The following is a 72,089-nucleotide window of genomic DNA, read 5'->3' as shown; positions in this document are numbered from 1 at the left end:
GCAAAATTTACAAAAAACAGTTCATGGTGAAAAGTAGGTCAAAGGTCAATTTCAAGGTCACAGTAAGATTGCCAGTATTTGACTTCCTATTCAAGTTCAATAGTAACTATGGACCTATCTCTGCCAGTTTTGGAGATAAAAGGGAAGCAAAATTTGCAAAGTTCAGTTCATGGTGAAGAGTAGGTCAAAGGTCAATTTAAAGGTCACATTTAGATTGCCAGTATATGACTTCCTATTCAAGTTCAACAGTACCCATGGACCTATCTCTGCCAGTTTTGGAGATATAAGGGAAGCAAAACTTGCAAAGTTCAGTTCATGGTGAAAAGTAGGTCAAAGGTCAATTTTAAGGTCACATTTAGAGTGCCAGTATATGACTTCCCATTCAAGTTCAATAAAAACTATGGACCTATCTCTGCCAGTTTTGGAGATATAAGGGAAGCAAAATTTGCAAAGTTCAGTTCATGGTGAAAAGTAGGTCAAAGGTCAATTTTAAGGTCACATTAAGATTGCCAGTATATGACTTCCCATTCAACTTCAATAGAAACTATGGACCTATCTCTGCCAGTTTTGGAGATATAAGGGAAGCAAAATTTGCAAAGTTCAGTTCATGGTGAAAAGTAGGTCAAAGGTCAATTTTAAGGTCTTATTAAGATTGCCAGTATATGACTTCCCATTCAACTTCAATAGTAACTATGGACCTATCTCTGCCAGTTTTGGAGATAAAAGGGAAGCAAAATTTGCAAAGTTCAGTTCATGGTGAAAAGTAGGTCAAAGGTCAATTTTAAGGTCACATTTAGATTGCCAGTATATGACTTCCTATTCAAGTTCAATAGTAACTATGGACCTATCTCTGCCAGTTTTGGAGATACAAGGGAAGCAAAATTTGCAAAGTTCAGTTCATGGTGAAAAGTAGGTCAAAGGTCAATTTTAAGGTCACATTTAGATTGCCAGTATATGACTTCCCATTCAACTTCAATAGTAACTATGGACGTATCTCTGCCAGTTTTGGAGATATAAGGGAAGCAAAATTTGCAAAGTTCAGTTCATGGTGAAGAGTAGGTCAAAGGTCAATTTAAAGGTCACATTTAGATTGCCAGTATATGACTTCCTATTCAAGTTCAACAGTACCCATGGACCTATCTCTGCCAGTTTTGGAGATATAAGGGAAGCAAAACTTGCAAAGTTCAGTTCATGGTGAAAAGTAGGTCAAAGGTCAATTTAAAGGTCACATTTAGATTGCCAGTATATGACTTCCTATTCAAGTTCAACAGTACCCATGGACCTATATCTGCCAGTTTTGGAGATATAAGGGAAGCAAAACTTGCAAAGTTCAGTTCATGGTGAAAAGTAGGTCAAAGGTCAATTTTAAGGTCACATTTAGATTGCCAGTATATGACTTCCTATTCAAGTTCAATAGTAACTATGGACCTATCTCTGCCAGTTTTGGAGATACAAGGGAAGCAAAATTTGCAAAGTTCAGTTCATGGTGAAAAGTAGGTCAAAGGTCAATTTTAAGGTCACATTTAGATTGCCAGTATATGACTTCCCATTCAACTTCAATAGTAACTATGGACGTATCTCTGCCAGTTTTGGAGATATAAGGGAAGCAAAATTTGCAAAGTTCAGTTCATGGTGAAGAGTAGGTCAAAGGTCAATTTAAAGGTCACATTTAGATTGCCAGTATATGACTTCCCATTCAAGTTCAATAAAAACTATGGACCTATCTCTGCCAGTTTTGGAGATATAAGGGAAGCAAAATTTGCAAAGTTCAGTTCATGGTGAAAAGTAGGTCAAAGGTCAATTTTAAGGTCACATTAAGATTGCCAGTATATGACTTCCCATTCAACTTCAATAGAAACTATGGACCTATCTCTGCCAGTTTTGGAGATATAAGGGAAGCAAAATTTGCAAAGTTCAGTTCATGGTGAAAAGTAGGTCAAAGGTCAATTTTAAGGTCACATTAAGATTGCCAGTATATGACTTCCCATTCAACTTCAATAGTAACTATGGACCTATCTCTGCCAGTTTTGGAGATAAAAGGGAAGCAAAATTTGCAAAGTTCAGTTCATGGTGAAAAGTAGGTCAAAGGTCAATTTTAAGGTCACATTTAGATTGCCAGTATATGACTTCCTATTCAAGTTCAATAGTAACTATGGACCTATCTCTGCCAGTTTTGGAGATACAAGGGAAGCAAAATTTGCAAAGTTCAGTTCATGGTGAAAAGTAGGTCAAAGGTCAATTTTAAGGTCACATTTAGATTGCCACTATATGACTTCCTATTCAACTTCAATAGTAACTATGGACCTGTCTCTGCCAGTTTTGGAGATATAAGGGACTAAATGTTATAATTTTGGAGTTACCATAATGTGCCATAAATTTCCTACAGAAAAGATTAATTAAAATAAAGAAAACATCATTTTGGTCAAAATTCTTAAAATAGGAAGTGCTCTGAAGTTCCAGAAGTTCAAATTTGATGAAATAATGTCATTTTTGACCACAAGTTGTCTGCTTTGCCAAGCCTTATGTATTATTTTTCCAGAGTTCAAAATTTATTATCCATTACCGTACTGCACATTTTGCTTTCACCACCATTATGTACTTTTTGATACAGCATAACTTGAAAACCGTATGGAATACAAAAAAATGGAGACCACCTCCAGTGTTGGGCTTTACATGCTCTACAAAATCCAAAAAAGAATGGGTCTCTAGCATTAACGGTTCCCGAATTAGAGACAGTTTTCAGTTTCGGTACTTTATGGCCGCTACTCCCGTGAAAATGCACCGATTGACCCCAAATTCACGGAGATGAAAGATGACCCGAAGGGTAACACTTTCCAATAATATTATTGGTTAAGTCTGTGTGGTGTCTGAATAACAGGGCAAAAAAATTTTTTTTCGTAAAAAATTTCATTTTTTTGAAAATTTTGGCCCGTTTGACCTTGAAATAAAGGTCAAAGGTCAAATCCAAGGGCATATTTGAAATCTACACATATGGCTTTTGGAAAGCTGTCTGTAGAAATTTTTCCCATAACTCCTTCCGTAGGGTAGATAATTAGCATTTAATTTTGCCATTTTTAGACAAGGGTGCATTGCAATGAGTGCCACACCTAGACCCCAATACCGACAAAGCCCAAATTTTACGTGGAACGAGTTGAGATTATAGGTGACCTAAATCCAAGAGATGGGTACAGGGGCCCTAACCGTCTAGGAGGAGAAGCGGTAACAGTGACTTGGCGGCGGAGCCGCAGGAGCCGGCGGAGCCGGCGGAACATACGGGTCGGGACTAAAACCATGGGTACCGCCAGCGCCTACGCTGGTGGTACAATAAACGATCAATCACCGGATGGATAAGTGATTGAATGAATGAATGAATGAATGAATGAATAAATGAACATCTTCTGTGTCTAAGGAGTTCTTTTTGTAATCTGTTTATTGATTTCTTTGTGGTCTTGGTTTAAAAAAATTTTAAGTCAAGCTGTTTATAGATGGGGGTGGGGAGAGGGCGAAAATTAAAATCAAATTGCAGGAATAAGTGTGAAGTAATAGGTATCTTATGAGATTATATTCACATTTTATTGAGTAACAAACTTCGGGCTCCCCCCCCCCCTCCCCATATGCAAAAGAATCATGTTCTCTCTCCTGCAGGTCACTTGGACGCGGCAGAGCTACTGAAGACCGATCTTCCCGAGACGTACGTCACCCAGCAAGTGGACCTGTTCACTCCACCGAGAATACAGATGGGGCTGCAGTCGCCGTGCAAGAAACACCTGGTCGAGTCCAACGTGCGCAGACGATCTGTGAGACTCTAATGCCCTGGGTCCATGTTGGGACAAGCCGGAAGATTTATTGCACTATAAGACATTCATTGGATTGCGAACATTTCAGCTTGGCCGTACTTAGGAATGAGCAAAGTTTGAGGAATGAGCAAAGTTTGTGGAAGTCAACATGTTAAAATTTGAAGTGAAAGGTGGCAAGATTATCAACTCCATCATAAAACACTTTTAACTTACTTACAAAATTTTATTCACTAAACATTACTGTAATTCAAGTAGGAAATTAAAACAATTTTAAAGCACTTATAACGTACTATAGAATGCACATATGGTACATTGTAGCGTACTTGCGTGGGACACGGGAACGAAACGATTTAGGAACAGCCTTTTGGAACGCAACCTGTTCCTACTCTCAAAGTGAATTCGTGGCTGCTTGACACTTAAACATTTAAGTTTTCGTAGTAATGGCCTTTATGACATATTACTATTGCATTAATTATTTAAAAGACATTTTATAAGCGTACCCGATGCGTCTTTTTAATGGAGTAATATTAAAATGCTCTCGGGGGTCTGTTGCAAGTGATCCTTAATCATAATTTATTTATCGCATTTTGAGCAAGTGCCCCCATGTGGCCAGCGACTTTTGTAATTCATTGTTGTTAGCAAGAATTGCCATATAATTTTATTATATTGCTATTTTTCAAATTTAACAACGTTCATCAACGTGTATATATATCGGTCGCAAACAACGTACTTAAAGGCATTGGTGAACGTTTTCAAGATTTCCACTCTTCAGTTTGCATGTTTCTTTTTTTCATATGGTCTAAATGCATTGCGAAATTACAAGCTACGTTTTCACAATTTTCAGTTTTTACAACTCTCCCTTATACATGTAAAAGGAGCAAACAGACGTTGATAATTACAAGAAAGAAAACTGACAAATAAACTATTAACCGACCAACCCATAGAAGATGATGTATCCCTTCGGTATCATAATATTTGGATATAAATAGCCTGACATAGAGTTGATATTTATAAACAAATTACAAACAAATCACTGTCACTTCACTCAATGGGTGTTTATTCAAAAACAAAAAAAAATGACACGTAACAGTACATTGTAACAACCGTTCTCAGTAATATGCAAACATTTTTCACGCCAAAGACACCGAATTTGACAAAGGGTGGCTAATTTTACTTAAAAAAGCAATTAGGTTTAAAAGACACATTTTGCTTTTTATTAGTAAGTCGCATTGAATAATTGGGAGCACTGGTAACACACCCTATCACACCGCTGACACATTCTAGCTTCTCTATCGCAATGGATTGTCAATGGCACGTTAGCTACATATTTATGGTTTAAACACAGACAACATCCAGTTTTGCATATTTCTTATAAGATCAGCACATTGTGACAACTTAAGGCATCTTTGATTTTGCAGCAATATTTTAGGATACACACTTCAAGTCATTTTTACCACAGACAAGGGATGGCTTGCTAATTATACGTCTAAATAAAGCTAGTCTTGTTCAGTTATGAGAATTTTATGACGATGTCCATATGACAACGAATATACTTGTAGGCAAACCACGGATGCGACGTAGTCGCCCAACCCGTTTTTATTTATTATTAGTGTGTGTGTGTGTGTGTGTGTGTGTGTGTGTGTGTGTGTGTAGGCATTAAGCTACGCGGAGAGAAGTCAATTTCATTGTCCACACCCATCCTTTTTTTGGGATAAAATTCAGGATCTGGAATTTAAACATCCCTCCAATGACCTGATTAAACACTATCAGACCCCCACCCTCAAAAAAAAAATTTAACCTACTGTCTCTGTATCTAAACCCGCTTATAAAGTGCCTATCTCATGTAAAGCATAGCTATAGCAGATGTAATTGTGCCGACTAGTAACCACACGGCTGAGGTGATGGCACCTGCTGGATTGCATAGATCTGTGTCGCAGTGGCATATCTCACTGGTCCCAGTACCCGACGTGTCCGTTACTTTACAACCCATTTCAATTTTATTTCTCTTCCAGTCCCGATCGTCCTTTACGCACATTCGACTGGCAACTACTTCCTCTGAAATAAAAAAAATGAGTGATTTTTAATATGAAATTGTATTATACAGGCATTTCAATGTAATTTTTAAAAGGTAATTTTTTTTAATGTAATGAAAAACCTAACTATATAACTTATTCAAGAGGATGGGAAAATATGTGTTCGACCAGCTACATTGGTAAAGCAGATGGTAGCTAATAAATTACCTATGGAAGTTGATCATTTAACATAACCTTGACAGCATAATAAACTTCGCGAACCGTAGCTTAATACCACCACACATTTCTTGTGAGATAGTAACGATACTCCTGTAAACACCATCCTTCAAAAAAAAAAAAAAATCGGCACTACTGCCAAAGATATCTTCGTTATGTTGATTGTGTTTCGCAATCCCAAGAACGGTGAGTCAGATGAGCGACTTAAATTAACTGTCTGCCATCTTCGATTTCAACCTCCTAAAACTGGCATTTGAAATCAGTAGGGGTAGGCCGCTTCTGTGAAGGCGATAAATTGCATACTTATCCATCGACTTGAACATGGAAACGCACTGAACGGCAACCGAGATTCATTTTTAGTTTATTTAATTAGCTTAAACCATTTAGGTCGTTCAAATGACAATTCATAAAGTATCCCATGGATTATCTATTTACAATATTACGAATAAAAGTTTACTAAAAAATACGTTACGGGAAAATATCTACTTTTGATCATGTGAGGTGCGGGTGTGTATGGGACATGCACAAAAAACTCCGTGATTACTCAAATAATCGTTAACCTCAAACAATCTGAAGAAACGTTTTTCCTGTCTTCTTCTTTCTTTTTTCCTTTCCTTTTAATTATTATTATATATATTTTTTGAGTTAGCCGAAGATATAATGAATATTCCCTAACTCAGTTTTCAAGTACGTTGAGCTTAATTCCCGGTATCAAAAACTCAATAGATATGCGGATTTTCCTATATTTCATTTTTAAGTCTCCAGTCCTATATGAAGCATAATTACTTACTTCTTCCTCTATTGTAATCCACGGTTATCTGTGTAAGCACCTTTCCGCACAGTTTACACCCGGTGGCTACGGTGGTGTCGTTTATACTGATGGTATTGGTAGAGTTACTGTTCTCAGGGCACGGCACACCGACCTCATTACGAAATATGTTACACTCGTAGCAATCTATGGCCGTTACTGGAATAAAAGAGATACTTGGTTACCGAGGGCATTTTGATGGTACGCACGCCCTCTATAGTTGGATGTTAGCTTGGATTTTAAGGAGGGGGGTTGTATTGTGAGACGGTAGGGTGTTTTTTCGGACAATTCTGTCTGTGCGCACGATCTTGTTAGTGTGTGTGTGTGTTTGTGTGTGTGTGTGTGTGAGAGAGAGAGAGAGAGAGACGGGGAAGGGGGTCAGTATGCACATATACGTACAGGCAGTAATTATGTCTAACATTTTATCATTATTTTCTTCGGAAATCCTTAGCGGCACTACTGATATAAACATTCTTGTTTCAACATCACCAATGGCATTAAAAGTCTGTTAAAACAACAACCATGTACCAAGTCCGTCACAGGTAACACTGTCCTTTAAAAGGTACCAGCATCGATAGTGAGTATGTAGGCGAGAAGTAACATTTATGTATTAAAGGTTGAAACCACTAGTGTAATCTTGACTAGAAGCTCATCAGTTTTGAGTTTGGCGCACTGTGCAAAGAAAATATGTTCTGAATTTCGTTCTCAATGCCTGTTTATAATAGCTGGTCGATACTTCCGTTGCTCTAGACACACGCGCTAATTATATGGAATTGGACTTCAAATTGCACGTACAACTTCTAAAGATGCTCTTTATAGCAACATTACCGGTGCTCTTCACCACGTGAATGACCATTATCTTGTTGGTGATTAAATAAGAACGGTATTTTTTTTGCGTACTGCATAAAATACAAGACCCAGGGTTAGAAGCTTACACCCGCTCTGTTATCTTATACTACATGTATTACCCCTGCTGTGGGGCAGCCGGTGCAGTGAGTTTATCTCTCTCTCTCTCTCTCTCTCTCTCTCTCTCTCACACACACACACACACACACACACACACACCGGTGGCAAATTTAAGGGATTGTCAAGGGGGTCCTGACCCCCCTTTCGATTTCTGAAAAAATAATACCAATGGTCCCCTCTCAAAATTAAAATTTTGGTAGTCCTAAACCGTATCAAATGGCACCGTTCGCCCTCACCTCCAGCGGAGGAGGGATGGGGCGAGGGTCAGCTTCCGAAGCTCGTATCCGCAGACTTTCATTCTTAAAAAACGCCCCTTCCTCACCTTCAAATAATCCTGGATCCGCCCCTGCATACACATTGCTTGTAGTCTCTCATAAAATGACGTCTTATAGTGTAAACTGGCAATAATCAAGGTCCCCTCAAAACGAGGAACTTGTATACATTAGTGACTGGGTAGTAGTGCCAAAACCAGGAATGGTGTATGCGAATAAAATGCTCGTCATGTGCTCCATCATTTTATCCGATAACTGAACACATATCTACGCTTTCACCAATATGTGCGGACACGTGTGCCTTTCAATTAAGCCGAGGAACCTTGGCCCTGAATAATATGTCCCGGTAAGCCCGTACTTTGCCTATGTTTTTCTACGGAATATTCAAGAAATAGCGACAGAACTGAAGAATTAAGCCTCGTTACCGCCATCACAAATCTGGCAAAGTAGTTTGAGGTCGGGGTCGCTCTGTGGTGCAATTTTAAGATCATCATTCTGATTGAAGAGTGGTGTATTTACACGCTCGTATTTCATCCCTGCTACTATAGTTCACTACAACTGTTTTCACATTCACAGCTATTTGTACTGCATAACAGAATCATCGGAATTATCATGTCTTAGAATTCACCGAGGAAGATGTATGTTGTACGGCAGGAGGTCATCTGTACAGTTATTGCACAATACCCACAAACCATTTGCACGTACTTTCTCGCATTCAAATCAAAGCCGATTAAAGCTAGGAAAAACGGTAGGAATGACTACCAGTTGACACTTACCTGAGTATGTTTCCAACAGAGATATTAAACATACTGCAAACACTGAAAATAACCGATAAGGAACCATTTTCGTTATGTACTTAAAGACGCTGCAACTCAGAGCACCTTGACCTTTATGACCTAGAGTACACCACGCTACACGCTGTTCCAATCTCTAGCAGGAAACCCTCCACCGCATCGCTTCGTAAATCGCGAGTTTGGAATAATAATGGAAACGCAGGCTGTCAAAAGAGATGTTAGACCGTTTTCCTATAACTTGAAAGTTTTCAGATACAGACGCAGGCAGTTTTGGTGTGTCTGGGACCGAATATTGATCGAACTAAAGAGGACTAGTTTTGTTGCGGAATCACATTAAGCCGCATTTGGGAGTCGAGTCTCGTTCGGGTGCTGAAACAGATTACACAGACTTAAAATCAAGTTCAGTCCTGGATCGCATAATGTTACATATTCTGACCATTTTTTATTCACGTATAATCTTCAAATTATGCATTAAGATTACACAAACTCTCTGCATCGAGGTTTCAATTAAATATTTTACTTTAAGGAAATCCTCAAGAACTGAAGAGAGCCTGGCGCGCAACAGGGAGCACCTAATCTGCCAGTTTGCACGGGTTTGACTTTTGCCCTAGTGCAGCCTTGCGTAGCTTGGGCATCAATCACTTCCATTTGTCTTGCACCAAATGTTCAGTATTGTTCAATATTGCGGTAGAGAGGCCTGATTGTGATTCTAGCTTCATTATTTTGTCTGAGAACGAAACAATTTTATGAAAACTCAAAATATGAGAACTCTTCATATCAAATGGATGTCTTCGTTACTGAGCATGCACGCACACGCACTAACCCTCGTTCACTCTCTCTCTCTCTCTCTCACACACACACACAAACAATCACGGGCACGCTTTTCTTCAATTAAAAAAATAAATGTGCCGCAATGCCACCGCTTGGAATCAATTTTGAAGACAGTCATTTACATGAGAATACATTTAAATGATGATATGCATGGCCAATGTTATTGAGAGAGAGAGAGAGAGAGAGAGAGAGAGAGAACAGGAAAATTGGAAAGTCACGCATGGAAACATGTCTGTTTTGTCTACTGTTATCCGTACCAAAAGCTTGCAGCATATCCTCCACGACAGGAGATGGCGTATTCTTACAAATCATCAGATGACAATGTTCATGTCAACGGATATTACAGAGAAAATCATTTGGTTGTTTTTATGAAATTTCACCAATATTTAACGCCTTGTCATCAAATGTGACACGGAGAGAGAGAGAGAGAGAGAGAGAGAGAGAGAGTTAGATTACACCATACATTTTGGAGAGCGCTTTTTATATTACTATGATTTCAAGTCCAAACAACGCCGCTCATGGACAAAATTACAAATGATTTCTTTATTTTATCCAAGCCCCGCATTTTATTATTTGTAATGGCCTTAAATTGGTGTATGTCCAGTAGAACGTGTTTCCTTACCTAAACAGAGTTATTGGACCTTTGTCATTTAAAATTAAAGTTGACCAACCGGACGGTAAGTGGTTGAAAAGGTAACCGATCAGACACTGTGGTTTAGAAGATGACCAACCGGAAAGTAACTGGTTAAAAAGATGACCAAAGGGACATGAGTGAGCAAAAAAAAAATTGACCAAATCACAATGGAGATTTTGTTCGTTATTATTTATGAATTTGGAAAATTAAGGAAGGCTGTGGAGCGTTGATAAGAAGAAGGATGCAAATATTGTTGCATTAAAAAAATATAATGTGAAGTGGATTTGCTGAGTAACATATCCGGTACAAATATCAGGACAGAACCAAGTTTTAAGTGCCCTTGGCTAATGAACCGATGAATTTATCCGTTGTTATGTAAGGTTAATGCATTGTATATGCAGTGTAAATCTATACATATTCATATACATATACAAGAGAAAGAGAGAAAATTGACATTTCTCTCTACACCCTCTCTCTCTCTCAAAATGCTTTAGGAGATTTCGTCTTTTTTTAATATACACGTTTCTTTATTGTCGTTTATAAAAAAAATAATAATAATAATGATAATAATAATAATAATAATAATATCATTATTATTATTATTATTATTATTATTATTATTATTATTATTATTGACCCCCCCCCCCCAAAAAAAAAAAAAAGCTACTAAGAAACTGTGGTAAACAAGTCATTGTTAAGAGGAAACATGGCGTGGATCACATGATTTATCGCAGACAAGACACTGTTTTAATAGTTGATTTAGCACTCCAGATAACACTAAAATAATCTTTTAAATCTGCGTGTAACCCAGCGTGAGGCCGCGGAGCTGCGAGCACGATAATGAGAAGAAAATAAAACATCTCTCCAAAATCACATGTCCTCTTGTTTTCAACGTAAACGCTTCACAGCATGTCTGTCACCTTTAACTGACTGGAAACCGTTGATATGCGGCGGTAACGTACAGCTTGAGATGCCGCGACAAAAGTCATGTCTTTTGCATGGCTATTTCAATGCTCAGGGACTGGTATGACGAGCACAGGGCCTGTAAAACACGTTGTTTTACCAGACTTCTTGACAATTAATTTTCCCAAGGAAAAGTTAGTCGCTGCACAGACTGGTTCTATTGTAAGCAATACCTTTAGTTTACGTGATCTTGTGAAACAGCGAATTAAAAGCCACATTTATTATAATGAGAACATGTGGAGATGCGTTTATATAACATAAAGGAGTTAGAGTCTGCAATGTTGACAGAGTGAAGTCTACTTTTAAAAGAAACGTGGCTTTTCCGGTTGAGAATGCATAAAATCTGTACAAAATAAACGTAATCTCTTTCACGTTTCCTTCCTTTAAGAACCATTAACAGGACTACTTCAAATAGCGCCTTTGTTTCTGAACTTAATCGGCGCGGAAAATGTTGAGAAGATTGAATGATTAACCAGGTTAAGAATAATAAGTCCTGGCCTCCAATATAAACTATAAACAGCTTTACTTTGCCAAGGCCAGTCTTTTCTTAATATTTCTATCTATCGGGAATAGAAAGAATATTAAGATATCCATCAAAAATTCCCGGAAAGAGGATAAATATGCTCTCAAATGCTCTTGCGGAACTTTTATATCTGCCAAGTGGTTGAACAAAAATTTTATCACCAGCTTTTTGGTATTCTGCTCGACGCCAGGAGGAGGCCTGTTAATCTGATCGCATTCAGCAATAGTCCCCGCGGAGTTGGATCGATCTACTTAGATTGACAGTTTCATTGGGAATGGCCCCCTAACACAAGGAGGCGGAAGAAATCGGACACGGGAGGGGGAGGGGAGTTTAATTTGCCTTCCAAAACAGGGCAGGGTCTATTGTGTCACTTCGCGTTTAGTCTGACACCGAAGTGAGAGCCTGAATAGTATACAGCCACTTTCTGGTGTGAACACTGTATAAAATGTGCATTCTCGTTCAACATGGCGAAATCGACTATCTGATGGTGTGGGGAACGTATTTTAATTAAAATTGGATTCATATTGATACCAACTGGCAAAAAATGTCTCTCTCTGTGTGAATACTTTAGTTCATTTTGGTTGGGAAGAGGGGTGGGGATATTAATATTCATATCAAGTGTAAAGGATCGAAAATCGCTTGAATCTGTGTTGGGAAAATCAATGTATTTTTTTCCTGCTGTGGATGTCCATCTCTGCGCGTGTGTTTATATGAGAGCAATTATTATACTTCCACGAGGATGGTGAAAGGATAGTTGGATGTGTTTTAAGGTTAAACGGAGCTTAAAATACATCATATATATCATTCAGAGCTCAATAAATTATTTATTATAATTTTATTATATCAACTGGAGATAGCATCATTTGAAACTCAGGGTCTCGTGACCTTCACCAAAAAATTGTGTCACTGTTTCCAGTGTCAACATCTGAAAGTAGTTAGTCCAATTTCCTCCTGGTGTATGAATCTATGATGTGATGCAGTTCCTCGGCGACGGCGACGGAGGATGCTCTGGGCCAGGTCACACATAAATCATGCACGTTTTGGAGAACAGGCCACCTAAATGCTCCACTGAACGCGAGGAAAGCGACCTTGGTGTAATTTAATTAAAGGCAATTATATAACCTTGTTACATAAACTGTGCGTCTCTTCTTTCATTTTTTCTTTTAAATTATTATTTGCTACTCTGTAACTTTCTTGCCAGAAATCTATCCCCCTTGAAAGCGTTTTTCTCTCTCGAGGTTGTAAACGGTCAACAGCTAAGTTGGCATGTTCCTGTTCTTGTAGTTATGTTTCGCAAGGAAAATAAACCCACATGAAAACTTTTTTTTCCTCTGGGGATTGCATAGTGTACAGTTGATGTGATGGTTGATATGTTCCCTCTTTCGGCGTACTCATAAATGTCATTAGTCTCGCTGAGGAGACGAAGGCCGCTAGGTTACAGGGTTCACGTTAAACAGTGACAGTGATGAAAGAAAAGACAGATGTCGCCGAGAAAACGTTTGTTAATTTCGTAGTCCTTCGTTCGTTATTGTGTACCTCTTTCATTTGTTCGGCTATTTATATATTCATTCATGTGCACATGATTATTTTTTCCGTTTAAGAATTTCATACCTCGTTTTTCTATAATAATAATAATAATAATAATAATTTATTGAGCACTAAAATGTTTCAGTACATTTTACAGGCCCTCTAAACTACTTTTGTTACACATACATGTAACACATATCTAGACCTATCACTTATGTGATATCAGTCTTACAAGCGTAAATGCAATTGCATGTTTCATATCGTTGATTTATCTGTTTTTTATCAATAATTCATACAGCTTTACATATGAGTTCCCGTTGTCTTCATTTCCTAGCGACTGTGTTGTGAGAGGATAGGAAGGGGGAGGGGGCATGAATATTCATATCAGGAGAAACTCAGCTCACGTCGAGAGTTGTACATGTATACAGTAGCGCGTGCCCAGTGAGCCAGTCGACGCTTAAAATTTCACCTAGTAATGATATTTCTGTTTTCTAATGGGATGATTGAAATAAATACTGAAAGTCACTCAGTGTTACTTGAATATGCACCTTTTTCATTATCATTATTATTTTGACAGAGAGGCGTGCATCTGCCGTTTTTTTAAACTTTTTTTTTTACTATTTTTATCACGCTGAAAATAAAAAAGGCACTAACATGCACAAGTGCTCAGCAAAGCAAATTCTTCTCTGCTAGCAAACAGTTTTTGTGCTTAATTCGCTTTGTTCGACGAAAACAAATGGGAAATCTTGCCCACAAAAGAACTCGACAAATACCTTCAGTTAAAAAAAGCACTGGCATAGGTCCTTTCTTATAAATCACACTAAGAATGATGTCATACCTCTCTTCGCCTGATCGCGGCACGTGCCGGCGTCTCGCGCTCGACCTCGTTTCTATTTTACTACTGTGAGCGTGGAAAGCCTACAACAGGTTGTAGGAAAACTTTTCAAATGTCTCGGGAACTGTGAAAAGGCTTCATCAACTTTTTCCTATTCACTACTTGTATGGCATTGACGACGGCTTCTCCGTAGGAGGATTATGTGTTAACCTGTTTCCATCCCTACAGTCGGGAAGTCCATTTGGTAAGAGTACTATACTATACCCTCACTCATGAGATTACAAGGGACTCGAGGGAGATTTTTCTCTATCGGTATCAACACATTCCAGACAGATATGCAACTTCAAAGAGTGCCAAGTGTAAAGACTTCAGGGTTGCCCGCACTGTTTTTAATGTGGTGCTTGCTGCTCTGCTGCTGCTGCTTTAACACGAGAGTGCAATCGTTTAACGTGGACACGAAGAACGCTGTGATATTTAAAGGGCCACCAAGAAGTCGCTTCGGATTTTCGGTGGTTTTACATAAAAATGACGCTGGCTATTGGTAAGTAGGTTCCCTGTGGTGGAATCCCAGGGCGTGGGGGTGGGATCTTCTGACTAGAGTCTGGGTTTATTTTATCAACTGACGTAATATTTATTAGGTTTGGAGAATTGTTATGGTTGCTAGATGTTTTTGCTCGGGTCTAGTTAGTCACTGTTTCAGCCTCCGGGACTTACTATTTATGTTTCACAGCAAATATAGCAAACGTGAATACAGGAGTGTTAGAGACATTACAACTCGGTCTAAAATACAGCGATGGGCTGTGGTATTTACTATTAAGAGGGTAGAGAGAGAAATATATATTCGCGCATTTGCCCGATCTCACGTTATTTATATAATATTAACAGCATATCAGTGGGTTTATTAGTTTTACCGATGCCAAACCTGTCTAAGAAACTAGATTAACTTGAACAGCAGCGCGAGGAGGAATTCTGCTGGAAAAAAATTAAAAACAGAAACGGCCATGCATTTCCTGTTTTTGTGTAAAAAAAGCAATATAAAAAATAGATTGACACGAAGTTAGGGTGCATTGGAACGGAAAGTCAGCGTATAGGTAGAGCATGCTTTGAGCCAACTTGCTCTACGGGTTCACCAAGTCCATTGCAAGTATTTGCTGTAAAGTACAGAAAAGACACGAGTTGTGGACACACTGTACGTGAAATACAGTGCAAAATCTTAACGTAACTTATAACTGCTATATGCACTGTGCCCCATCGTACATGCAAGTAACTGACAAAAGTCACTCAGATTGTTTGTTTTTGCCCATTTACACGTAACCAAATCATCAAAGGAAATCGATCCAGACTCGATCAGTACATATATAATAAGCAGAGTGAAAGAATTTACATAACTCGCAAAAATACAGTAAACCTCGTGAAATTGGGCACTTTGAAGTCGGATAATTTGTTGCAATGTACCATGTCCACAGCAGAGGAAAAATCTTTTGGAGATAAACGATAAGTTGAGTTATAATATGGAGAGTAATGGGGAACCTACTGTATACGTTTTTTAATCGTAGGACTAAACAGGCTGTTTCCAATGCTTTCTTAAAGGCATACCAAAACTAGGCCCCAACTCAGCCACCACTGAAAGTGAAGCGACAACTGTCGACGTCGGTTTTGCTTTCCCTAAACGTATGAAATTGCCCCACACAGAGTCATAATAACTCCCGGGGCTCAATAACAACTCGGTGTGTCAGTGAACGTTGGGAATCCGAACGTTATTTTACACTGTGTGTGTGTGTGCGTGCGCCCTTGCGCTTGTGTGTGTGTGTGTGTGTGTGTTCGCAGAACGAAACGGACGGGTCAGTTGGCTTTAGTAGAAGAGTATAACACCCCATTTCCATAGATTTTTAGATCGATCTATCCCTGTGGGGAGTCTCATTAGATTACTGTCAGCTTGGCCGGCTTAAGCGTCTGTCCCGCCTACTAAAAGCTGTAAGGGTGTAATTAACTATGGTGCCCGCTCGGCTGACTGCAATTTAGCGTGAACCCCCAGGGAGTTAGGGTTATCTAAATCTTAATCTTTAGATCGATCTAAATCTCTGGGAAAGCACCCTTAGTGATATACCGTGATATGTCATTATCCACTACTAACATAAAGAAGTGAAATTGATAACTTGAAAATCGACCAGGAATTGGTGTATGAAATATATCCCCGAGGTCTAGAGGAGGGAAGATGGTGGAGCGAGGGGGGGGGGGAGGTTATCCCTTCTCTCCACTACTAAGTGCACTTACTCTTGTCGAAACACGGTCAAGTTTTCTTTTTTTATTACACACCGTACAGATATGTTATAGTTTCTGATTTTTTCACTGTAGTTTGGAATATCGCGGGTTTATGCTGTAACAGTATGGCGTTATGAAACCACTAGCCCCCCAATGCTGGTTCTATTGCGACACAGACTGAGGCCACATTCACAAACGAATTTGATCCACGAACTAACAGATCCGCGGATCAAATATGGCCGACCCACGTGAAAGCATGCCGCGTTATCCTCGCAGGGAATCTATTCATTGTCTATTAGGCGGTTATGCGGCAAGCTTTCAAGTGGGGTGGCCATATTTGATCCGCGGATCAGCTAGTCTGCGGACCAACTTGTTCTGAATGCGGTCTAAGACCCCATTCCCAGAGATTAGATCGACCTACTTTAGATCGACCTAACTCCCTGGGGGTTCAATCTAAATAGCTGTCAGCCGAGCGGGCACGAAAGTTAATTACGCCCATACAGCTTGTAGTAGGCGGGACGAACATTTAAGCCGGATTATCCGACAGTAATCTAGTGAGACTCTCCGCGGGGATAGATCGATCTAAAAGCTCTGGGAATACGCCCTAAGAGTCACGCTGCACACGGAATCTAGATGGCATTATTTTGGAAACTTGGCACTTTATTGCCCTCTAGTTTTTTTTTACACCGTAACTTTGTTGATGATAAGTTTCCGTCAGTCGCTTCTCATTTTGCAAAATAAACACAGGCTCTCTGCCGAGTATTGTGTGACTATTTTGGTTTTTGTCCAAGTAAACCTCAGTTACGCTGCCGATTATTTTGGAGTAAAAAGACCCCAACCGTGAAATGCATTGTGCAGCTGCGCACCCTGTGTTTCATAGTCCAGAGAGAGCGGCACACGGGAGCACCTGTCATCAAGTGGCTGTATTTCCTATTACCAGAAATGGAATAGCCCAAGGAGGTGTACACCCGTTTCAATAGATATCGAGAGAGAGAGAGAAAATTAGGAGGGAAAGATACGATAAAAAGAGAAAAGTAGAAATAAGCAAAAATCTCTTATACTTTTAAACTCTTTCCCATCCTGTGCACATTTAATTGTGTTGCAAAGATGAAAATTTGCTTAAGAAAATACTATACACACCACGGTATGGGAAGTCAAAATCATATGTGGCGTCATAACTAATCACCGGTGCTGATATAAACCTCGTATCAGTAGCGACTTGTTTATTACTTTGTACAAACACAAATAAACAAAGCCAGGATGATAACCAATGTCAATGTGTACCTGATCCTGGTCTTCTCTGGGGTCTTTGTGCTTATGAAGAGAGTTACACTACTGTTAATCTATCAACTGGTTTGTAGAGCAAGCAATTTGAAATGGGGTTCGAACCGTCTGAACCCCCCTTCCAATCCTATGAGCCCGTACAATGTATTTTATTGACTCTTTTTACAGCTCATTTAGGTTTGAAACGATTTTCTAGTCCTCATTCCTTAGCGTAGCAAGACTAAGGTTAAGAGCTAGATGTGTGTGTGCATGCGTGTATGTGTGTTCAATAGACAACTTCATATTTTTATTGGTTTTATTTAAAATTACTTGCCTAATATCTTTTTTATTTATGTACAATGACGAAGTTCTCTTTCGTAGTTTCCTGCTAAATGTAGAAATAGAAATAATAGTTTATCATTTTGATTGTTTATCCAGGAGTGAAAAAACGCGCAGCATATACACCACGTATTTTATCGTGTTTTATGTATTCGATCTAACAGGAAATATAAAAACTACACAACGGAGAAACTGTTAGCATTGGTATGATTCAATCAACGAGCTTGTGGTAAATCTAGAAAACAACTTAAATGTCAGGCCCACGCCACATTTGTTATAAATTTTGTCGCGCAATAAGCTGTCTATAAATACATGTATTCCAATATAGCTGTGAATGGAAGTGGAAAACGTACTGACGTTTTCCATGAGATTTATCCGGCTAATTTGATATCTTCAATGAATTTCTTTAGTGAGATGTCACAGCTGCAGTAGTTTGACTCTATACACATGTAGTTCTTCAAATTCTTCTAGTCTACAATTGCTCTATTGGAATGACGGACTGATCTAGGACGGGCTTTACAATCAAAATTTATCAGGGAAATTAGTCCTAACTTTTAGACCAAAACTTGAAGTGCACTTGGACCCTAGACGTCCAACTAAATGGATCATGGCGCATGCTTAAAACAAGAAAAATGTTTACTATTTTGATCGACAATTCTTCTGTTTTAGTGCACAAATAACATCCTCATTCTGAATTAAAGTGGACCAAATTTCGACCTAAAATGACTCGAGTGAACAAAGCTTGAACTGCCGGCAAACCAATCCCCAATCCTTCCCCCGAAACTGAACAGGTCCCACGCAGCTCTTTTTCGCGACAGCTCGCGCTCTCCCTGCAGACGCTGTTCGTTATTTCGTTTATCACGGCTTTACCTCCAAACGCAAACCAGATTTATATAGTCTGTTAAAACACAGAAGTTCCAGATTAGTGGCTGATTCGGGATTTACTGAGGAGCCAACAAAATGAAAGAGATTTAATAATTTGGTAACCGTCTGGGCTTTCAGTATTTAGTATTTTGAAGGATATTTATTGGCTGTAAAACTTTCCAGTTTTATGAACGTTTTGTCAAGTATAAAGTCACTTCGTCTGTACGAAGATAACGCCTTTTGTTCAGTTAAACGACCGGGCAGTAAAATCAAAGAGGTGTTAAATGACTTATTGATCCTGAAATACGGTGAACTCTGCTTACCTCGCCGCCTTATGGCACGGGTTGTATCGTTTATCTCGTACAAATATTTTGAAAGTTTTTTTTTGTATTATCTGATTATTTTGAAAATGTGTTAACTCGAACCTTCCTTTCACTGGAGCAAATCTTTGTGTCCCAAAGTGCCGGGTTAAACCGGGTCTTCTTTATATTTTAAACGTTTTCTAGACAGTTTTTATGGTGGGTCAATAATTAACTACTAAGAGAGGGGCATATTCAGTTTTTCGGGAAAAGATCTCCCACTTTGAAATTGTTGGCTATATAGGCCTGCTGGTAAAGTGAAAGGCAAGCACTCTCTACTGTAAGAAAACGATCCACTTTACCGTCCTCTTAGATACGAGGCCATTAATTGGGAGATTTACGTTCCTAATTCGATTTGACGGGACTTTATAAAACAACCTTGAATGACCAACGCGTCCAAATGTTGAACCAAAATAACAGCAGAAAGGGGTGGCAAGTCACGAGGTTGAGTGATATCTGTTTCAAAATTCACTTTTTTTGCACAAAAGGCATGAAATGAATACACAGAGGATGGTGACAGGTTTAATTATTTTTTGTAACTCTTTTAGTCATACAGTATAGTAATCGGCACATGGCCAACACGCGTAAGTTCCTTATAAGGGATACTGTGGATGACGATTCACTTTTTACGAGAGCCATGTGTTGAAAATATCATTTGTTTTCCAGACATAATAAAAACAACAGTCGTAATAGATTGGGGATGTTAATATTAGAAAAGATGATACAGGACTGTGTGCATCGATATCCTACGCACATGGAAACAAGTGAATAAAATAAATGTTTTAAGATGTTCCTAGCAGTTCGATCCCTTAAAGGGAGAAAGACCCTTTACCCCTCAAAAAATTAAATAAATGAAATGGAATAGGATCAAAGTATTTGTATACCCCCTCTTTCGTCTTTTCAATACCGCCCGGTAAGTGTTCAAATTTTAAGTGGAGACGCGATGCAGTGCATCTGTTCGTAATGGTGTACTCATTGTTCGTGAATTAGGAAAATTCTTTGTGAACAAGTTGCCAATCGTGCTAGGCATTCGTACATTTTTGCGGTAACGCACTGAAGGTCTCAAATATATAGATTGAACGCCAATACAGTGCAGTTTCGGTTAACTTTCTTCTCCTGTTTGGAAACTTCTTTGTGTGGACTTAACTTGCACTCCTCGTTTTCCTTTCTCCTCTCCCACTCTCACTTTTCTTCTTCTACTCTCAATTTTTTCTTCCTATTTCCTATTCTGCTACCCGCCTCCTCCTCACTCCGATTTGTTTTGCATGTCTCACCCTCTACGTGTAGTCTCAGCACATATCCTCAGCCTCTTTCCTCATCCCTTCTTCACTCATTCGCCCTGTCTCCTCTCTTTCTTCTCGCTGCCCTAATTCATTGCTTTCCTCCACCCCTACCGCTTGCATTTCTCCAGCTCTCTCACCTCTTCTATCTTTCCCTTCACTATTTTACCTTTCCCTTATCCGATCTCATCCTCCACCCTCCTCTCCATCACATCTCTCCTCCTCCTCCTCCTCTATTCTCCATCACATCTCTCTTCCTCCTCCTCCTCCTCCTCTATTCTCCATCACATCTCTCCTCCTCCTCCTCCTCCTCCTCTATTCTCCATCACATCTCTCCTCCTCCTCTATTCTCCATCACATCTCTCCTCCTCCTCCTCCTCTATTCTCCATCACATCTCTCCTCCTCCTCCTCCTCCTCTATTATCCCCCTCCTCCTCTCTTCTCCCCAGACCTCTACCACCATCTTCTTCCTCACCTCTCCACAGTCTTCGTCCAGGCTTCTCCACCCTCCTCTCCCACACTTTCTCTCCTCCTCCTCCTCCAATACCCCTCCTCTCTTCTCCCCAGTCCTCTACCATCACCCTCTTCCCCTTATCTCCACAGTCTCCATTACTCCTCTTACTCCCTCACTTTTCTCACTCTTCCACTCTCTTTCTTACATGCACATGCTTTGCTAAAACATGCCCCTGAACATACAAGCTTTGCTACTTCAATACAAATTGTATATATCTGATCTAAGGCCTGTTGAGCTGATAAAAAATGCTACTTAATTTTTTTTTCTAAAATACATAAAAGATGGCGGGATTAAGTCGAAAGATGATCAGTTTATAGAAGTAATTAGAGTAAATCGATTCCAGTCTGCCGTTTTGAACGAGTGTCGGTATGCCAGGAAAACTGTTGTGTCCACAAGGGGGCTAATTCTAGATAAACATGCCTAGTTCAAAGTTACGTGTGTAGTTTACGCTGTAAAGAGCGGGATGCGGTCGTCCCCCACGCTTACTCATACCACATACAATGTCCAGTAGCTGGTACCCTCAGTTCCTGAGTGTGCGCTCACGATGACTTCCTTCTTAATCTGTACGCTACGACAGAACAACTTCCTAGTCACACAGGGTGCAGAGATTTCGCTTTTTTTTTTTTCAGCACATTTTCCGTAATTTTAGACTTTCGGGATAAGGCAGCTGTAATATGCTGATATCCTGAAAATAATTTTTTAAAAAAACTCATACAACGTTTTCTTTGTTATATGGATAATAGGTTTACAGGTATAGAAATCAAACATGAGTGATTTTGTGCGAAAAGTGGTTATTATATCCTGCAAGTTAAAAAGTAAGGATGTTGTCGTCATACAGAAAGTAATAAAACACCAGTCATTGCACTGAAATCTACGCTGTGAAAAGAAATAAAATGTAAATGATCAAAAATGACTTTTTAACTGAACGTTGTTTGATCTCAGTATACCTTAAATGGGCCCTACCTTATGGAAAATCGGTGATGAAGATTCCCTTTCCCTCCCTTTCCTTTTCGTAGCACGTTCTTGTATATGATATGGATTTTGATCAAAGGTACATGTATCAATAATTTCGTTGTCACAGGAAACTGAAGTAATTTAGACCCTGATACTTATATTTTGCGGGGACGCATCTGTTCCTGGGAAATATTTGATCTCGAATTTTATCTATTTGATTGTTAATTTATTTATACATTTATATATTTAGGCGCGTGGCATTCGGCAGCTTCAAATAAATTCATAACCAGGCACCTTTCATTTACCTGTCGGCGTCTCCACCCTTTTTCCATCTTGATATATTATTTTCCGTTAAATGTTCCTCCTCCCCCCCTTTACCCCCCCCCCCCCCCCATCCCGTACCACGATATGTCAAGATTAAATATTTTGTGGTGAGCCTTTCACTCCCTCCTAGCCTCCCCTCGCCAAGAGTATAAAAGAAAAAGAATCTGGATGCAATATTTTCCGCCATAGAGAAGAATTTCACGGTACGTGTGTTATGTACTTAGAATAAATACACCGTACTGATTATCTTCGATCTACAGTTAATACTGAAAACAGCATTTATGTTGTATTTTGCTTTTTTCGGTCACACGTGTGCCCATAACACCCGTTTTTCTATCTAACTCCCTTCATAGATTACATACCCAAATCGATTTTGATAGCAATCAGGTCAGGGACAGATCCAGGATTATTTGAAGGAGGGTCCGCGGATGCGAAGCCGAACACCCCACCCCCCCGCCCACCACTCACACACACACACCCTGTGACACACACACACACACACACACACACACACACACACACACTTGGGGTACTGTAGGGTTCGAAAAATGTTGGTATTTAAGGGGGTGGACGGTGCCATTTGGTACGGTTTAGAACTATGATTCAGCTAGTCAAAATTCTAATTTCAAGAGGTGACCAGAAATCGAAGGGGGGGGGGGGGGTGTCATGACCGCCACTGCAGGTGTTATAAGAGAGGGAGAGACAATCGATTTTGGGTCCGTTTTTCACATTAATAACTTTACTCCAAATTTTAGCTGGCTTAGTATTGAAGACAAGTCATTTGCTATACCTCTATCGTGATATTCAGTCTAAATCCACAGTAGTTTACAAAATAAAGTCACTATATTTCGTTAAGTGAGAAAAAGCTGTTAAAGTAAAATGTACTTTCTATGAGATTAACCCCACAAAATGGATTTTCCTAAAAAAAAAAAGCAATTTACTCCCCACGCGCGCGAACCATTGCTACACCCGTTCCTGCACTTGGAGACGATGTTCTACTGTATTCCGTTTTTTAATTCAATGTTTTATATTTAGTTTAAAATGACTGGCCATTCTTATTTCATTTGAGGGGGCACATAGTTTTAAAGTTCTGAATTTGGAAGGATTAGAAGCTAGAAAATATGACTTGGGTAAATGTCCAAATGCGTGTAGGCTACTAACGGGGGTCCTGGGACGGTCTTGGCTTCTGTAGCCGCTGGACGCTCCATTAATAGTACGGCTAATGGCCCATAAATTGGATCAAACTACGGTTACAGATCTTACAGGGCTTCCGACTGCACAATGGATTTATTGTGGAGCCTAGGAAAAAGATCTTAGCCTCCTGTTGCTGAGGAAACGCACGTAAACTGTGCTCTGATAGTTTTGTATTTCGCATGAATCGGCTTGATTTGGTGTTGTTGTTGTAGTAAACGTAGACAAAACGGAGTTTATTTATAACTGAATGGAAAGCAATTGTGATGCTAACATTTTCATGAAAAGCCACAAAGAAGACACAGGGGACATACAGTACAGGGATTTTTTTTCATGTCGGATACCTGCGGAAAAATATGCCCATGAACTCATGTAATATAAAGGACCCGCGATTTCTTCCTGTTGAGTTTTTCTCATCTGTTTTGATTTGTTGCTCTTTCTAAGGGGCTCATTCACATGCGTGTTTTTTAGTTGGTTTGTGAGTATATTTGCCTGATAGGTATGGGCAGTGCAGAATTATCTGTGTCGGGTGGCATGTCGTTTCTTTTTAATCAAAATTCTATGCACACCACAGTGTGTCGTAAATTCAGTGTCTGTAGCCTACATGTGTGTTTGTGTGTGTGTGCGTGCGTGCGTACGTATGTGTGATTAGTGTGCAGGTATGCATACGTACCCACGCGTGTGCGTGTTTGCGTGTGTAGACGTGCATGATATGTCTGTGTGCGTAGATACTTAATTGGCATGCGTGCTGGCAGAGCTCGTGTAAGTTTATTTTAACGTGTGTATTATTAGTGTATATTATTAGTCACGGTGGCACCGTATATGTCAGCTATCATACGACCGTGCCAACATGTGTTCCACATTTGGTTGTCGGTCTACTTGTGCCAAGGTCATAAGTCACCCTGCAATATAAACAACACCCTGAAATTCAGAGCCCAGATGAATGAAACTCATAGGTCCTATTCAGAATAGGGGACTAACTAGTCCGAGCGTCAAATATGGCCTACCCACTGGAATACTTCCCCACGGGATATCTATATATATAACCCTATAAGAAGGTGACATTTTTGACATAACTGGAGAGTATTGAATATTCTCAGATGACGGTTTTAGAGAGGAAAAGCACTCTTCTACAAGGTCGTGCCCCATTTCAAACGTTAAGATGTCAAAGGCCACAGTACCGCTCTGTAAGGTCACAGTAAGACTCAATAAGGTCACGGCATTGCACTTTTCACAAACATTACCATTCTTTCTGCTGTTGCATAAATCTGCTTCGACTTTAGATTTTGATACTCATGGGATAGTACTGGAAAATTATGATAATACGGGATATAGCACTGGGTACCATTGCGATAAAATTGGATATTACTAGATAACTTTGATAAAAGTGGATATAGTAGTGGATACCACTACGATAATAGTGGATATTACTGGAAAACTGTGATAATAATGGATATAGTAGTGGATATCACTACGATAATAGTGGATCTTACGGGATAACTGTGATAATAATGGATATAGTAGTGGATACCACTACGATAATAGTGGATGTTACGGGATAACTGTGATAATAATGGATATAGTAGTGGATATCACTACGATAATAGTGGATATTACTGGATAACTGTGATAATAATGGATATAGTAGGGGATATCACTACGATAATAGTGGATATTACCGGATAACTGTGATAATAATGGATATAGTAGTGGATATCACTACGATAATAGTGGATATTACTGGATAACTGTGATAATTATGGATATAGTAGTGGATATCACTACGATAATAGTGGATATTACCGGATTACTGTGATAATAATGGATATAGTAGTGGATACCACTACGATAATAGTGGATGTTACTAGATAACTGTGATAATAATGGATATAGTAGTGGATATCACTACGATAATAGTGGATATTACTGGATAACTGTGATAATAATGGATATAGTAGTGGATATCGCTACGATAATAGTGGATATTACTGGATAACTGTGTATATAGTACTGGATGCCACTGCAATAACACTGCAATGGATCCAAAAAAACACCCATTGACACAGGGCGTTACATATATACATGTACATGTGTCGTGGAGCACAAGACCTACTAGCTGCCATTTAAATTGCTCAATATAGCAGGCACGGTGCAGCACGTGCCGAGAGCGAGTAAGATTCTGCCCTTTGTAGTGGGGACGTCCGCAAACCGGGAACTTAACTCCCATGAACTTTTTAAAGTATTTTCGTTAAATCGTTTTGTTGTTTTAGTCGCACACTTAACTATGTCGACGGCTTGGTTAACATTCCACATTTATGTCGTTATAGGCCTACAACAATGTATACTGAGACCTACGTTTTAACTTTAGCATTTTTTTAATATCAGAAGTATAAAAATTGAGGACGCAATTGCTGAAAATTTATCTCTCTCTATCGATCTATCTTATTTTTATAAATTTTTAAAAGTCGAGAGAAAAAAATAGAATTTTGAATTGGTTTCGCATAACTAAACATCCTAAGTTGCCAGAATGTAAGGCCTATTATTGTCATGTCTTTAACAAAACTTTAAAATACAACATCAAAATACGACTGGATAGGCATTGAAGGGCCGTGGACGTGGAGGGCCGTTGGTGTGGAGGGCCGTGGGAGTGGAGGGCCGTGGGTGTGGAGGTGTGGAGGCCCGTGGATGTGGAGGGTCATTGGAGTGGAGGGCCGTGGGTGTAAAGGGCTGTGGGAGTGGAGGATCGTGGAGGGCCGTGGGTGTGGAGGATCGTGGACGTGGAGGGCAGTTGGAGTGAAGGGCCGTGGGTGGCTGCCACCTGTGGGCCAGTAGTGATGCTAATGACGGTCCGTCAGTGGCCCATCGACTCTGTGTTATCTGGAATGTTGCAATCTCTACCTGAAGAACTTCTGATAACCAATCTGTGCACATGTACAGAATATCTTATGACATGGTGGCTGCCTCGTAGTTTCGCACATCCATTTAAAATTGAAAAAAATATGCGGGTTTTCTCTTAACTGGTATGATAATAAATTTAAGAAACGCATTATAGGATATTACTTCAAACATAAAGCATATTAGACCAAATCAATACTTTGTAAAAAGGCGCAACAAGTGTGTTTATTTTAATAAATTTATCTGCTCCCACATCTTCACTGCCCGGTCACAAGTGATTTAAAGGAAACAGCCTATAGCGAATGTAAACAAACCTGGACCTCGTCTTTTTTAAAGCCTATAGGTAGACCGCAGTGAGTCGAGTTTAATTGGGAAATTTAAGCCGCGTTAATCACTTTCTTTTCAGTTTTTGGACACAAAGCCGATACTTGAATCGCATAACTGTCGCTTTGTTTGAAATTCCTAACGCTGAGAAAGTTGGTACACGAGGTGCTACTGTATAAAATATATAAAGTGGTTCGCCTGTTTGTGTGTGTGTGTGTGTGTGTTTGTGTGTGTGTGTGTTTTTGCATATCCGTTTATCTCTTAACGAGTGATCATATAAAATGTGGACTAACGAAAGATGAAACAATTATATATCAAATAAAAGATACATTTCCAAAAAAGGGTCCGTAATTTGGTCCAGTCATCAGTTGGCACGACTGTACAAAATCGTTGATGCACAAACAAGGAAGCAAAAATAAAAGTAAAAAATAACGGGATAGGTGACTCTCCTCAGATCCGTAGTTCCTCTGCCCATGACTGATACATCTGAAAAAGATTGAGAAGGTATCGCCCCCCCCCCCCCCACTTGCTCCCGGCTCCGGCTCCTATGAAAAGAAATACAATGAAAAAAACAAAAAGGTTTTGTTAGTCATCACCATATAATATTTTCACCACAGAGAGGCCCTTAAGTCCGTTCATTCATCAGCTGACACAACTGTTCAAACAATGATAAGAAGGAAGACATGAATATTGACATAATTTTACTTGATTTTTCGCCGAATCTGTACCATGTGTCTATCCCCGTCATTCCAAGGATGGCGAGTTGGCAAATTTGCGAGGCAATCGTGATAAAGCAACGTGATGAAGACATTTTAATATCAGTAGAGATCTCATTTGTCCGTGACGCACCAATGCTATTGTTATTTTCATGTCCAGACTCTCACTCTCTCTCTCTCTCTCTCTCTCTCTCTCTCTAACACATCAGTGTGTCAGGTACGGCAGCGTAACTCAACCTTCGCCCCATTCAACAAATTAATAATTTTTTGTCACATGAATCACCGCCACTCACCACGCCAGTCAAGGCAGTGCGTCATTATAAAGAAACACAATATAAAAGTCCAAATTCGTCTTTAGCACTGACAATTCAGAGTGCGACTGGGGTCAACCTTCCAACAAATGACAGCCAAGTGAAGAGACCCTTTCAAGCCCTGCTGGAAGAAGATCCGCGGGCACATTCACACCATCTTCAAAAGAAATCGATTTAAGAAACCATCAGGGTGATTTTGATATTTATAATCCAACTATGTGACGTGTTGCATCCCGAAAAAGCAATCTCGCCATACAAACCCAACGGTTTGATAACAATAGGCGCTCTCAAGGGTCATTTCTGTCGATCTGATGGGCGAGTCTCTTGGGTTGCAGTCTTGTGTAGATTTTATGACTGAAGTTACGAAATAACAGTTGGTCGTAGATTTTACCCGAAAATACCAGTTCACGCCCATAATACACCAGCAGTACGCACTTAAATAAAATATTGGAAAGGTTCATGAAAGTTACATTATAAAAGTTACATTATAAAAGTTAAGCGGACTACTGCTGATTTCAGTAGACCAAAAATTTCGGTCCAAAAGGTAATGAAAACTGTCTGTCTAACGTTCCATCGTGAAAGAGTTCCCGGGGTGCAGTATTGAAGGAGATGGCGTGGTGGCATTTCGCTTGGCTGAACGATTTTTCACGCATGAAACTTCTGACGCAAGTTGAAGGGGTATTGATCAAGTGCCGCGGGAAAAATGCGAGGTCTGGGACTGAACGAATTTATGAGAAAATAGAAGCGTTTGACGACTACATTTTTATGTAACATTTTATGCATGTAATGTTCCGATTAGAGATAAATGTCTCATCTTAACTTGCAAAAATGTTTATGCTGAGCGTTTGAAACAGTGGGCCGTAAAAGCGACAGTTTGGTTTTGGGTATGGGCGAGGGGAAAAAGTGCAAAGAATGATTAATCAAATCAAAATAACACAAATAAACACATCTCATCATTCAAATAAATTATATAGGATTTATAGCATTTACAAATGTATATATTAACATACTGTACTTGTAAAGTACACAGGTATCTTTTTTCCTTGCAGTGTCTGTCGTCTATACTCTGAAGTTAAAATAGGTGTTTTCATGTTAAATAAAAAATGATATTAACAAAAGGCTAATCATGACGGTAGAATATAATATCATTTTGCTCGTTTGATTTCACCCCTCTCAAAAGTGCAAATCCTTAATTGTAATATAATTTGGTATTAATATATCTAAGGATTATTGTTTGTATAAGAAAAGAGAGCATGTTGATACAGTTTTCACACCCATGCTTAATATACTTATGTACTATTACTTATTATTATTATTATTATTATTATTATTATTATTATTATTATTATTATCCCCAGGGTTCTGGCCGGGGCCCCTAACTCCAAGTCAAAATACCAAAGATCGGTCCTCAATCCCGGAGCCCTGTATAAGTGTGAAATCAACGGAACTATTTCCAGCGGATGCTCGCAAGTCAAGCTGGATAACAAGGGTACGTTTACATCCACCAAACAATAACCTCGATTTCAGGGTAATGCATGCGTTTCTTGGTAGGACTAGAATGCAAACCGAGGCTGCTGGTAGCTCCCAAAAGTCAGAACATGGAGAAACATTATCGTGTTTCTCTAAATAAATTTTAACCAGTAGAGGTACATTTCTATGTAGTACTTATTTACGCAAAATCGTGAAAAATATTTATTATTATTTATTCATTTATTACTAATTTATTGATTAAAGCTTATAATGCGATTAGACTTTTATATGAATGTGGCAGATGTAGCAAAAAAAATCGTATCGTAACAGAAATGTAAAGGCTCCAGTACTTCAATTCTGTTGTTCTTCAGGTAACAGGCACAAGACAGAACATCCGCTGTATTACTATAGTAGGAAAGAGGAGCAGCTTTTAGGTCTGGCATTAGATAATCAAAACGGACCCAATGCAAGTGTTGTGGTAGGGACCAGTATTAACCACTTGTTTTGAAAATTTGTCTTTGAAAAATGTGAAAATTAAAAAAAATTGGGGCAGGTTAAGGACTGGAGTAGGGCGGGGGTGGAGGGTAGAGTGTCGGGAGTAAAAATAATGTAGACTTTAAATAAGGTGCGCTTCTTAATGACACTGAGAGCACACAGTTTATGGACAGCTATTGGTGTAAATGGTTTTAAAGTAGATATTTTTTGGTCGCGTACACACACACACACACACACACACACACTAAGAAAAACATCGTGCCCCGGAATTTTTGTAAGTGATTGTGATTGTTGTTCCTACGGTTGCGTTTCACAACTATGTCATTGATCTCTTTCTTCTTGTTTTTTCCCTAGATTTGTGCACCACAGTGGAAAGACCAAAGATACAGGAACCACTATCTCGTGAACGGAATGTGTTACACAATCAACAACAACCTGGACTTTTCCAGTGTGAAGCAGCATCACCCGATGACGGTGCTAGGCCAGCAGATCACCCAGCAAGGGGTGTATTATTACGCCTTGGGTCAGGCAGGCTTCTCCGCACATTACATGAAGGTGGGTTGTATACTTTTTTATGTACAGACATGAAAAGAAAAAAAAACCTTCAAACTTAATTTCATGGGCGTGTTTTTCAAACCGAACAGGACAAGGTCCATCACTATAGATATATATTCCAAACCGCAAAGGAAAAAGTCCTTCGCTATAAATTTATATATTCCAAACCGAAAAGGAAAAAAGTCCATCACTATAAATTTATATATTCCAAACCGAAAAGGAAAAAAGTCCTTCACTACAGATATATATTCCAAACCGAAAAGGAAAAAAAGGTCCATCACTTAGATATATATTCCAAACCGAGAAGGAAAAAAAGGTCCATCACTTAGATATATATTCCAAACCGAAAATACCCATTAGTATAGATGTGTGACGTCGTTCTCCTTCTCCAGGACGGCAACATGCTGCTGGGTGCCGTGGGAATGTACGACTGGCTGGGAGGGCTTGTTCACGTGGACAAGACAGGCCGCAGTGAGAACTTTATCCCAGATCCACGGGTCTTTGATAACGATAGCTACATTGGTAAGACCATACGTCTGTAATATTGTCTTTTACTGTCACCTGGGTGTGAGGGGATGGTGATGTCTTTTCCGTTAATAATGATAATAATGATTTCAAAGACTTAAGAGAGAGAGAGTGAACAGATTGACGTCACTAATTGATAAGACGATATTAAAATAGATCTATGAAAACGTATTATTATATTAATAATCATTTGCCGCAGAATGATAGAATTATGTGAAAAATGCGGGAATAGAATAAAATGCATTCATATTTCGTTTTTGCCCTAGGGTACGCTGTATCCTCGGGAAAGTTCTTCCCCCAGGGAAACTTAAATTACGTCACCGGAGCACCAAGAATGAAGCTGACAGGAAAGGTAGGCTTAATTTCATTTTGTCTTTTTTTGATATACTAATTGTCCAGCATTCCGTTTATTTTTGTCCACTTTGACTCGAGAAAAATCAAAAGTTACAAAATTTTTGGTCTAAAATTAAGCTTTTTCGCGTAAGATTTTCTTGTAAAATTGTGATCACTGCTACTACCATAGGAAAAGACAACGAGTTCCATATTCAGAAATTATTTTTCGTGACACGCTTTCTTCACATATACCCCTGATACTTCATGCATTCTATACTATTCTTCGGCCATGGTACAAATTAAGTGTCGTTATTTCAAGAGAACGTGTCTTAAAAAAATAGGTCCAAATTCTGCATAAAAAAAAACGATTTTATAAGACAAAAGTAATCATATCACCAATTCTTAAACCCAGGTAGACACGTTATATTCAGATAAACACCAGATGTCATTATGACTCGTTGACTTTGCTTACCTGGATAACGAAGTATATGGTCAGACTCTCTCCCTCGCTCTCTCTCGTCCTTTCTTTTAATTTTTAATTTCTCATCTATTTGATTCAAATCGTGTTTTCTTCTTCTATATAAAAATGGTTCTTGTAGTAAACGATCTTGTAACCCTTGAAACTATCTGTATGTTATAATATGTGTCTTATTGCCTGCAGTAGAGACGTGGCCAAGTAGTTCCAGATCTCCCGGTTCACCCTCGTAAACCTCCGTGTTACAATGTTCTTGCACTGATTCTTAAACACACCTCTACAGCGTGTAGGCCCTATCCCATACACACGACTTCAACATATTAGAATCAGTCGCTGCGTCGAAAAAAACTTCTGAAAACTTCCACGGATTTGTTAAGAGAAACTGCTAAGATCAACACAAGAACATCTATAAACGCAGTTCTGATCGTTGGAACACGCTTTACAGATTTTCCATCGACTTGCCCAAGCCTGTCCCGTGTGCACCGCTGTCTTAAATATTAACGTGTCCGGACTTGTCCTTTTGACGTAATTATATTCAGCTTAGCGAATAGCACGACTAACCCTAAGTAACCCTGGCATAATTGAATAAGTGCGTGCGTTTAAGTGTTCGAGTTCTACTGCTAATGACATAAACTACAGATTTGCTACAAATAGGACTTCTTTTCATTAAATATTGATTGGATGATGTTCACCTCGTGTTGAATCATCACCATGCGCATTCCAGACTAGACTGTGACTGGGTTTCCATACCTAGATCGATCTGACAGGATCAATCCACCTCTGAGGGGTTTCTCGCAAAATTGCTTTCAGGTAAACCATAATCAATTACCCCCTGGCAGCTTCAGTAGGCGTGACAGACATCTAAGCCGCTTAAGTTGATTGCAAATTAGCGAGACCCCCTTGGAGATATTTCGATCCACAGTTAGTACGATAGGGTCTGGGAATGGTCCCTATATTGCACTAGACTGGAAATGTCGCTGTTCGTTTGATCAGTGGAAACGCGTGGTGTTTTGTCGATTGCCACAGTATCTTTTTGTTCATTTTGTGGAATATTTGTGTCTGCTGTCGTCCTTTGAAAATATGCGTAATAAAGAATATGCTTTATTGAATGCATAAAGGATAATATTCTAGCATAGTCTTGGGTTTAAATTAGGCATACAGCAGTTGTCACTCCTATCTAGTATATGTTCATGTTGTGTGATATTGAAGTGGATTATTCTGTTTCACTGTGATTTCAGGTGTATATCTGGAGTAACACATTTAGGCTGTTGTTAGAGAAAGAAGGCCAACAGGTAATAGGATCATTCGTAATAGTTACAAATATTACTATTATTATTATTATTATCATTAGCCAAGAGGTTGGGGTGAGGAGCTGGTCCTTCCGCTTTCCCTCTACTATCCACCATTGAGTTAGCATAATGAATGTACATGTAATCAGTTAGATTATAAATGCGTTTTTTTTTTTTTCATGATACAACTCATTTTTATAAAGACACGTGGCATTCATTGTCATGTTACTTATATAATCTTTCTAAAAATTTAACTTACTGTTATGTGCTTAGAATATTCGAATCATTTGCTATTTCAGTTCGGTTCCAATTTCGGTGCCGCAGTCCTTGGTGTGGATCTAACCGGAAATGGACTGAGTGACCTCGTGGTGGGTGCCCCCATGTACAGCGCCCAGGCTGGAGACGAGGGGCGTGTCTACGTGTACATCAATAAGGACTTGGTGAGTTTGGCTTGAAATTTAACGAGAAAAAAAAAGAAAAAACGCCCATACCCTTGGTACAAACTCACGCGCACTGTTTTCAAATATTCTAATGTGTTAAAAACGCGAGGTGGAGCTCGTCAATATTTTTTTTTCTGAACACATTATTTTTTTCCACAGAAAAAGTCCTCACGTGATGCACTGGGTTCAGTTTGCGCCCCAAAAGAAAAGAAAATGTGACCGCATATCAGAAAAGATACCGCCTGGCCCACCCAAACAAATACACCCAAGTGTGGCATACAAACAGTATATTGCCAGTTAGTTCACGAAACCTGTTCTTTGAGTCAAATATCACTGTTACTTCAGCCTGAAGATTGTTTAGATTAAATTCTGTTTGAAGAGAAAGCTGACAGATGATGCAAAACAACAAACTTTGGAAACTTGAGTAAACTTGCTTGTGAGTTTTGTGCCAAATGACGCGTAAAGCGGCACGGGTGCCGCGGGGAATCATCCCTAATCATCTTATCTACATGTATGTTTTCTGACATGTCTGAACTCACTAATATGTTTTGTTTGCCTGTGGTGCTTTGAGTAATTATTTGTACTGGAGGGGCATTATTATTATTATTATTATTATTATTATTATTATTATTTATTTATTTATTTATTAATTTATTTTAATTAGTTATATATTTCGTTTTTTTTTTTTTTTTCATATTTCTTCTTGGTTTCTTTCTTTCTTTTTTTTTGGGGGGGGGGGTAGCTTAGAGCGGGGGTACGTGGACCTCTGTGACACTTTGTCATGGACGATTTTTTTTTCTACTAAAAGTTCATAAAAAGACTAGCGTGATGAAATAAAACGTTCATATCTCCTAGGGTGTCCTGGAACAACTGGCTGAGCCACTGTATGGTTCTAATGTGCCCGGAGCAAGGTTTGGAAGCGCGTTGGCTGCCATTGGAGATGTCAACCTGGACGGCTTCCAAGGTTTGTCAGATATCTTACCAGTCAAGGCATTAAATTATAACAAAAAGACAGGCAATGAAAAAGCAACAGAAACATTTACATCTTTAAAAAAACGAATAAAGCCACTCCAACAGTGTCGATATCTGATTTCACAGGAGACTTCATCGGGTTTGAGGTTTGTTAATGGCAGCAAGGCAGTAATATTTCATATAGAGTACAGATATTCAACTGATACACTGCTAGGAAAGATAATCTCGAGAGGGTTTAGTTAAACAGAAAATGGATCTGAAATTTGATAGCGCACATTAAGATAAAAATGATACACTTTGGCTAACTGTACTCTGGGTAGAGAGCTCACCTGTATGAAAATTATCACAATCCTTCTCAGTGAGAGTAATTTGTTATTTCTCTAACGATTTTTATGCAGATATTGCAGTCGGGGCACCATACGAAGATCAGATGAGGGGCTGTGTGTATATATATCACGGTCACCCTGCTGGGTTAAGGAGGAGGCCCGCCCAAAGGATCCCCGCTGCCGACATAGACAGGGGTCTTAGAGCGTTCGGAAGCGCTATCGGGAAGGGGTTGGATGTGAATAAGGACCGCTATAAAGGTTTGTAGAAATGGTGCATTTCAAGTTCAGCGCATGAAACTTTTTAACAATAGCTGAAATCTTTTACCCCTAAAGTATGAGTATTCAACTTGCGCGTGGACCCAGTAAGGCCTTCCCTGCTTTACCTATCTTGTTTGCTTTTAGATCTTATAGTAGGATCCAACTCCGCTGACTCCGCGGTGCTGCTGTACTCTAGACCTGTGGTGATGCTGACGTCGTCTCTGACGGCTGATCTGGACCATTTCCACCCAGAAATGAAGACCTGCTCTTACCGAGGCCAGGAACATCTCTGCGTAACACTCAGGGCTGGGTTCATGTACAACGGACACGGCCTCCCAGATTACCTCGGTGAGAGACGGGAAATACTGTCAGTTGAAATAGATTATAAAAACGATGATGTTTTAAACATGATAGATTTCAGAAAACGTACACTTCCAAGGTTATTTAAACTGTATTAGGTAGTTCTAAATTTAATTTATGGATTTTATAATGGAAGATTTTCATGTGATTACTGCCTTACCACCGATATCTAAACCTGTGACACCAGTCCTGTTTTACATAACGTTACCGAAAATATCCCTTTCTCTTTAATAGAGAGGTACTTGGGCCACGAACTCTCTTCCCGCCATATTTTAGAAATACGCCACTGAATCCTTATCTGTCATATCCCAGATATTCGCCACTGATCCCAGAGGCATTTTTTACTCCAAGCTAAGACAACATATCCCGTCCATTTCAGACATAAAGTACACCATCCGCCTGGATACTTATCAACCCACGCCCCAGCTGTACAGGGCCTCCTTTACCATCAATGGACTGAATGCCATACAGCAGACGGTGCTGCGACTGCGCAGAGGGGTCACCGAATATAATGAAACTGACATTTTTATCAAGGTCTGGTCCACTTTCAGTTTAAATACTGTATCAGGATTTGTGTTAAAGAGATTTTTTTTCCTTTTTGATAAATATTTTAATGAATCAAATTGGTTATTTAAACAATAACATAAGCCTGTTGTATGATTACGACTTCGTCAGTGCTCACGTGATACAAAGTTCGTTAAACTCCTAAGTTGAAAGTGGATTGAAGTAAAGAGCTAGTTCTGGCATTTTGTGCCCTTTTAAACACAGCACACTTACGTGATACCTGCATGGAGTAACAACTTACCTTGTCTGTCTTTGTCGCAGATGTTGACATAAATTATAGTGAAGGTGCTGAACTCTCTAATGTCCCGATTGTAGTACGCTCTCCCAATGCCACTGGAAACGGTGCTCAAGTATTGTTACATACTTTATAAAATGGGCTCGTTACATTTTAAACACCACAGGAACGTAGGGAAGGGGGGTGGGTCGAAAAATAATTTTGGCTTATATATCTCTACACTAAATCAAAATGTGACCTACATTCTATGCCATTTCTCAAGCTGAATCTATTTATGGGGTAAAAGGGTCCACGTTTTCAGACATTTAAAAAAAAAAAATTTGGCTTATATATCTCTACACTAAATCAAAATGTGACCTACATTCTATGCCATTTCTCAAGCTGAATCTATTTATGGGGTAAAAGGGTCCACGTTTTCAGAGATTTTTTTTCTCATTAAGACCTCCGTCAAAGACATACTGACCCCTATCAATATAGTATTGGATGCGGAACTCGAGGAGACAAGCCTTAAAGCTAGTGGCTGCATCAGTTGTCCAGTGCTAGACGCTTACAAGGTGACAACGTCCGAAAAACAGGTGAGTTTGAAGAGCAAATGACACGACTTTTGACTATTATAATAACTCCCATGTTTTTGCGTCCACATTGGTTTGTTCAACTAAAATTAACAGTGCTTTTGAGCGATAACATGAACTTTTTAAAATCATAGGGTCTGTTCTCCCCGTTTAGTTAGCTGGTAGCGCCATCTGAGCTCATTACGGAGATGCAGGTGTTCATGTTTGTCTGCAGCATAACTTGTTTTTTCGGGTAACTTTTACAGAGATTGTCAATAATAACGTGCAAATCAGTATCTACATGTATGTGTATCAAGTATATTAATGTTTCGCTAGAGTTCCCAAATATTTTCTCCCTTCCTTATAAGTGCATGTACATGTATTTCGACTTCTACAATGAAGCGTTCTGTGTAGCAGACAGTCACCTCCCACCCCCAGATTAACACTAACAAATTCCTCAGTTATCCGTTAGTTATTCGTTATCCGTTCATTTCAGTTACATTTCCTGCACCAGTGTGGCTCGGATAACCTCTGTCACACGGACCTCCAGCTGCAGTCCTCAGTGTCGCTACCTGGCCACGAATCTGTGTTCCTTTTGGGTTCTGAGGCACCTTTACAAGTGCACCTGCACGTGAAAAATAACGGCGAGGCCGCTTACGGTACCGAAGTTATTATATCTCATCACCCTGTGGTAAGTACTGAGCAGTATAGCCCGGCCCATCCTGATGGCTACTGCCATCTCCGGAGTTGAGCCCTACACTCTCTTTATCTTTAAAGATACTAATGAACCTGCTTACTATAAAATGAAAACTCGCCAAGATCGATGCGAGTACTTCAACTCAAGCCAGCAGTGCACGCTGAGCTCAAGTAAAAATAAAAAGCAAAGAGGTGTTTTGAGCACCAGACCTTTACTGATCCAGGAAAAGGGTGGGTTATACTGTTTTGTTTACGGTTCAAATTTAAGGTATGGACTCGATCAGAAATAGGAAATATAAGCAAATACCGGTATGGGTGTAAAATGTACCATCGAGATATACCTGTATCTAACGATATTCTTAGGAGAATTAAAATGAAGAACAAGCTCAGAGTTGTGTGATTTTGAAATATGATTCACTTCCCATACGCCATATTCGTATATTTGACATGGCATCATGTTATGTACACGTTATATATTGTCTGTTTTTACATTTTATTTTATACTTACGCTTGTGTGGAAGAAATGGGGGAGTTTTTGCAGGTGGAATAATTTTGTATCATTGTTATTTTAAGATCGAGTTTGTGAAAGTTGTTGGCTCAGACAAAAATGACGTCACAGTCACGTGCTCCCCAATGCAGTCAGACGATTATATCGACACGCCACTTTACGTTAGTCTTAACAATAGCGATGTCAACGCCACTGTACAAATCATCTGCGACATTGGGAATCCGATACCAGCCAATGGGGACGTTGAATTAGTTGTGTACCTGGATGCTTCAAAACTGAGATTTGAGACACGCCAGTTGAAAATAGAAAGCCTCGTCAGAACCGGAAGTGTTGAGGCCAACGTGTCATTGGCCAACAACGTTGCTATAGACACCATACCAGTCAAATTCCACGTAATTTCTTCACTCACGGGGTAAATAATGTTTAGCTGATTCTTCCTGCTTTTTCAATCTTTATCTTGTGATTTATAGTAGAATGTCTTTGTAAGATGTAAGATAAGAAACATTAATAAGTTGTTTCTTTGAAACTATGGTGTAACCTTAAACGAATGGAGGTTGTTTTTCAATACATTGAAATATTTTATTTTATTTTAAATATTTTTATTTCTAGCGCCTCGAATCCTGAACAGATCACATACACTAAACAGGACGTGAAAGGTGATAAGTTTGTCGAGTTCACACAAAGAGTTGACATAAGAAACCTCGGACCGAGTCCTCTTCCTGAGGCGGTCTTGGAGGTGCTGGTTCCCAAGACAACGGAGCACGGTGATCGTCTGCTGTATCTAGATGTGGTTGAGGTAGTCTTTATATACTTTTTTACTGCAGAGAGGAAACTGCCAGTGTTATATGATAGAAATAACTTTTGCGCGCTAAATTTGGAATGTTTTATCAGATCCCCCCCCCCCCCCTTGCGTTATGTAAACAGCTTTGATCCTGCCTACAATGTTTTATTTGAATTCTTAAATGTCAAAAGACTACCATTGTGGCTTGGATTTATTTATATTCTTTTGTCGAGGTTTAAAATAAATTTAAATCACTAGTTACACGTTGCCAAGCACACATTGCTGTTTTGTGGTTTGACTAATTATATATTTTAAATAAAAGTCAGTCTTTTACGAGTAAAATTTTTCTTTATAAGTATGTAAAAATGCAAGTACGTCGTTCCTTAAAGTAAATAAACACAATTTAGAGAAATATATCTACAGGTTTTTCTTAAATCTTTATCTGTACAAAAATTGATTCAACATTGTGATGCTGCGTTTTCCTTCAGTTGACCATATTTGGTAATCTTAGTAACCAAGAAGAACTCGTTAACATGGTAACATTAGTTAAGTTGAGAAATAATTTTTTAGTAATGCTTTCTTATCTGGATGCCTGCTTATATTTATTCACTTATTTAAATGAAGATTCAACTTGCATTCCAGCTTGAAAACGATAATGTGATGGCAGACAAAGGCCTGTCGTGTTTTCTGCCATCCGGCCAAGCTAGTGAGTCCGGGTCACTTGCTACCCTACCCACTATTCCTGGGGCATTCACCCCAGACTTCATGACACTTCCAACGGTTGCTATGCCGACAGACGAGACGCCAGATGAGGGAGTGGAGGACGATATTATAGTGGTGCCGGTGTCTGCCAGCGCTGGGAAAAAGTGGTCTTGGTCTGAGGTTGATTACGTGGCACCAAAGTTGACGGAACATGTAAGCCGAGACGTACATCTCTGTCAAACACACACATATGCACACAAGACTCTCCCTCACGCACACACATACAGACTCTCCATCTCTCTCTCTCTCTCTCTCTCTCTCTCTCACACACACACACACACACACACACACACTCTCTTTTCCTCTCTCTATTTCTCTCTCTCTATTTTTTCTACCTCTTTTCATCCCTATCTGTAGGGTTTATGTGTTATTTCCACACTTGGTTTTAGATTCCCGTTGACTAATTCCAATACTCCGGCACTGCCCCCTAAACTTGACACGCTACCCAAAAAAATGACAAGTCCGCGATTATCCTGTATCATATGGAAATATACAAACCGTTCTTACCAAACCCTCTGTACCGTTTCAGAGCTGCCGTGTATCTGGAGAGTGCTGGAACTATACCTGTGCTATCTCTAACCTGCGGGCAGGGGAGAGTGTGTTACTCACCATAGCGGCCAGTGTTCTCTTTGGGCAGCTGCAGCATTACACGGTAAAACTGAAATCTATTGTCATCGAACCGTTAAGATAACATATGGAACTAGAGAAACACTCAGAGATCTCAGACCTGCCCTAGGGCAGTTTACCTCTTATAAGTAATCAATCCATAAATTGGTGTATCGCTAGCAAAGTGTTTTTGATTCAAGGAAGTCTGTTAGTGATATATCCTGAAAATTAATGTTAATCCGTCTATGATTTTTTTCTGTGAGGCCGTTAGCTAACAAACCAACAAAGGCAAAAACACTCTTGTTGAAAGTAATTATGAACCGACAGCAATGATTCTTCACGCTCACCTAATCACTCACTCAATAATCCATTCATTTAAATATTCATTCAATTTGTTTATCCTCACCAGGTGTCAGCTGATGGATTCTCCATAGTGTCGGAGGTGACGTTAAAGGGTCGTCATCCGCGTCTGTTGGACGTTAACTCCTTGGAACGGTCGGTTCGAGTGTCTACCCCTGTCCATCCGTCGGATTTGGCCGCTCCAGAGGGCATTAAGAGCTGGGTACTCGGCGTCAGTATTTCCGTCGGGATACTACTGCTGTTGATCCTGGTGCTTATACTTTGGAGGGTAAGTGAAAGAGCCTCCTGTTACACCGCTTGGAGAAAAAAATTGGCTCACTCTCACACATAAAATGTTACTTAAAACGAAATTTGTATGAAATATTTTGATGTACACTGTGAAAGCCCCAATTTTGAAGGGGGAGAGAGTGGATAAAATTCGTTCTCCAGGCGGTCCCCAGCTCAGTGTAAGAGAGGCTTAAAATCCACTTTTAACGTTTTTCTGTGTCACAAGAATATTTAGGGGCGTAAAATTTACATTGTACCAGAACCTTAAATAAACCAAAAGGTAAATATATATGCCATTGTTGGTGGGTCAAGCGATATTCAAACAAGCCAAAGTTCATATAATAGAATATGATTATTCAATATTTTAAACAAATTCAATAAATCGAACCCCTTTTTTACTAGGGCAGCAGGGAGTTGCAGGGATAGGATGGGTTGATTCCGATATCATTTTGCGTGCCTAAATCTTATGCTGAAAGGGCACAAGTCAAACAAAGGCATTTAGGCTTTTTTTTTTTGACAAAACCAACAATGGTTCCATTGCAATAATGGAACTGCATAATTATTGGTCTTCTCTGCTTTTTCAGTGTGGCTTCTTCAAGAGAAAAACTCACGAAGAACTTGAACGGCTCATGAAAGAAGAAGAAGAGGATCCTTGGAACGGGAGCGTCATTGAAGGCGAAGAAGATCGTGTCGCCGTCTATCCACCTGCAGATATGAACAATCATAACCACAACGGAACATTCCAGTATCGACCTGTGCATAGTGATGACGATTATTACGAGCAACCAATCAGTGTGCTGGACACATCGTATTAGAAGTAGCAACCCATCAATGTTCATAACACAGCAAAATCTGCATGGAGTGTGCTCAGATGTCCTGGACATCATTCGCAATAAGTGAAAAAATAAGAATACGCGTGTTTTGAGATGCATTTGATGTCAAATTTTTTTTTGCCATAAACCCTACCAAATGACACCTAGTTAACATTAAGATAAACCATAAGGCAACGCTTCATATTTCCCATAAAATGGATTGGAATGGACAGCGCGAGCAGCAGTAATGCGCCATACATTTATACGACGTTTACGACTTTTACGAACTGTAGGGGCGGATAAATAGATCAATTTACAGCAAGAAATTTAAAGAAGGTGCAGTTTTAAAGCTCTTTTATGGCTACTCTTTTATTTCAGTCGTATGAAAGAGGTAAAAGTAGTTTATATGGCTTATAGGGAATCCACGCTCGCTTCATATGTAACTCTAACACGGAGGAGCCTGTTCCCTCTTCTTGATATTTTATTACCACCGAACAAGGACAAAGTACGATTAACACAGCAATTTTAATAGAGGAGTCGTACATTTAAAGTCTTAAGGTTGCTCAGCAACAGTAATGTAGGAGACCTCCACTGTTTATTTTCAAGATTTGCTCACACTTTGTCATGGGAATGCAAACAGAGTGACAAAGTTTGAGCACGACTCGATAATACACAGTGGGGGCTTCACACGATACTGATGCTGAGCAACCTCAAGGTTTTATTTTAACTGTACCTTACATACTGTATTTGTAAAATAAAGAGTTTTACTGTTTATTGTCAAGACTTGCTTCAACTTCAAACTTCGTTACTCCACTTGTACGATTTGTGAAAATGAAGTTCGACCCCACATTCGCTGTAATTCCCACCGAATTCCTTTCCTTTTCAAAAAGTAACGAATGGTGGTTGAATTATCCTTCGAAATTTGGTTTAAATATTTACCTTACCACATATGATTATTGTATAATTATAATAACGATGTTTCTGAACTTTTTTGTAGAGTGTAACTTCAGGCCCATGGGAGGTCAGATTCCAAAAAAATACCAATATATGAATATTGATGACAGTGTACAAAATAATATTACATAATGCTTAACAGCATAAGCACCATTGCTATTGCTTGTGTGAAAAAATAAAAAAAAAATGTTGCTAGTTCGGGGCTCAAGTGGATGGGAGTGAAAAGTCACATCTTGAAATGCCAGGGTTTGAAAAATGAAAAATGAAAAAGCATAAACAATCCCAATATAGCCGCCATTGAAACATTAAATTTAGCTGTATTAGCATACAATGAGTCACCACAGAACTGTTATTCATCTATAGCATAAATATTGACAGTACACAACAGTGCATCTGGTACATGGCTAAACCTGTGGGAGTCCAAAGTCACTACCAACTTGTGTGTTTTGTGTAATCTCATTTAACGGCCAGTTGATAATTAATATGGCAAGTGGTTATAAAAAGCTATGAAATTACCCAAGGGGCAATTAAATGTACAGATCAACCCATGAGTCCATATAGCACAATTAAACTACATGTAATGTGGAAAAGGAGGATTCCACAAAAACAGCAAAGCTTTAAGACACATATTCTAAACTGGGTTATTTTTTAAAACTCAACTAGTATTGTAATAATATCAACCCCTCCTGTATATTTGAAGATAGTTGCCAACCAGTTCTTTGCTTCATATGTTTTCTGTATGGCACATACTACAATGTATGCCTTGAAAAACAACAAAAATGGTCTGATTTTAAACTAGTTTTTTTAAATAATTTATTTCGGTTTTGTTAGTTTGAAGACAGACGGTTAAAAGGTTAACGACGACGGAGATGACAGGTGCAGGTGCGGCTTAATACAGAAACACGCTGAGTCTGTACATCAAAATCAACCTAATACAAAACCAATTACAATGGAGATAATCAATAAAACAGCCTATAACCTTAATTTAACACCTGGATGTTCAACTAATGACCTGTAGATCAACACCTGGTGCCATATGCATGTAATTTGTGACTGCTCCATTGCCAGCCAGAAGGCTCTAATTACTATAAGGGTAATGATAGCTAAGATGTGCATGTTTTATGAAGATATTATGTGATGTGATATATCAGTAAAAACCTCAATCATTTTATTCCTAGTTCTTCTATAACATTTTTGTTAAACAACTAGTATGTCAAACATTTTATATTTCACAAAAATCCCTCGAAAATTGTAAAATGTTAAAATTTTGATGGCTATATGTACAGGCATGATGTGTCTGTATATAAAAATTAAACATACATTAGTGCACAATGGCACTTCACTGCTTTCTTTAGAAACATGGACGGGACACTTTGTCTAGTTCCAAAAATAGGCCTAGTTCCAAAACCAGTTTGGTCAAACCATTTTTCAGAAAGTTTTGCCATTTTTCACTCTATAAAGCATATTTTATTCATCTCAATAACACATCTCAAGGAAATCTATCGTCTTCAAACTTACTTACAGAAGTTTGATATCACTAAAATACAGGCCTAGTTCCAAAAACAGCTTAATACGATTATTTTCTTGATGTTATGCTTTCTTGTGCGAAAATATTTATTTTCATGTTTTGACTTTGAACCTCCTTGGTCCTGAATACTTTTACAAATCAAATTTTCTGAATATCCATGATAGCTTTATATATGATACTTTTAAAAAATTGATGGTGATAATAATGTTTAGCATTGTTATATTGCATCAAAATTGACAAATATTATTTTGTACACCTTTGTTTTGAATAAAAGGAATTCCAAGTTCCTTCGCGAAAGGGGATTATTTTCAATCATGCTGTCAAGAAACTGTACAGGATATCTGTGATAAAACAATTGGCATCGGCATCTAATGTTTGAGGCTCCACATTTAAGCATCAACAAATTGCAGAGATAGTTCAACCTTTTTTACACCTACATCTCAAGGTAAGGTTTAAAACTGTTTGTCTAGTTTCAGCCAGTTTAGTTTTATTCTGTTTTTACCCCATTTATGCTTTACCATGATAACCTTTAATCAGTCTATGATGGTGCTGTGAGATTACACCCCTGCATGCGCACGCATGCATTCGCACGCACACACACACACACATACACATTTGGATATTTCATGATTTTCAGGTAAATCATACATGTATGTTTTGGAGTGGTTTTCACAGTTTCCTTAAACAAAATTTATTTTTGTTATATTATAAAAAGGGATTCTCTGACATTTATTTGTAGTATATTAAAGTACTTTAAAGGGATAATAACTCTATAATACATACTGTTGTACCACAAAAGCGGCAGTTATAGGTATTATTTCTGATATCTGAGCTTGTCTTTAAACCATGTGACCTCCATTGACGGCTATACTCTGTTATAATCTCTTAAGAGATTATAACAAAAAAATTAGAAAAAAAACTGGGACTAACTTTGAATGTAAAAATGGATTCATTAACCATTGGTAAGTATGGGAAAATTGTTGTTTACTCCAGGAAAATTCATTTTTTGGCCAAAACGAAGAGTTATTATCCCTTTAAGTACATGCTGAGCTAGACTCAATTTGATAAGAGTCATATATATATTTTATGTTTGTAATGTAAACACATGTTTCATTCATGAAAGTGCGATGTTGGACAAACGCAAAACTTACGTTAATATATTCATATATAATGCAATTTACCATTCGTAATGCTTTTTTACGCATGGGTCACTATTTCAGGTCATTTCAGGATTCTACAATAATGATATGCCCTTTATGGATGTATATTCAGTGGCCTGTAAATTGACTGTAAATGCTATATTATTTTGCACATTTGCATTGAAGGGTTCTAACTCTTTAACATTCTTAAATTTATACACAAGATCAGTATTTAAGATCAGCATTCAAAATCAGAAACAAAAGGTGTCTAATCTAAAGAAATGAAAGGCATACAACCTACAGGCTTGACATTTAATATGGAATATTTTCCTTTCAAAAGTATGCCTAGGTTAAAATGTATTATTTATTTCTCAAACGTGTATTTCACGTGAATTATTAGAATAGAAAATGAGTAGTGAAGTGTGTCAGTAACAATTAACTGACTGCCTTGTCTGAAGGACCGCTTCGTTACGTAACGTGTGGTGATTTCTGTGGGCAGTACCCTTTTGGGCTGGTCCAACTATGACTATGGCAGAGCATGGTTCAGTAAAGTTAGTCTAAATATTTTGGCAATGCCTGTACAGAAGATTTTGAAATGTTTACATACAAGTGCGTAACATTAGAGAAGCAGTGTGATAAAACATAGTTGCTCTGCGCCAGAGCAAATGGACATAGCCAGACAGATTATTGTTCAAGGAACGCTCCGCACAGTCTTACAGAGGTTGCCCAAAGTGGGTGTACCTAAACACAGGCCACGCCCAGGGCATCCAGAACATACCACCGGGAAACGGAACCCATTGCTCGTACGGTTTTGTTGCTACAATTTAACAAAGACAACCTGTTGCCTTCAGATTGTACCCGACCTTTGAAACAGCTTTGGCTAAATACACAAAAATGACAAATTTAGTTGCTGATCATCACTGTTATAATTACGCCACCATGTATCATGCCGGTATTCCTACACTAATGCATTTGTGATTGAAGTTAGGATATCCATTATATATATAGTGCTATGAAAATATAAGCTCATATACACACTGTTGGTAGGAACAAAATGCCAAGCACGAACTGCGTGTTTTTCAATATATTTCTCGTCATATCTTGCTGGACAGTGTTCAGCGTCCTCATTGTTCATTATGGTATATTGATGCTGGATATCAGCAATTCATTCAAGGAGAATTCTCGACCCGACAAAAATAATCTGAAACTAAGAGCCGTCCGACGCCAAGACAATGGGTATAGCATGGTCGGAGGTAAAATAGACCTACCTACTACAGACCAGATTGATCCTAAGACAACAGATCGATCTTCTATGGCAAATATATATGAAACAGATTTACAGCAGCACAAGCAGACAGCGAGTTCCAGTTTCAGGTTGGATCAAAACTTAAGTGCCATCAATGTGGCAAGACAGCAGATCGGTTTTCTTACCCATAACAAGGTGCACCCGGTTAGAGAGAAGGTTATTCTGTTTTGGAACGGCTATCAGAATTTTTGCAAAGAAAAGTTCGGTCATCCATTTCGCTCGTGCCCTATAAATGCTTGTTCAATGTCTACGGATCGAAGACAGTCAAAATCCGCTGATGCCATCATATTTAACATTGCCGCTCAAGCGTTTAAAAATGAATGTCAGGGAGTAGAACCAAAATGTGAAATTCCAAATGTGAAACCTAGCCACCAGGTATGGGCATTTTTGGCCATGGAGCCACCTTGTCACACAAATATATACAGGCATTCAAATAAAGAGATGCTTCTTAATTCGTTTAACTGGACTTTTACTTACAGAAAGGATTCAGATATATGGTCACCTTATGGTATGGTAATAAGACGTGACAAACCTTTAAAACGAAACTACTCTGCTAGTGTTAAATTGAAAACTAAACTTGTGGCTTGGGTTGTGAGTGATTGTATCACTTGGAGTAGGAGAGAGGAGTACGTGGCAGAGTTGATGAAATATATTGATGTCGATATTCTGGGTGATTGTGGAAGACCGTGTATATCGTGTTGGAGTTACGTGAATGCTACCTACAAATTCTATCTGGCCTTTGAAAACAGTTTTGCAGTGGACTACCTGACAGAGAAATTTTTCAGAGCGTGGCACTTGGATGTCGTCCTGGTAACGAGAAGCGGTGTCGACTATTCACGGTTTGGAATAAGACCAGAAATGCATATTGACACATCAAATTTCTCATCACCTAAAGAGCTAGCAAAATACCTTCTTTTATTAGATAAGAACGACTCCCTGTATCTTCCGTACTTAGAGTGGAAAAACACCCACGTGTCAACCAGACCATTGGAATCCCGCTACATGAATTGGTGCGGTTTATGTGAAAAGGTGCACGAAGAGCCAAAAACGTCAAAAGTTTACACCAAACGCGAGCTTCTCGAGTTTCAATATGGAAATGGAGAAATCAAAGGCTGTTACCACGCAACAGATATAGTTGGCCCCGCGCAAAACTGCACCAAGATTAAGAAAAAAATAATGTGTTCAAATCTTCACCATGAATGACTTGAAAGTACAGGACTAGTTTTTGTTGCTCTTTGACGTGGTCGATGATGACTTCTTCACCTACTTTGCTATTATTTCATTACTAACAGCAGTTTAGCATTGTAAGTTAATTATCTCAGAATTTTGGCGAGACATTTTGACACTTAACTTTAGAGTGAGCAGAAGACCCATCATTTTTGCTTTTAGATATTTAAGAAGTGAAATACTGGTAGCAGTGGCGCACAAGCATGTTTGACAATTTACCTTTCTATGCATACATTTATTATGATTTCAGAAGATTTGTAATGACACTTATAATAGATACTAGATAATGATGGTATACAGGGAACAACAGCTGCAGACGACTTCTCAACAACAATATACATTCATTCATTTATTAATCTATTGCTTGCACAAAGAATACCGCATGTATATCAGTTTGCTCGTCTGTGAGTTTGTGGTAATCTCTATCTCGCGATAGAAACCACGATTTTAGAGATTTCTGTTTCAATTTTTCTCTATATGATAGTCTTACTACAAACTGATTCAATCTTCATAGGGATCAGATTTCGACTGACAATATTTTAGAATAGAATATAAGTTATCAAATAATTGGCCTATCAACACTGCTGAAATATCCCTATTGACTGTCCCGGGGTTAAGGATGGCCAATATGAGTCTCTGCATGGTGATCATGACAGACAAGTATGTCTATAGTGAAGAGGAGGGGATATGTGATGGTTACCTATCAACACTGTAAGATTAATTTATATAATATTTTGTTCTTATTTTGTTCTTATGTCCTTCTTGGCAGCATACCCGCCTTTACATATAGCCATTTATGTCTTTTATTTTAAATAAAATATGTATGAAATAAGGCTAAACAAGTTTTGGTAAAATTACTGACTATCAAACATGAAACAGACTGCTTAAGTGCCTGCAGCTGACTAAAAACTGTGTGACTTGAACACCTCTCAGGTAAATGTGTTATGACAAAGCTGACAGTTAATTGGCTGACGAACTTGCCTAGCTGTTAAATGCATCTGTCAATTAAAATGAACAAAATGTGCCCACACAAAGTTTGTGTGATCATTAATGATAACACTGTATAGAAAAGAGGCATATGGCTGATTGGCTCTTTATATTCAATGGAGAAAATGTTTCAGATACATTATTTTAGAATCATTGACATAAATTTCTGTGTAGCATCTGTGGTGCTCTTTCTGAATAATATAGAACTATTAGGTAGCCTGCTTTTCAGTTTTGATGGTACCAGTCATTAAGAGTGTTCTTATTTGCGGAATTTATTATTTAAAAGGTACAAGTATCTTTAAGATACACATTTAACCCACTGAAAACAGTCATTATTTTTGTTCGATGTTGCATATATAAGTATAAAACTCTTAATCAATGTACATAAATGTATATTCATTTATTCAAGCATGACGTATCCTATATCAAAAGACTCGCATTTGTGTACTGTGTAATTTTATTTATTTGCACCACCAGCGTAGACACTGGCTGTACATTTGGTTTTAGTTCCGACCCGTCTCGTCCGCCGATCTGCCGCCATGTCACCGTTACCGCTTCTCCTCCAAGACTACAAGAGCCTGCGTACCCATCTCTTGGATTTAGGTCACATGTAATCTCAACTCGATCCACTTTGTCAAAGCACGGGGCAAGTTGTGTTGCTGGTCGCAATGCACCTTTGTTCAAAATTTGTCAAATTAAATGCTAAATATCTCCCAAACCGAAGGAATTTCGGGAAAAATTTCTAAAGAGGGCTGACTGAAAATCATAAGTGGAGATTTCAAACAAAGTAGTAATTCGATTGACCTTATGCTTAAGTAGTACGTATTACATAGTATGACATACAATATGAGTACACTTTAACTCTTGTATGAATATTAAAACTGTCAACGCAGAAGCATAAAAAAAAAAAAAATTGAAAAAAGAAAACAAAAAGGAAAGTTACCGGGTTTCATTTACCTCTGCCTATGATTTCAAGAGACAAGTGAGTTCCCTGGTCAAGTTGGCAATCTGACTTCACAGGTAAATTTAATCCAAGTGTGTGTCTTCACGGCCAGGAAGACAAACTGACCGGTGAAAGTGAGAAATTTAGTTGATACCTGTACCCTTCTAGAATTAATTTTTCATAATGCAGAAGCCATTTTTTCCGTAGCCAGTAGCCATAGTATCAGTTCTTTTATTAATAGTGGCTTTAATTTTAATACCCCACTTATATTATTGATAGTGTTTCTAAGCCCCATTCTTTGCCATTGTTGACCTTATGTTTTAAGGTGCACTACAAAAAAAAAAAAAAAAAAAGATTTTACCTCTTTTAATTATTTAAAAATAATTTTATCTGCAGCGTATCTGATGGTGGTACTTCCATCACAGCTTCGGAAGACGGTCGCTGCTTATAATGACTGGGCAGACTTTTTAAACGAAATCTACCTTTATGAATTTTATTAAAGGTCGAATCCAAGTGCAAATGGGGGTAGAAAAATGAATGGTGAGTGCGAGAGAATTACTCATCCTTAGGAAAATCCATTTTATTCTTCTAATATTTCAATGCTACTCGATAATACTGCATTTTCAGGGCCGTAGCCTGAGCAAAATGCCAGGGGGTGGGGGGCAGACACGAGGGGGCGAAGCCCCCGAGGAGGGAGGTCGGGGAGGGGTTGTCCCCCGCCCACGGTGTTGGAAATTTTTAAAAGCTGTATGTATAATATTGCATTCTGGTGCATTTTAACTGTTATTTATTGGTCAATCAGAAGTCAGAAATTGTGGGTTCATTTTGCCATAAGCTGATTTTCGTGCTGGTAGCGTCGGAACCCGATCATTATCTCACACCAGAAACTAATGACACACATGCATAATTCAAGACCAACAAAATATGGCCTATGTAATGTTGTAAATTTAGCACCTTGTTTTCAGAGGCGAGGAGTATAAAATGCTTGTATACTATCGGTAGACTTAAAATGGCAAAGTGCGCTGGACAGAAGAGCGTGCGCTTTAACATCTTGCTTGTCATAACCTGCTGGACCGCCGTCAGTGTTCTCATTGTTCACTATGGTCTGTCCATGAAAGGTGTAGATGATTCTTACAAGGAGAATTCTCGAAGTGATAAAAGAAATAATTTGGAATTTGATATAGTCCGCCGCGGAGGCACTAGAGAAAACGGGGTAGGGAAAGAAAGATACCAACCTGCCACCAACCAAGTCAATTCAAAGACTCTATTTTCTATGGCAAATCAAAATAAAGTGCCTCTTGTCCAGCACCTACAGAAAAAGAGTTCTAATATTAAGCTGGATCGGGATTCAAGTTTCATCAATGTGGCAAGAAAACAGATCGGTTCTCTTACCCAAAACAAGGTGCACCCGGTTAGAGAGAAGGCTATTCTGTTTTGGAACGGTTATCAGAATTTTTACAAAGAAAAAAACGGACATCCATTCCGCTCGTGCCCCATAAATGCTTGTTCTATGACAACTGATAGAAGTCAGTCAAAAGCCGCTGATGCTATCATATATAACCTAGCTGCTCAAACGTTTCGCAATGAATGTCAGGGAGTGGAACCGAAATGTGAAATTCCTAATGTGAAACCTAGCCACCAGGTTTGGGTATTTTTGGCCATGGAGCCACCTTGTCAAACAAATATATACAGCCATTCAAATAAAGAGATGCTTCTTAATTCGTTTAACTGGACGTTTACTTTCAGAATGGATTCAGATATATGGTCTCCTTATGGTTTGATTATAAAACGTGACAAACCTTTAAAACGAAACTTCTCTGCCAGTGTTAAATTGAAAACTAAGCTTGCCGCATGGGTTGTGAGTGATTGTATCACTTGGAGTAGGAGAGAGGAGTACGTGGCAGAGTTGAAGAAATATATTGATGTCGATATTCTGGGTGATTGTGGAAGACCGTGTATATCGTGTTGGAGTTACGTGAACGCTACATACAAATTCTATCTGGCCTTTGAAAACAGTTTTGCAGTGGACTACCTGACCGAGAAGTTTTTCAGACCGTGGCACTTGGATGTCGTCCTGGTAACGAGAAGCGGTGTCGACTATTCACGGTTTGGAATAAGACCAGAAATGTTTATTGACACATCAAATTTCTCATCACCTAAAGAGCTGGCGAATTACCTTCTTTTATTAGATAAGAACGACTCCCTGTATCTTCCGTACTTAGAGTGGAAGAACACCCACGTGTCAACCAGACCATTGGAATCCCGCTACATGAATTGGTGCGGTTTATGTGAAAAGGTGCACGAAGAGCCAAAAACGTCAAAAGTTTACACCAAACGCGAGCTTCTTGAGTTTCAATATGGAAATGGAGAAATCAAAGGCTGCTACCACGCAACAGACATAGTTGGTCCCGCGCAAAACTGCACCAAGATTAAGAAAAAAATGATGTGTTCAAATCTTCACCATGAATGACTTGCAAGTACAGGACTAGTTTTTGTTGCTCTTTGACGTGGTCGATGATGACTTTTTCAGCCACATTGCTATTATTTCATTACTACGAACAGTTTAGCATTGTAAGTTGATTATCTCAGAACTTTGGCGAGACATCTTGACATTTAACTTTAAAGTGAGCAGAAGATTTAAGAAGTGAAATACTGGTAGCAGTAGCGCACAAGCATGTTTGACAATTTACCTTTCTATGCATACATTTATTATGATTTCAGAAGATTTGTAATGACATTTATAATAGATACTAGATAATGATGGTATACAGGGAACAACAGCTGCAGACGACTTCTCGACAACAATATTCATTCATTCATTTATTAATATATTGCTTGCACAAAGAATACCGCGTGTATATCAGTTTGCTCGTTTGTGAGTTTGTTAGTTTGTTTGTGGTAATCTCTGGCTAGCGATAGAAACACGATTTTAGAGATTTCTGTTTCAATTTTCTCTAGATGATAGTCTTACTGCCAACTGCTTCGATCTTTATAAGGGTGAGATATCAATTGATTATGTTTAAGAATTGAAAACAATAAGTAATCGAAACATTGGCCAATCAACACAGCAGAAATATCCCCAATGACCGTCCCAGGGTAAAGGATGGGCAATATAAGTCTCTACATGGTGACAGACAAGTATGTTTTTAGTGCATGCCAGGGGATATGTGATGGTTACCTATCAACACTGTAAGATTAATTTTTATAATATTTTGTTCTTTATGTCCTTCTTGGCATCTTACTCACCTTTACATATAGCCTTTTATTTCTTAATATGTATAAAATAATGCTAAACACGTTTTGGTAAAATTACTGACTATCAAACATGATACAGACTGCTTAAGTGCCTGCAGCTGGATAAAAACTGTGTGACTTGAAAACCTCTCAGGTAAATGTTTTATGACAAAGCTGACAGTTAATTGTTTGACGACCTTACCTAGCTGTTAAATGCATCTGTCAATTAAAATGAACAAAATGTGCCCACACAAAGTATGTGTGATCATTAATGATAACACTGTATAGAAAAGAGGCATATGACTTAATGACTCGATATTCAATGGAGAAAATTTTTCAGATAAATTATTTTAGAATTGTTGAAATAAATTTCTGTGTAGAACCAGTGGTGCTTTTTCTGAATAAAATAGAACTATAAGGTAGCCTGCTTTTCAGTTTTATTAGTACTACTGAATACGAATGTTCTTCTTTTCAGATTTTATTACCTAAAAGGTACAGTATCCGTAAGATACACAATTTTTCCCTCTGAAAACATTCTTTATTTTTGTTCGATATTGCATATACACTGTAAGTATAAAACTCTTCATTAATGTACATATATGTATTCATTCAAACATGACGTATCCTATATCAAAAGACTCGCATTTATGTACTCTATAATTTTATTAATTTGTTGACCAACGTAGACACTTGCGGTATGTAAGGTTGAAGTTCCTACCCGTCTCGTCCGCCGGCACCGTGAAAATGGGGTCAATCGGTGCATTTTCAAGGGAGAAGCAGCCATAAGATTCCGAAACTGAAAACTCTCTCTAATTCTGAAACCGTAAATGCTAGAGACCTTTTTTTCTTTTTTTTTTTTTCATTTTATAGAGCTTGTCAAGCGCATCACTTGGGGCGATGTCCGTTTTTTTTTCATACTGTTAACGAGTTACGCTTCCTCAAAGAGTACAACATGGCAATATTCAGTGGTGAAAATAAAATGTCAAATAACTCCAAAATTACCAGAGATACGCCCATAGTTACTATTGAACTTAAATAGGCAGTCATATATCAGCAATCCAACTGTGACCGTTAAAATTGACATTTGACCTACTTTTAACCATGAACTGAACTTTGAAATTTTTATGTCCAAATTTTATGTACATCTTTAAAACTGGAACAGTGATACCCATATATGCTACTAAACTTACCCATATCTAATAATTTGTAGGTGTTTTATTATATGTGCTGCAATTATAACGATGTTTTAGAGTCTTTGATAGACCTTGTAAAAACCAGGAAGTAGTTCGCAACTGACTAAGATTTATCTTTTTTAAATATTGTGACAAGTTGATTAGATGTTAATGTGTCCATCTGACATGAAATTCCGCACATATGATCACACAAATACACCTATTGCACGGGGATGCACACTAATTAGTGACAAATACCATGGCAAAAGTGACATTTTGGTGACATGCAAAAATTCCACAATTTATATAGCCTCACAAGTTATTGTGGTGTAACGTGGTGAGAATAATATGTTTTAACGTGTACCTTTTTGAGATTTCTTTAAGCTGTAGGAAACGTTTTTTTTTTTTGTAAAAACATTTAATTGATACCTGTACCCTTCTAAAATTAAACTCTTTTGGTTCATAATATACATGTATTTTCTCTGTAGCCAGTAGCCATGGTATCAGTTCTTTTATTAATAGAGGCTTTATTTTTATACCCCACTTATATTATTGGTAGTGTTTCTAAGCCCCAATCTTTGCTACAACCGTGCAGTTACAGTGTTGACCTTTAAGGTGCCCTACAAAGGTTTGAAAATCCCCTCATTTGTGCCATCCATGACTTCTTATAAAAACTCAAATACGCTTGAAAAACGATTTCACCCCTTAACTAATTTTATTTGGATCTTACCTGAGGGTGATACTTCCATCAGAGCTTACGAAAACGGTTCCTGGTTATAATGACTGGTCAGACATTTTAAGCGAAATCAACCTTTATAAGTTTTATTAAAGGTCGAATCCAAGTGCAGAGAGGGATAGAAAAATTAGTAGAGAGTCCGAGAGAATTCATTTTTTCCTCTAATATTTCAATGCTACTCGATAATCATGCATTTTCGTGCGGGAAGTGTCGGAACCCGATCATTATCTCACACCAAAAACTAATGACACACATGTATAATTCAAGACTAACAAAATGTGGTTTATGCAATGTTTTAAATTTAGCACCTTGTAATCAGAGGCGAGAAGTATAAAAATGTTTGTATACTATCGGTAGACTTAAAATGGCAAAGTGTGCTAGAAGGAAGTACGTGCTCTTTTCAAAGTGTAAAAAAAATAAAAATTAATGAATTCAAAATTGTATTCAATATTTCAAAACATATATGTGTATAGAACAAAAATCCACGACTGTCTCAACTGAAATTCAATTTTTAATTTTTACCATGTCTTTAACATTACGCAAAGAGCCCTATATGGTAACGTATGTTCCAAAAAACGTACGGTAACGTATGTTCTTGCCATTTAATTTTCATTTTTATGCCGCGTTCCGATATGTTTTTTAGTGGTTCAGTCATGGTAAATTAGACATGACGTAAGGACGTTTTTATAAATATTTAAACTGTATCTCAAGGGGTTTTGCGACATGGCTTATACTAGGTAACGTATGTTCCCTAGAAAAATTGTCAAAATGTTTCTTTTTGTTCAAGAGTGTGCAAGAGATACAATGTTTTCTTTTGCTGACCGAACAATATATTGTGTTTCCATGATAGTTTGACATTTCTGATATAATCTTTGGATCATGAAGGGAAACATGTTTATTTAATGCTTATTTTACTGTTGGTAGGGTGTATTTTCCCCATTTTTTATATTCTGTGACAAGCAAACTTAAGTCGCTCAAAAACAATCAACAGGTCTATACAGAAGATTATTATAATTATTAGCAACGTTATACTTGTAGGAGATAAATCAATGAACAAAACCAGTGATGGCTGAATTTTCAAAGTGAGTAGAGCGTTTCACAGTTGGACGTTTTGTATTTGTGACAGTAACGTATGTTGCTTTTTGGGGTTAAACGATAAATTATTTTTAATTATTCATGGTTCCAGGAGAGTGAAACTTTTATACAAGCTTCTTCATGTGGGACCCTAAAATAATCAAACACAGTTGGCAATCTGTGCAGTAAATATTTTTAATAACATACTTGTGACATCAATTGCACCTCTATATTGGGTTTGGGTGTTTAACATCTTGCTTACAAGTACTAACCTGCTGGACCGCTCTCAGCGTTCTAATTGTTCACTATGGTCTGTCCATCAAAGGTGAGTGATTCATACAATTATCGACCTAATACAAGAAATCTGGAATCTGGAATTTGGTATCAGCCGCCGAGAAGACACCAGAAATAAAGGAGAAAGGGAAAGAAGAGACCTACCTGCCACCAGCCAAGTCCATTCAAAACCAGTATTTTATATGGGAAATCAAATGAAGTAGATCTTACACAGCACCTTCAGAAAAAGAGTTTGAATATTAAACTGGATCGGGATTCAAGTCCCATCAATGAGTCTATTCTGTTTTGGAACGGTTATCAGATTTTTTACAAAAAAAAGTAAATGAATGAGTAAACCAAGCTAACACAACGGTTTCATAACATTATCCACTGTTTTCCTTTTGTTTATAGAATAAAATGACATTATGAGTGCGTTATGCTAATGTCATATGTTTTTGTATAACAAAAAGGAATGTCTCAGCTGACCAAAAAGAATTATGGTAACGTTCTAATAAAGTCGTTGAAAAGATTTTTTAAAAAAAAGTTTTTATAAAAGGTTACAATACAGGTATCTTGTGGAGGTTTTCAGAAATGTTTTCAAAAGTTCTAGAATAATACTATATCAATGTGTCAAAAATAATTTTCTAACCAACAAAAAACGTTTTGGTAACGTAAAAATAACGCTGTAGAAAGGATTTGAAAAGCGTTTCTATAAAACGTCTAAAAAGTTTTTTTTTCTGAGTTTTTTTCGATGTTTTATTATGTTCTGGAATAGCATCAAAATGTGTTTTTACGTTTAATTAACGTCCTAGAACAACATTATAATAATGTATTGAAAACGTTTTATAACTAACAAAAAACTTTGTGGTAAGAACAATAAAAAAAAATGAAATGTACATTTCGCTCGTGTCCCATAAGTGCTTGTTCTATGATTACGGATCGAAGACAGTCAAAAACCGCTGATGTCATCATATATAACCTAGCTGCTCAATCGTTTCACAATGAATGTCAGGGAGTGGAACCGAAATGTGAAATTCCAAATGAGAAACCTAGCCACCAGGTTTGGGTATTTTTGGCAATGGAGCCACCTTGTCAAACAAATATATACAGCCATTCAAATAAAGATATGCTTCTTAATTCGTTTAACTGGACGTTTACTTACAGAAAGGATTCAGATATATTGTCTCCTTATGGTATGATTATTAGACGTGCCAAACCTTTAAAACGAAACTATTCTGCTACTGTTAAATCGAAAACTAAGCTTGTCGCATGGGTTGTGAGTGATTGTATCACTTGGAGTAGGAGAGAGGAGTACGTGGCAGAGTTGTTGAAATATATTGATGTCGATATTCTAGGGGATTGTGGAAGACCGTGTATATCTTGTTGGAGTTACGTGAACGTTACATACAAATTTTACCTGGCCTTTGAAAACAGTTTTGCAGTGGACTACCTGACCGAAAAAAATTTTCAGACCGTGGCACTTGGATGTCGTCCTGGTAACGAGAAGCGGTGTCAACTATTCACGGTTTAGAATAAGACCAGAAATGCATATTGACACATCAAATTTCTCATCACCTAAAGAGCTGGCGAAATACCTTCTTTTATTAGATAAGAATGACTTCCTGTATCTTCCGTACTTAGAGTGGAAAAACACCCACACATCAACCAGGCCATTGGAATCCCGCTACATGAATTGGTGCGGTTTATGTGAAAAGGTGCACGAAGATCCAAAAACGTCAAAAGTTTACACCAAACGCGAGCTTTTCGAGTGGCAATATGGAAATGGAGAGATCAAAGGCTGTTACCACGCAACAGACATAGTTGGCCCGGCGCAAAACTGCACCAAAATGATGTGTTCAAATCTTCATGATGAATGAGCTGAATTACCATACTAGTTTTTGTTACTTTTTGCCTTGATTGGTGATGACTTTTTCAGCCTCTTTGCTACTTTTTATTATAATTTTTCTTCTTCCGTATTGGAGGGGGGGGGACAGTTTCAGAGTTTAATGGTTTTTTCGGGTAAAATGTGATAACAAAACACACACTCACACACGCACTATACTAGCATTTTGAATCAAAATTTCTGCTGGCAATTCCTTTCAGATGGACAATGTTACAGCAAATTCTGAATAATAAGAGATTATTTGTGCCAACCAAGTGATAGGATCTTAACAAATCGAATGTTGCGCATTTCTGTGCCTAGGCAAAATTGTATATTTTTCTAGCTTAGCCTAGCTTAGCGTAGCAAATGAAGCGGATAGACATCTAAATGGTCACCAGTAAACCTGATATATACTAAATGATATCAACCGTTTTATTCTTAAAATGACTGCAATTCAAGAATATATTTTTGTTGTCGACAAAAGTCCTATGGGTAGCTTTCTGTTGCTTTATTATCTGCAGAGAAAATAAACTTATTGGAAATCAGGAGAGGTGAAAATGTCACTCACGAAATGGCGGAGAAGAACAAAGAATGGCAGATTTAATACGAGAAAACGAGTGGGGGGGGGGGGAACAGAACAATTAGAATGGTACGATATTTTCCACAAAGGCCATTGCTCGTCGAGAATTGCATCACATTAAAAACAGATTAAAGTACAGATACACTGATAGCAGAAAGAAGATGGATCAATAACCGTGTACCTGAGATATTAATAAAGGGCTAGTAGATGTTATGTTGAAAGTTGGATGTAAATAGGACTGGTGTCAGGTAGAATGGGGGATGAACTAAGGAAGTAGAAATAAAACTGGTTGGAAACCCGTGGCTCTTTTTGTTTGCTTCTTCTCGATCGGCGGACCGAATATTGAACTTTACAACTTCATCACACTTCCCCAATACACTATGCATTAAGGGGTCTGTGTGCATTATATCACTGTACTGTATCTCGGGATTTTGGCGAGACTTCCTGGCATTATAACCCTAGGAATGAGTAGACCAAGCTAACACAATGGTTTCATGACATTATCCATTGTTTTCCTTTTGTTTATAGCATAAAATGACATTATGAGTGCGTTATGCTAACGTCATTTGCTTTTGTATAACAAAAAGGAATGTCTCAGCTGACCAAAAAGAATAATGGTAACGTTCTAATAACGTCGTTGAAAAGATTAAAAAAAACGGTTTTATAAAAGATTAGAACACAGTTATCTTGTGGAGGTTTTCAAAAATGTTTTCAAAAGTTCTAGAATAATTTTATATTAATGTGTCGAAAATATTTTTCTAACCAACAAAAAACGTTTTGGTAACGTAAAAATAACGCTGTAGAAAGGATTTGAAAAGCGTTTCCATAAAGCATCTAGAGAGTTATTTTGTGGAGCTTTTTCAATGTTTCATAACATTCTGGAATAACATCAAAATGCTTTAAATGTTTAAATAATGTTCTGGAACAACATTATAGTAATGTTTTGAAAACATTTTATAACTAACAAAAAATTTATGGCAAGAAAAAAAGTTGAAATGTATATTATGTTTTATAAGGCCCCTGAATGTATTATAACACAATATTATTCTGTCGGGAATGTTCTTCTCAAAGAGAGGGAAAATATTCTTGGAGATCAAGAGATTGGAGATTTCCTTGGCAACTTATTTACAGGTCTCAGTTTATGATAGTGATTTCAAACCCCTCTTCATTCATAATGTTATATCAGCCACCCTACCTTAAAAATTGCAAATTTTATTTCTTTGGTTAGGATAATTGCTATTTCCTAATGAATCCCATTCAGCGGATATTAAGAGACCTTACCACCTCTCATTTGACTGAAAAAGATAATAAAGATGGTTTACCGTCTCTATTGTGGAAGATTCCGGCTCGTCAGTGTACAGTATAGCATGACAGTAACCTGTCAGCTCACATCGTAGCTATTTGCCTTTACTATGAAATTTACCAAATACAGAAGGAACATCGGAAATGGATCCCACAACCCATAAAACATAATGAAAGATTTGTGGCACACTATGATGCTTTTACTTGTTGTTGATGACACTCTAGGTAAGCCGATTTATCTTCCATTTTTAAAATTGTCAACTTTCCGACCTTAATAATTGATTTAGAAATAAGTGGCTGTCAGGTTCAGCATTGAATATAACCTCAGAAAACACCTGTAGACAGTTTTGAGATTTACCCTTCCCTACTATTAGGCAGAAATATATTAAAATATTTTTACTACAAGAAAGGGCGTTTTCAAACTTATCAAACTGATAATTTTGAGCAATGTTTCCCAATTATATAATTAAATTCTTAAAATATACTTCCGAATTAAGGTTAGCATCACTTTGATGGTTTATTATTATCACTCTTACTGTTTTGTTAAGTTTTATAAATTTGTGTTATATCCTGTTATATTCTACTTAATTGTTTATTATTCTCATGAACCGTAAGACTGAAAGACTGAATGAAACCCTGCTATTGAATGAATATTAAAACCACCTCGCGTGCTTAATACACTGATGGTATATGATAATATAAAATACTGCAAATCAAACACCTCGTTATCAATTCAGATCAGTTGAAAATACTGGCAGAAAGAATTCGTGGGATTAAAATGGCAAACCATACGCAAGTGAAGAGTATGTTTTTTAACATCTATCTCGTCATATCTTGCTGGGCCGTTGTCAGCGTCCTCGTTGGCCATTACGTTATGTTCGTGCAAAAGAAAGGTAATTTGTTTAAGGGGAATTCCCCACATGCGAGAAGAAATGATATGGGACTTGGTATCGTCCGCCGTGGAGACATTAAAGATAATGGAACAGTTGGTAGAATTGGGCTACCTGGCTCCGACCAGGTTGATTCTAAGACGTCAAACCGATTCTCCATGCCAAATCAAAATGAAGTAGATTTAATTCAACATGTAGAGAAAATGAGTTCGGCTGTCAACCTGGATCACGACTCAAGTGTCATCAATGTGGAAAGAAAGCAGATCGGTTATCTTACCCATCATACCCATAACAAGCTGCTTCCTGTTAAGGAAAAGTCCATTCTGTTTTGGAACAATTATGAGAATTTCTACAATGCAGATAACGAAAATCCATTTCGCTCGTGCCCTATAAATGCTTGTTCAATGTCTACGGATCGAAGACAGTCAAAATCCGCTGATGCCATCATATTTAACATTGCCGCTCGGGCGTTTAAAAATGAATGTCAGGGAGTGGAACCGAAATGTGAAATTCCAAATGTAAAACCTAGCCACCAGGTTTGGGTATTTTTCTCCATAGAGCCACCTTGTCAAACAAATATATACAGCCATTCAAATAAAGAGATGCTTCTTAATTCGTTTAACTGGACGTTTACCTACCAAAAAGATTCAGATATATGGTCACCTTATGGTATGATTATTAAACGTGACAAACCTTTAAAACGAAACTATTTTGCTACTGTTAAATCGAAAACTAAGCTTGTGGCATGGGTTGTGAGTGATTGTATCACTTGGAGTAGGAGAGAGGAGTACGTGGCAGAGTTAATGAAATATATTGATGTCGATATTCTGGGCGATTGTGGAAGACCGTGTATATCTTGTTGGAGTTACGTGAACGCTACATACAAATTCTATCTGGCCTTTGAAAACAGCTTTGCAGTGGACTACCTGACAGAGAAATTTTTCAGACCGTGGCACTTGGATGTCGTCCTGGTAACGAGAAGCGGTGCCAACTATTCACGGTTTGGCATAAGACCAGAAATGCATATTGACACATCAAATTTCTCATCACCAAAAGAGCTGGCGAAATACCTTCTTTTATTAGATAAGAATGACTCTCTGTATCTTCCTTACTTAGAGTGGAAAAACACCCATACATCAACCAGGCCATTGGAATCCCGCTACATGAATTGGTGCGGTTTATGTGAAAAGGTGCACGAAGAGCCAAAAACGTCTAAAGTTTACACCAAACGCAAGCTTCTTGAGTTTCAATATGGAAATGGAGAGATCAAAGGCTGCTACCACGCAACAGACATAGTTGGCCCCGCACAAAACTGCACCAAGATTAAGAAAAACACATGTGTTTAAACCTGAAAATATGAAAGTACAAACCTAGTTTTTTTCTTCTTGATGTCGTTATAAATCATTCGGTTATCATTCCATCTAGAGCATCTGCGTCTTCCATATTTGGCTGTACACCATAAAAGTGCCCTGGGTTTTACAGTTACCTAAAAGGCTCGGAAGGGGCAAAATCGTGTTGAAAATTCATTGGATATATAGTTCCAGGTAGACTTTGAAACTCAGGGTGAAAAAGGCACATACCCACCCACCCGCCCACACACACACACACACACACACACAAACACTCACACACACACACACACACACTACAAACTTGCGTTTTGAATCAATAAATTGCTACGGGTAATGAATAAGGGACTGATCGTGCAGAGTGAGGACGATTTGAGTAACATTGCCAAAGACAGAATATAATGCAGGAAGAACAAGCCGTGTTTTGTCAACGGCATGCATATGCTACATGTATATGACACAAGAGGAAGATTTCTTTTTATATGGAGATCCATATTTGTGAATAATCTTGGGATAATATTATATAGTTAACAAGGAGTATCTTTTACATTATCCAGGTGATAGGGAATGTCTCAACAAACTAAACATTGCCAATTACTATTGAAGCTTGACTTTTTGGAGCATATCTGTAGACCAAATCGACTCGGCACATGTATATTTTTTAACCCTGGCAGTGCCTATCAAATAGACCGAAGATGCCATTTTTGTCTCAAGTAAATTGTATTCTGGAGAGGCATGAATAAATGTAGTAATTAACGCATTAGCGTCTGACCCAGACATGTTAATTTGGTGACGCTAAAATTGTCAGTAGGCAGCACAGCACAGCACAGCGTAGTGTGGAGTCAATTAAAATGTAGACCTATGATGCTGGGTATCATCTATATGAATAAGCAAATAACATCTGGGAAGGTATATTGGTTAATTGTGTCTATAATGTATAGTGCTTCTCAACAAGATCAGATGGAATCTCAGATCTTGTTATTTCTTCAGGCAGATCAGCAATCATTTATATTTTTATTTTTATCATTATCGGTTTTTTTTTACAGCAAGTTAAAATGTATAAAGTTTAGGGGTCACCTCTGCATGTATATACGTGGCTTGAGACTCACCTCTCCACGGGAAACGAGTATTTAATTCAATAAATGCACACTAATGACAAAATCTGTTGAGTTTGTATCAGGAATACATCACCTGTCCCATTAAAACACACCACCGGTAATTAACTCGCATAACTATACCAGTACAAAGTAATCACTTTAATTCTATGCAGTACAATAAACCCCTTAACGTTACATCTACCTATTTTGTTCTTCACGGGTCTCTTAAATTATTTCGTTTTTTTTTTTCTTTGTGACATCGGCTTCTCACATCGCATTGAAATATTACTTCAACTGCAGAAATTCACTCGATCCCGGCTCTCCTCGATATAATTGATGATGATGATGATTTATTCTTTGAAGTTTAAGGCCTCTGGCCAACACTACATTACAATCTGTATAGACACAGAAGACATATACAATCAAAGCTTTACATACAGAAATAAATTATGAATACACCATACATATACAAGTATTTCATTTACATATCTGGAAGGTTAACATTGTTATCTACAATTTCACTTCTTAGAGTAAAGGCGTTCAATAAAAATCTAGCCAGTGAGAAAATACTCTCTTCGTTCTCGTCAGACATTATACATGTAGTTGTAAACAAATATTTATTTGGAAAGCAGGATGTCCATTCAGTTCTAAAATATTTCATCGTACAAGGGGCATAAAAGTAAAAAAATGCATTTCGTCTTCTACTGTGTGAATGCCTAGTCTGAGACATAGAGGGCAAAACCTTTGGTCTCTGTCGATTTTAGTATAACGGCCTCTGTCGATCATGAGCTCATGACTTGAGCAACGAAAATTTGAAAGTATTTTTCTTTGCTTGTAGGTCAAAGGCAGTGAAAGGTATCGTTCAGGATTTAAAGCGCTTTTGTAGAGTTTATAACTGATGCATTTAGGTGATACATTAATATCGGCAAATATAGTTTGTTGTGCACAGTCTGTTATTCTAGTTCTAAATAAACTTAAAAACGCCTCTGCATCTCCGATATCGTTCGCTATTAAGCGCTTGTATGTCGCAAACAGCTGACGTCTCGTGGTGTAACTATCACACAGCAAATGCAACAATCGGTTAATACTGATTTGCATCATATTATACCAGATACTAAGACAAGCTTGTATGCAGGTAACTAGAAAACGACTTCTCACCTTAATACAACAATTTAAGTTTGTCTTGACGGCTGACTTGTCTCTTTCAGAACTCATTAATTGACTTACATGCACGTTCTAAAATGTGGATGTACTTATCGGGTGACTCGAGTAAGGTTCTTAATTACATTAAAAGGATACTAGGAGTCATAATGAAATAAAATAAAATATGCTTCGGTACGTTGTGCATTCGTAATAATATTGCATTAGTATTAAAGTGAATAATGTGAAACATTCAGCTGTATTATACAATTCTATTCTTTCATTATGTTCGTAATATTATAACAGACACTAAGAGGTGAAAAGACTTCTCATCAACAAATGTTGACGTGTCACAGTTTAGATCTACGGTTGCCGTGACTAATTGACTTGACGGCAGAATTGAAAACACCTGTCTCTTTGAAATCGCATTAATTGATTTACATGTACGTTCTAAAATGAGGTATTAATGCAGTTATCGGGTGACTCTATTACGTTTCTCAATTACATTAAAATGATGCCTCTACCAAGGTAGCAGTTTTTAATCTGCACTTTTCTCTGATGCGAAGTGTAGAAATGTCCAATCATTTAACTAGAGACTTACCTGTGAATATCTAGAGAAAAATCAATCTGTGGCCCTGGTATAATGTCGTAAAATGATACTTGGGGTTAAAAAGAAGTAAAATTAAATAATATAAAAACAAATTTATTTTTTATTTCTTTTCTTAATCGTTTTCCAGTATAATTCATCGGAATCTCCCTTAAATCATTGTGTGGCAAATTGTTTTTAAACACAGAAAAACCAATATGTGTGTGTGTGTGTGTGTGTCCTAACAACAATAAGCAACAATTGTTTCTTACATAGCTTAAGATCTGTGGATGCATTTCACTTTTCTTCATGTTTACCTCACGTATCAACAGTCAAAGTCTTATAACTCTTCCCCGAAGAAGACAAAAAAAAAAAACTTAGGCATTTAAGTCTCTCCATTCAGTTATTCATTTTTTAAGTTGGTCAATAAAAAGAAGCAACAGTTTACTACTATCTTACTTTTACAATTGTCAACAAAAATAAAAACAAAACGAGCCCACGGGTTGTGCGGACTATCAGGCCAAATGGTGATTACGTAATGATGACGTCATATGCCTAGACGGACTGATCACAATCAGACTGGCTGGTCATTGTTTGCCCCAAGACGCCTTGATCGCAATAGGGACAATATGATAAGGCTAACGTGTCTTACATGCCACCTTGTTGCAAGCATCGCTGAATGACGTCTCAAGACAGGGGTAGGGGAGGTAGGCATATTTCGACTTAGGCAGTGGACTCGCGTTTTTAGTAGGTATGTGTGTAAGGAAAGAAGAAGCCAGTGGACGAAACATCAGATAACGACTGCATGAAGTTAGCCTGCTAACAAGAGAGAGAGGGAAGGAGAGAGAGGGAGGGAGAGAAAGAGGGGAGAGTGCTGAAAACAAATGCCGTCTTCCCCGAAGACAGATGATACTAGTAAGTTACTCGCAGTACATTACCCGATTATTATACTATCCGAGTTAATGTCATTACGTTCACAGTTTCAGGTCCAGCTTGTATGAAAACTAGATGACAAAAATCGTATGAATGGGCATATTTAACCGCTGTCGGTATTAAACAAGGACATTCGTTTGCAATGGCGTTTGATTGAAAGCATAGGGCTGTTAAATATCCCCTTTCATGTTCGCTTCGTTCAATTAAGTACTTGAATACGGCGTGGAAGTGTCAAATCCGTGACATAAGAAATATAATTGACGGCGCAGACAAAATGATAATGACCAGCAATAAATTGTTGTCAAATTGATCACTTTTTTCTAAACTATTCCGGTTTTTTATGCAAAAGGTTATGTGCCAGGACCTTAGAAAGCCCGCATTTGTTCTCGTGACTCCACGATTGGGGGTCCGTCCGTTGTTGTTATGAGCTGAGGTGTATTCAGGGAATTATATCGGATATATCAACAGAGGGTATAACCAGAAAAATGATAACTCTTTCTTTCAGCATACAGTATGTTGCAGTATCGCATGTTGGCGTCAAAGATCCACTTCTACCACCGGCAATGTTGTGTACAAGAAAGTATTGTAAATGTACTATTCGAGGTACTGTTTTTTTTTTCATACTGTTAAAACCAATGCATTTTTCTACAATATATGTGCTTTACTCTTCAAAACCGTGTGTCCTACTAATTTATTTCCCGAACTATTTCAGAGACCTACGCGCCCTTTGGACAGGTACCTTTCTAGCAAGTTCATTAGAAATGTTGAGGGGGTCACTGAAGAGCGCAATAATCATTATACAATTGCAACGCGCTGAAAAAAACGTTCTTTTCAGGTCAGCATCTGTAACTATATGATTCCACGTTTTCCTTTACTTTCAGCCATGTTCACCTGCGCATATTGTCAGAATCCTATAAAGGAAAAACTGGTTCTTGCTGTAAGCGGCCTCCATTACCACAGACGATGTCTCCGCTGCGTTGTATGCCGGGAGTTTCTGACCGACATATGCTTTCGGCACAGCGGGGCACTGTATTGCAAAAGTGACTTTATTGGGTATGCATATAGCACATTTTCATAAAAAAAAGAATAACAATGAATAAGTAAGTAAACAAATAAACGCCACTGAATAATGCCATGCCAGAAAAATAATCACTGTTTAGTTTTTCGTTCTTCTCCTTCTTTTCTAACATGTCAACGTCTTTTCTTTTTTCTCTCCGTCGTTTTACATTATTGCTCCCATTAAAGGTACACTCCATGGGTTTGAAAATCCCCAAAATGCTTATTTTTGCCTTGTTCAGCTTCTTATACAGCCTCACATACGCCTTAACAATTGACTTAACTCCTTCAATATTTTTTCTCAGGCGTACCAGATGTTGATATTTCTATTGGAGCTGATAGGAAAATGGTCGCTGTTATAATGACTGGCCAGTCATTTTCACATAAAATCAACCTTTATACATTCTGTCAAGGGTCTAATTCAAGTGCAGAGGGGGATAGGTAAATGATTCGCAAGTACGAGACACTTGCTCATTTTCCCAGGAAAATCCACTTTGTGGGTAAATCCCATGAAGTGTACCTTTAACTTGAAATTCCGTTCTTGCTCCCTTTAATCTACCAGTGACAGCGTTCTCTCTCATTAATTGTTGCATATCATTATTTCGTTTTCTTTCATAAATCAGCCAGTTTGGCGCCATTTGTGCCGGATGTCATCAAGTTATCCTTCCAGACGAGATGAGCCAGTGTAAGCAAGGTCTGGCATTTCACGACAGCCCGGAATGTTTCCCACCTTCTGACATTACGTGAATTACAGACTACCAAGAAAACAAACAAACTTATTTTTGTTTACAAACCTTGGGCATCAAACAGGACTACAAACCACGACTGCCACGTGCCAGACAGACACAGGTCAACTGGGCCAAAGAGACACCAATCCTCAAAGCCCAACCAAGACACAGTTACAAATATAATTGGCCTGCTATGGACGATATGAGTGGTGAAATGGTTGAAAATTCCACTACATGAATTCAAGTTTATTTGAATTTGTATTTTTATTAAAGTCTTTCTTTTCTGCGAGAGGAGAGTATACAATAGTCATCTCCTATAATCACGCCATTGCATAATCATTGATACGGGTAATAAACTCATCAAAACACGGAAATATATTTCTACAATTGACTTTACAAGAAGTATAGTACCACCGTTACTCCAAGCGTACTTCATTTATTTTTTTTGCAATAAAAACACCTGTAAGGCATTTGGTATCGCTTTCTTATAAAAATACTACATTTACATAAGTCGCCCTATTCATGAGGAATACACAAGTGAAAATACAAAATATTCTCTGCCACTCTTTAATCAAAATTCCACGTTTTCTGTATTACATCAGTTCCTGTTTCCAATTCCTGTTTGAGAAGAAATGGTGGCAATTAGACTTGTTATGTGCTGTTATATATCTTTGTGTACAAACTTCACCTTCATGTTTAACAGACCACACACTGTTCACTGTCCTCTTCATGGACATATGTCCTCCATGCTTGACTCAAGCATTTAAACATTTATGTTTCTGACCATCTCCAGCAAGACCAGACAAAACTGATATGTCATCTTTCAAGCAATGCCTCTGTAAGCGGGGTCGTTAGACAAAATTTATTTTTGTTTTTTAAACATTAAGTTTGAGAAGCATAGTGTCATTATTTTAGAGTTTAACAAATTTTTTGGGGCGGAGAGGAAATGTCAAATCCACAGCGTGGGCAATTTTATAGCAATAAAAACAACAACCAAATTTCTTGGAGTCACTTGTAAATTTCCTCCACCTATCACATCAATATCTTATATATTTTTTCTATTTTAGTAAAGAACTAGATGCCAAAAAAAGTGGTGTACTCAAAATCAGGGTCATTTGTGCTTATTAACCAACACATTAATTTTGTCTGGCCTAGAGGTTGGAAAGCTACATGGGATAGTTCAACATCACATCCTGTTTTGCCAACTCCAACAACATAGGGTCGTCGAAAAATTTGTTGATGCTGACATCTTCACTTAGACCCTGGAAAGAAGAACATTTTGTCTTTGAAAATGTGAATTTAAAAACTTTGCAAAGCTGACGCACTTTTGGTTCCAGTGTGCTTAAAATAATCGTTATCTAGTATGAGCACAACGAAACATGGGAAGGTTTCACAAAAAAAAAAAAAAAAAACTTAAGTTTTGGGTCACTGCTCACCCAAGATAAATCAGTAGTATTCAAAGTAAAAGGAATATTTAACCTGTTTTATAACCAAAATGAAATGGCCATGTTTTATATCAATTATTATAATTAATTATAGCTAAGTTGACTTCCCTTACTGATTTACATTGAACTAAATCAGACCAAAATTTTAGTCAGAAAGTTTAGAGCGATATTCCTGCTTTGGTTTGCTTGTGTGAACAGCCTAATGAGCCTGGACAAACCTTTCTTCTCCTGGTTTTGATCATAAACTCCCTGGCCAGAGCAGTGGCAGGCTGGGGCTCCAGGGGACGAATTATGATACTCTTGTCCAAGGGGTCTCCAGGTACAATCTAAAATACATTAAGGTACATAGAATTATGATGCTTTTGTCCAAGGGTTTCCAGGTACAATCTAGAATACATTAAGGTACATAGAATTATGATGCTTTTGTCCAAGGGTCTCCAGGTACAATCTGGAATACATTTAAGTACGTATAATATTCCCCCTGATAAGATTGAATGTGAAACTTAGTAATTACAAGCTACAATTTTTTAAATAAATAAACAGACAATAAAATGTTACAATCAATATACATATTATAAACTGCCTTACGGGTAAATTATTGCTGCAGTTTAACATGTTGTCATAATGTATTGCAACAGAATATCTAAGGGAATTCAAGACTGTCCTGTGGGTAAGGTCAAACTAGCACCACCTACAGGAGTCTGTGGTCACTACTGGGGGATGTGTTCATTTTGTAGAAAATTCAGCACTGCCCCCTACCTGCCAGTGATGGAATACAGACAGACAGAAAGCCTGGCCCTGTGTGTGGGTCCTCAAGTCTGTCTCAAACCCAAAGGAATCTATGGCAGGAATGAAAGCTTTGATTGTGTACAGAGGAGAGCCTGGGATTGGAGCGTCTTGAGTCACATGACCTCTTTGGACCAGAAAATAAAAGTGAAATTATTATAAGAAAAAAATACATTGTAATACCTACTACAAACAGCTTTGCCATTTTCTTTAATAATTAAGCAATTTCTTTAATAATTAAGCAAAAAGAAAATCTTTGCTTGTGTTGCTAGAAATAAAATGCAATTTTAAGTTTTTCAGTATCAATTAAATCTGTAAGACTAGTTGAGAAAGAGACAATAACACAGAAACCAACAACTTTTTCCTACTCATCCCATCCATTCTATATTCTTTGTTCAATATCTGTACATATATGGCAGCTTTGCTGTCTACTTTCCTCACCTTCTCCTAGCCAGTACAGTATACACTGCAGACACACAGTCAGCGGGGGCCTGAACCTCCACAAAGTAATATGGCTCCATCAGACGGGGTGTGGCCTGGAAAACAGACAGGGAGAGAGATGATTTTTTTATCGTCAAATACTCCTCTATAATAAGACTAATTATACAGATTTAAAAAAAAAAAAACAAAGACAGGATATCATGGACCAACTGCCAAGATGTATAACCATAATGACAGAGACAGGGAAATGAAATTTAATTAATTATCTTCGTTTGTAAATTGAAAGAAATCCAGAGAAAATGTTAATATCTAAATCTGTTTCATAGACGGTAAGAAAAAAAACATTTAAAGTACAATCGCAAACGATATGTTCATTTACTGTAACCACCATCTATAGGGTGTTAATCATGGCTTTATATATCTCAACATTAAAAAGAGAGAGTAAGCCCCATTCCAAACCATGTTTTTCTTTGCCAGTAGCACCCATTATTGGGTATCAATTTGGCTACATCAACTTACCATAAGGAAAGCAGAGTATGCCACTCTCCTGGCTGTTGGAATAATCTGCCCACCTCCCCTGTGAATCGGTTCCTGGGCTATCACTGCGTCCAAGATCTTAAACTTTACATTTCGGATAGCTGGGGAGAAATGAATTTCAAATATAAATTATGCAACTTAAAGACAATATTGTGCTATGTAAAAAAATTCTGTTAAAGGGATAATAGCTCTTCGTATGAGATGTATGTTTCACAATAAAAACATTGTAAGAATGAAGTAATTTTTTCTTCAGTCAACAGTTTATATTGAGATTACCTGGCGATCTCAATATATTAGCTGTTGACTGAAGAAAAAAAAACGAATCATTCTTATATCATAAAACAGCTGATGAAATTCTTCTCTAAAAAAACATTTTAAACAACTCATAGAAATATAATTAACATTCTATTTTACCACAAAAACAGCAGTTAAAGTAATTATTCAGGATTTTTTTTAAAATCAGGGACTAAATTTGAATGAAAAAATGGCTATGGAAATACTATTGGTAAGTATGAAAAAAATTTTTTTTTTTTTTTACCCCAGGAAATTCATTTTTTGGCCAAAAGGAACAGTTCTTATTCCTTTAATGAATTGGGGCATTTCATACATTTTAAATTATGTTAACCTTTGCATTCCATTGGTACAACAATGAAATATTTATGTAAAGCTACATTAAACTTGTATTATGTAAAAATGCTCTGTTTATGAATAGGGGCATTTCATCAATCTTAAATTAATAGAATTTTAATCTTCACATTTCTGACAGCTGGCACAGTGGCAAAACAAGAGAATATTTATGCAAGTTTAAGACAAAATTGTACTATTAAATAAGGCAGTAGAGCTGTCAAATGTACAGGCAAGAAACAGAAAATAATTATGCACAAAATAGGTTATTTTGTAAATTTTGATGCTTTACTACATACTGTTAAATAGCCAAATGAACACCAAATTGTAATTATGCACAGTTAAAAACATAATCACCACCAATTTAATTATCTTATGTAACAGGAGCATTCATAAAATGTAACTACCATGATGTATATAAAGATACTTTTTTTGGTGAATAGGGCCATTAAATCCATTTTAAATCTTCATTAACTTCACATTTCTGATAGCTGTGGAAAACTATGAAATATTAAGGCAACTTTCAGCTTGTTCTTTCAGCTTTCAACTTGTTCTATGGAAAAATGTTCAGTTAATGACTAGGGGCCTTTCATCCATTTTTAATCATCAAATAACGTTCAACCTGTTTACTTTTGTTGAAAGAGCATCATTATTTGCTGGATATATTTTTGATCTTTGTAGAGAAATATGATTTTCAAATAAAAA

At 37.9% G+C, this 72,089-nt stretch overlaps 4 protein-coding genes and 2 long non-coding RNA genes across 8 annotated transcripts in view; 3 read left to right on the top strand and 3 right to left on the bottom strand.

Annotated features, from left to right (window-relative positions):
- Positions 1–3,809, top strand: part of LOC106166098 (uncharacterized) — an 8,212-nt gene extending 4,403 nt beyond the window's left edge. The window contains exon 8 of the mRNA XM_013544530.3: positions 3,646–3,809. Coding sequence (XP_013399984.2) covers positions 3,646–3,809 — 164 coding nt within the window. The remainder of the gene's footprint in view (positions 1–3,645) is intronic.
- Positions 3,810–5,589: 1,780 nt separating this feature from the next.
- Positions 5,590–7,071, bottom strand: LOC106166135 (uncharacterized). The gene is made up of 2 exons (XR_015334762.1): positions 6,837–7,071; positions 5,590–5,852 (listed from the first exon to the last, which is right to left on the bottom strand). It is a non-coding gene; the product is annotated as an uncharacterized LOC106166135 (long non-coding RNA).
- Positions 7,072–14,239: 7,168 nt separating this feature from the next.
- On the top strand, positions 14,240–42,209 carry LOC106158252 (integrin alpha-4). Its single transcript, XM_013534162.3, has 20 exons — positions 14,240–14,740; positions 29,154–29,284; positions 29,637–29,743; positions 30,115–30,315; positions 30,708–30,837; positions 31,107–31,192; positions 32,887–32,940; positions 33,237–33,377; positions 34,233–34,341; positions 34,748–34,933; positions 35,078–35,281; positions 35,673–35,827; positions 36,533–36,667; positions 37,140–37,334; positions 37,913–38,259; positions 38,457–38,643; positions 39,271–39,543; positions 39,920–40,042; positions 40,406–40,624; positions 41,208–42,209. Exons 1-20 carry the CDS (start codon positions 14,472–14,474, stop codon positions 41,436–41,438), a joined length of 3,483 nt encoding a protein of 1,160 aa, XP_013389616.3. The 5' UTR covers positions 14,240–14,471; the 3' UTR covers positions 41,439–42,209.
- On the bottom strand, positions 21,311–32,166 carry LOC147761481 (uncharacterized). Its single transcript, XR_015334522.1, has 2 exons — positions 31,646–32,166; positions 21,311–21,765 (listed from the first exon to the last, which is right to left on the bottom strand). It is a non-coding gene; the product is annotated as an uncharacterized LOC147761481 (long non-coding RNA).
- A 23,219-nt stretch (positions 42,210–65,428) lies between the features above and the next one.
- LOC106180027 (LIM/homeobox protein Lhx1) lies at positions 65,429–68,021 on the top strand. Of its 2 annotated transcripts, XM_087012750.1 has the most exons (4): positions 65,429–65,749; positions 66,273–66,370; positions 66,649–66,820; positions 67,447–68,021. In XM_087012750.1, exons 2-4 carry the CDS (start codon positions 66,331–66,333, stop codon positions 67,568–67,570), a joined length of 336 nt encoding a protein of 111 aa, XP_086868876.1. In that variant the 5' UTR covers positions 65,429–65,749; positions 66,273–66,330; the 3' UTR covers positions 67,571–68,021. The 2 variants fall into 2 exon arrangements, with proteins under 2 accessions (XP_086868876.1, XP_013419343.2); XM_013563889.2 differs by lacking the exon at positions 66,273–66,370 and having other exon boundaries at positions 65,433–65,749.
- The window catches only part of LOC106168938 (116 kDa U5 small nuclear ribonucleoprotein component-like), a 15,460-nt gene continuing 11,161 nt past the window's right edge, over positions 67,791–72,089 (bottom strand). For both annotated transcript variants that reach the window (XM_087012748.1, XM_087012749.1), the window contains exons 21-25: positions 70,743–70,861; positions 70,224–70,318; positions 69,756–69,909; positions 69,215–69,322; positions 67,791–68,813 (exon numbers count right to left, since the gene is read on the bottom strand). In XM_087012748.1, the coding sequence (XP_086868874.1) occupies positions 68,718–68,813; positions 69,215–69,322; positions 69,756–69,909; positions 70,224–70,318; positions 70,743–70,861 (572 nt within the window). In that variant the 3' untranslated portion in view covers positions 67,791–68,717. The remainder of the gene's footprint in view (positions 68,814–69,214; positions 69,323–69,755; positions 69,910–70,223; positions 70,319–70,742; positions 70,862–72,089) is intronic.

This window comes from Lingula anatina, chromosome 5, assembly GCF_051362555.1.
Source record: "Lingula anatina isolate TDL-2025a chromosome 5, LinAna3.0, whole genome shotgun sequence".
In the NCBI taxonomy this organism is placed as follows: domain Eukaryota; kingdom Metazoa; phylum Brachiopoda; class Lingulata; order Lingulida; family Lingulidae; genus Lingula; species Lingula anatina.
This window is presented reverse-complemented; position numbering and strand designations above follow the sequence as displayed.

Bases quoted from the DNA above. Each gene is read 5' to 3' on its own strand.
- LOC106158252 (XM_013534162.3), top strand. From the start codon at position 14,472: ATGAGATTACAAGGGACTCGAGGGAGATTTTTCTCTATCGGTATCAAC. The intron at 30,316-30,707 runs GTGGGTTGTATA...CTCCTTCTCCAG, and splicing joins TCTCCGCACATTACATGAAG to GACGGCAACATGCTGCTGGG. The intron at 40,043-40,405 runs GTAAAACTGAAA...TATCCTCACCAG, and splicing joins GGCAGCTGCAGCATTACACG to GTGTCAGCTGATGGATTCTC.
- LOC106180027 (XM_087012750.1), top strand. From the start codon at position 66,331: ATGTTGTGTACAAGAAAGTATTGTAAATGTACTATTCGAG. The intron at 66,371-66,648 runs GTACTGTTTTTT...CTTTACTTTCAG, and splicing joins TTGTAAATGTACTATTCGAG to CCATGTTCACCTGCGCATAT. The intron at 66,821-67,446 runs GTATGCATATAG...TTCATAAATCAG, and splicing joins TGCAAAAGTGACTTTATTGG to CCAGTTTGGCGCCATTTGTG.